Here is a 59853-nt window from a genome sequence, read left to right on the forward strand (position 1 = left end):
GTGGACACAAAGAAAGACGACGGGCCCGTGTATTGTTACTTCATCCGCAATATTGAGCTGCTTTTACTGAAGCATTTGTCATATCGGTCATCCGCCCATCAATTAAGAGTATCGCGTGAAAGCTGACTTAAATTTGGAAGCCATTAATCCCAAAAAAGAATATTTGTGCAGACTTCATTAAAATATTGTATCAGAAAAATATGAGGACCACTTCCAAAACACACACACACACACAAGCATCATACCTCATGCCAGTTTCAATGCCATTTAAGGCCTACTCTCTCTTTTGTAAACAAAATGGAATCACACTGTTGGTGTGCTATGTTCTGATAAGGAATTACTAGCAATGCTTGGTGTGATAATACAGTGTGATCGTTTATTTAACTCTGGGTACATAAATCCTATGGTGATTCCTAGGCATGTTCGATACCACTTTTTTTTTGTTTTTACCACAAATATTGCGTATCACTAGTACTTGTAATAGATACAATTTCATGACAGAAAATCCCGAACAAATACCTTTCTATCTTTGTGATGCACATGATAATTCACCGATGTGTCATATGACTGCAGTGTAGCCCCAACCATTGGCAAGGAAGACTTACTTGATGCCAGATTTTTTTTTGTTTTTATGTATGAACTGATTCAATCCCATTTACAGGCAGCTATATCCATAGCATAAAACTGGGAGGATTGGCAGTGATTGCCATGCGATCGACTGACACCCCCTCATCGAGCAACTGGTTGATCGCGATTGACGTAATCGCATCTACGCTGTGGACAAAGCGCTATACTGTACAAGTGTCCTCGATTTACTATTACGATGAAGAGGTTAGAGGAAGATAAAAAAGGTTGGAGGGGAAGTTAACCCAAACCGAGCAGATCAACTAGTTGAAATGGCATTCTGATTAATATTGCGTTTGTGGAATATGAATTAAGCAGCAAAATCAACCCCTTTTTAGCCATCTCTGGGGGCAGCCATTTTGTCACTTCTGTCGACTGAAAATCACATCACAACTGCTCAGGGCTCAGGTAACGACGACCAATCACGGCTCAGGTTTAGAAAACAGGCTAGCTGTTTTAAGTTCATGACGCAGCAGAAATGACATATGACCATGGCTAGACAGAAGGTAAATCCATTTTTATTAGTTTTGAGAGCTTTTCAACATTTCCAGCAATAAGAATGTGTTACTCAAAAACAATGCAACCCATCTACCCATATTATCAGACATTTTAAGTTTGTCCTTGACCAGTTAGCATAGCAGCTAACACGGCAAGCTCTAACTTTAGCACTGATTAAAAGCATGAAATGATCCATATCACACATTGCATTTTGACATAGCTAGCCCAACGCACATTGTTATAATGCTTTAATTTCCTTTCAATGGAACACATTCAGTTTTTATTAAAGATTTAAGTGCCGCTGGGGATGCATCCCATTGTTTTGTAAAGAAGAGATGCAGTCTGGCAACCACACAGTGTCCTTTCCTTTTTAGTACAAACGTATTTTCATCTGCAGAATGCAATGTAAGGAAACACTTTTCGCCCTACCCTGCCAGCAGGTTTTGCCACAAAAAGAAGCTAACCGTATTTGTTTGACTTGATGCTACGCCCACCAAGTTAATTAGTAGCACAAAGGTCAAGGTAATGAGGTGGAAAGGAGCAACAGCTCACTTAGAGCTGCACTCTTCACGGGCAATAGCCAAGACATCCTCTCTCATGCTGGGCTCAAAACAACATGATAAGGCCCTGTGATTAGAGAGATAAATGGGCTTATTATGGGGCACTGAAGCTAATGGAGTCACTGCACTGTCATCCATTAACTGGAATCTCGGTGGTCATTGGAGCAGTATTGTAAAAAGTAAAAACATACTGAATCCTGACAGTTTTCCAACATCATGTGCAGCACACTTTAGAGGTCTCCTGGGTTCTGAACTTCTTATCTTTGTGTTGATAAAAAAAAATATTTGTCCTCTAATCCAGTGTTTTTCAATGTCACGTTTCCGGGATGGAGGACCCAAATGCAGGGAGGCAGGAGAAGCAGGCGGTACTGAAGAAAATATTTATTAACAAAAACAAAGACAAACAAATCTTGAAAAGTCCAAAACTCAAAGTAGCAAAGAAACGCTAAGAAACAAAACATAACGCCGGGAGGAACAAAACAACCTGACAGCGACAATGATCCGACAAGGACAGAACAAAAACTAGGAACTTAAATACAAGCATACTGACAAGACAACGAGAAACACCAAGACGCGCAAGGTAGGAGGGAGCTGATTGGCTAACGCAAGGGGGTGGAATGCAAACAGGTGGACACAATCATTGACGAGACAGACACAGAAATACTGAGAAAACAAAACTAAAAAAAGCCCAAACATAACACCCAACCTTTATATAGCTATGCATTTTCCATTCCAAATAAGTCATGGCAGACCACCAAATAAACGTTTCAGGAAAAGTATAAACACTGAAATAATGACGGTCTCGTCGCACATTACTCACAAACGATTTATGCTGTTTTAAGGATGGGTTAGGAGGAGGGGCTGGTGCACCTCACAAAATTCTAAAAGTGTAATAAAGATGCTCATCAACGACTTGATTTCTACAGCGATTCAGAGGGTTCGATGCGCGCTGTTGTCATATATTGATACAGAATCTGTCTGCCTGCCCCTCCATGAAATTCACCAAAATGATATCACACCACCTGCGCCACAACTTAGACCTGCTCCCAGATGGTCTAAAGCAGAGGTCTTCAATCCTGTTCCTCGAGGGCCTGCCGATCCTGATTCGAATGATCAGCATCGTGATCCACTTCTGCAGACCTTTCTGATTATCTGATCATATGAATCAGGTGTGTTGCAGCAGGGAGAGATGGAAAAAAGGCAGGGCGGCGGCCCTGGAGGAACAGGATTGAAGAGCCCCGGTCCAAAGTTTAGTCTACTTTCAGCCACCTAATTGCCAGGTGTGCCGAGGGCGTGTAAAAGAAAATGCCAGCATGGCGCAATGCGCTCAGCCAAATTCCCAAACACACTAAACTAGGCTTGCATTGGCACATAAAAGACGTAATAGGCAGTGTAGAGAATAGATGTGATATTAAAGCCTGAGTTATCTGTAAATAGAAAAAAGATCAAACAGAAAAGTAAGCCTAATGGTAAATCAAAGAAAAGAATGAGAGTTGCTTTGTTTTGCCATTTGCATTTTAGTGAGTGAATAACTTAATCATGGCGCATTGATGGACTCAGGGGAGACAGACAACCCATCTGCTGCTAACCAGCAATTACAGAATCAGAGCCACTGCCACCTGCCATGTCACGTGACCGATAATTTGTCCTTGGCCAACTATTCGTTTGTGTGCGCATGCAGTCTTCAAGGATGTAAACGAATCGTTGTGATTTTAACTCACAGTACGACGCAATAATTATTCATTAAGTAAAATAAACCCACTAGCAGTGTCAGTGTGTCATCAATTGCCTCTGAAAAAACTGATAAAGTTGTTTCATTTAAGCTTATTGGATTGTGCAATGTACCCAATGAAGCTTCCAGTCGGAGTGTGAATTTTTACTGTCGAAAACTGTGATAATATTGAGTAAACACACAAACACGTTCTTCTGGTTCTTCAACAATTAATGAGGAGCAAGGTCTTGGACTTGCTTCATTTGCAGGGAAAACATTCATTGTGAATCGACGCTCTAGAAATACCTGACAGTGATATTCAAAATACACTTTTAACTGTTTGACTGGGACGGTTGCTCATGTCATGATCAGTACAAGCGTGATCGTTTCAATTATTTTGTCGTGTAACCAGCTCATGCGGTCAAGTACTTTTAAACGTTTACATTTCTTTCTGCCGCCATAATTCCTGCAACCAATTCACTCGTATGATGCAGTCGGACCCCAAATGTATTTAATAGTTATTAAGGCATAAGACAAGTATTTTTGGCGAATAGAATGCACCTAATTCCCTTTGACACCTATTCGTTGTTTGCTTCAAGATCCATCCGTCGTGGGTAGATGAGAAGTGGCCACTTGATTGAAATTAGACTGCAGATATCTCCCACTAGGTGGGAGCATTATCCTGTTCCTTCGGTTGAGCTCGCTACTGACGCTCAGCCAGCCACTGGAACTTGAAAACAAACCGTTTTCAAACACAAACAAATGACTCAAGAAACCCTCTGTTTTACGACGATTGATGATCAAAAATATCTGATTACGCCAAGAAAGTTGTATATTAAATGTATATCCATGATGGTGGATGAGGCAATCCAGTTCACATCTCATGTGCGTGTGTGCGTGTGTGTGTTGCGCATTGCAAGCACACTTTCATCCCTTTCATCAACCCCCCTCCAAGTTCTGTGTTGCGCCTATGCCGCTAATCAAATTGGAACATGTGATTACTTGATTTGTGATGACAATGGAAGCCATTATCATCTTCTTCATTTGTGAAATGTGCTTGACTTTGGACTGTGCTCTTTCATGCATGTTGTCATTTTGTGCCTCACAAGCATGTACGATTTACATGCATGACTGCCAAAGAGTCCACCAAGTGATGCACCTTTCATGTATTTTTTTTTCATGCCCAAATGCACAAAGTCCCTCAACATAGACCTGGTCAATATCAGTCGCGAAGCATGTTAGGATCTAGTGAAGCAAAATGAACGTTCTTACACTCACTACACTTAAGTGAGAATAATTTGACAAACCCTCTGACATTACACAAGGCACGGATTTAGAAGTGTAATTAATGGCCTTGATAGGCTATAAAGTTTGGTGTTTCTTGAACACCCATTTTTGACATGCCCAACATGGGTTGGGTTGGGTTGAGATCTGATATGTATTGCGATGCTTAGATATTATAAAAAACAAAACAACAACTGAGGCATGTGTTTCCAAAGTTTTACCTTAAGTGCCATTTGACATTTATTCAAGTGTCACGATTGAAAAGTGCCTAAATTGTTCCAGTAACTGAGTGCAATATTCACAAAGCTCAACTTTAAAGACCTCAAATGTTCCAAAAGTATGTTATAGACCATGCAAAACATAACATAACATTAAGGTATCGAAAGTATCGATACTTCATCAATGGTATCGATACTTGGTATCGGCATAAAACGTTACATGATACCTTGCGATATTTTTTTCCCCAGCCCTAATATATATATATATATATATATATATATATATAAAATGACCAAGATAAACCATTCCAATTTCAATTCATTATAGTGAAATACTTAATGTATGTGTGTGGATGGATTTTCAAAACATACTAAAAGAGTAGCGATGTACAATTGATAACATAGAAAATTAAATCCTACAAGACCAGCACCCAAAATGACACCCTTTAAGGGAGCTGCACATAATGTCTAATCATCAATAATCATTGCGGGGTCAGTACACAGAGCAAGCACACATTCGGATGTTGAGGTCTGCTCGTATTGAGGTCTGTTCCCATTTCTGACAGCTGCATGCATCACTTGCTCCTTTGTCTGAGCCAATCAGCAGCTGGCTCACTGGATGTTTCCTTATACTGCAGTTGGAGAAGAGCTCGACATGCGCAAGATTGAAAAAAGGGGGTGGGGGGGGGGGCATGGCAAGTGTCAGCCAGACTGAGAGGAGAGATGGAGAAGAGACCACTTACCACTGTGACGCGAATTTGTTAACTGTACAACAAAGAGGAGAGCGGTGTCACAGCGGATCGGCCAATCGGGAGCTGAGAAATTGGGCCACTTATGACATCAATGCTGGCATCGGATAAGAGTTGCCCGCATGAGGGAGCTTTCCAGCGAAAGGACAGACGGAGAGAGCATAATGTGATGCTCTACTCAACAGTAATATAAAATACACTCACACCGTGTTTACTTTTGATTTAAAAAAAAAAATCTTGCAGCACTAGTACATGCATAATAGTATGAACAAGACAATGAAGAATCAAGGAAACATTTTTTTTTTATTAAAAAAAAAACAAAAAACGACCTTTTACTTCTTTGGTTTTCCATTTATGGATATTATGTCCTCACTGTTATACTGTATACCAATAGTGAAGCCAATCGTTAGTATTTATTTTCGGTATTAAAGAGGAAGTCAACCCAAACATCTGGAATTAATGCTGGTCTCCAAGGAAATTGCATCTCTAGTTTTCACAAGTTACTTCAATACATTTTGTCCAGAATGTTCACGGTTTCACAGCCACATTTGTCATTCATTGCACAAAAGGGAGTATGGTCAAACCAAAGCTTCAGATGAGAGAAAAAGTCACCGTCCTACAAGCTCACTGATTCCCGGGAAACAACGATAGGCGAGATTCACATACGCACTTAGTATAGACGTGACTCTGGGGAGAGTGGGAAGTACGTGACTTCATGACAGGCCGCCTATCGCGAGCGGGTGGTTTTTCTGAGGGGTGAGAAAATATTTGGGATTGTATCTAATCCGTCACGAGGTCCTTCTCTTTTCCCACAAATTGTGATACATGGATCACAGTTTGAACAGACGGCATTGTACAATGTGAAGTTGGAAACGTCCCAAAATGTATCAGGTATACATCAACATGCATTGTCTAACATGATATCACAGAGGCATCTTATGATGCGGATTTTTCATCCATCCATTATCGATACTCGATCCTCACAAGGGTCGCGGGGCGTGCTGGAGCCTATCCCGGCTGTCTTCGGGCAGTAGGCGGGGGACACCCCGAATTGGTTGCCAGCAAATCGCAGGGCACACAGAGACAAACATCCGCACTCACAATCACACCTAGGGGCAATTTAGAGAGTCCAATCAACTTACCATGCATGTTTTTGGAATGTGGGAGGAAACCGGAGTACCCGGAGAAAACCCACACAGGCACGGGGAGAACATGCAAACTCCACACAGGGAGGCCGGAGCCGGGACCGAACCCACGACCTCTGAACTGTGAGGCGGACGTGCTAACCAGTCGACCACCGGATTTTCCATTATTTTCAAAATCCCTTGTGATTATTACCCAAAAATTCAATACAAATGAGACCCTTGGTTTTTTTATTTTTTACTGCACATTCAATCTGCCATTCAGTCTATTTTCTTTCTTCCTTCTCCTCTACTACATATTTCCGTGAGTCTCCTATGGGAAGGTGTCAAGATGATAAGCAGCAGAGAGTCTGGGAGAATCGGGCAGGAAGCAAATAGACGGGAGGCGGTCTTGGGGACTTTACATATGTATCGATGTATTTATGTATTTATTTATGATTCCATGATGCTTGTACGGGACATTATGGTTGAACAGCACACCACTGTATCCATCTATCATTTTGCCTTAGCACTTCAGGAGGTTTGTTTATGCCCGTTGCCTGGTGTATGGCTTTACAAGAAAGGAAAATTGTATTCTGCTTCTGTTATGACATTAGTGTGAGCCGGTGCTACACAGCAAGGGCTCCCATCTACCGGGCAGCAGTTGTGTGTGCGCGTGTGCGTTTTAACCCCCTCGGGGAGCAAGGAAAGAAAAAAGGCATAATGTGTTGTGTTGTCCACCCATCCATCATTTCTGTGCCATTCATCTTGTTCAGGGTCAGAGGTGAGCTAGAGCCTATTTCAGTTGAGCATGTGAGAGGCGGGGTACACCCTGGATCACAGTCAGACCTATATGGACAATGTAGTTCCATTAAAGCGGGGAGTCACCCCAAATATATTTTTTTCCAAGAATATGGCCTATGCAGGCCCACTAGTTGAAACAAGGCATTCTGTTAAATATTGCATTTGTGGAGTAAAAGTTAATCCACCAGTTTTTAGCCATCAGTTGGGGGCAGCTATTTTGTCACTTCTGTTGACTAATAATGACCCGTGTCAGTGGTAAATTGCCTCCCCTGCTCCCCCAAGTGGTGGGAGGTTGAATATACCCAAATAAATCCACATAACAGAAATGGCTCGTACACACCCCTTTTTTAACCATTTCAGGGGGCGGCCATTTTGTCACTTCTGTCAACTGAAAATGCCATCACAACTGCTCAGGGCTCAGGTAACGACCAATCACGGCTCACCTGTTTTCTGAAGCTGAGTAGTTGTGATGTCATTTTCAGTCGACAGAAGTGACAAAATGGCCGCCCCCGGAGATGGCTAAAAACGGGTGGATTTTGCTGCTTAACTCTTATTCCACAAACGCAACATTTATCAGAATGTTCAACTAGTGGGCCTGCATAAAACATATTCTTGAAAAAAAAATGTTTGGGTGGATTTCCATTTTAAAGATTGATTTAATAGGGTTTGGGGCACTTTACTGGTGATGAATCCGGTTCATGGGTCGATATGCAAGAAAATAATTGTGGTTATTACAGCTGTAGCAAGAATCAAAATTCTTTACACAAATATTCCATGCATGTTCTTTATTCAAATAAAGACATTAAAGACACAAAAATATTCTTGGCTCCACTCTCGGTGATGCTGATGAAACGCCTTGAAGTTGTGGGTTCATATGAAGCCCCATAAAACACTAACTTGTGTTTATCGTGTTGTTTCCATCATTAGGTACGAACATAAAATAGTTCCATCGTCAGAGGAGTGTAAGTATAAGTCACTTTCTCTCCGTCTTTGTACCTCGTCCTGAATCAGAAAATATTTATGTTTGTGTCATGTTCTCTGCTAATGAAAATGTTACATTTTCATGTGACCTGTACGTTTGCCTTTGTGCGTGTGCAAGGCATTGCTCATGCGTGATTGCTCTTGTCCGTATTCCATTCAAGTGCGGTCGCTTGATTGCGCGCTGCTTCTAAACGTGACACGTCGCATGTTTGGGTGATGTGCTGATGACGCCGTGAGTCACTCACTCACTCCCTTTATGATTTCAGAAAAATAAGATGAGTCATGAATGTGTGTTTGTACGCACTACAATGCACTATATGTACCTTTGCAAATACGTATCTATATGCATGAATTGCCCGTTTGCTGTTTATATTATGCATGGCCACGTGTACACACAATGTGTTGCCGTGCTTATCGGAATATTGCTATCTTAAATATTCCTTTCACCCTACGGCTGAGAAGTGACAATCAATGTGGTTGGCAATAGCTTACAGTACATAAACGGTGTATCATGTTTTTGTATTGAAAAAATGTGTTTGTAGATATTAATTGTCAAATCAAGTACAGCAACAGTGAGTTTGTAGCAATCTCACATGAACCTAAATTACATTTCATATTTATTCAGTTTGGCCGGGATTATGGATGCACCTTGGGATCGCCCATCCTCATGTGTGTGTGTATGCGCATTATTTTGTCAGTTGGGCAAGCAGAGTGAGGTCCTGCAGCGAAGGAATGTGCAGAAGATGGAGAAGGCAAATAAATTGGATTGAGACCAGCAGTGGAGCACAGGTACAAATCCAGATAACGTTTTTATCTGTTTCCTAACATCTATTTATCTGTTTTCAAAATGTAAAGTCACAAGGATGAAATGCATACAAATAAAGACATTGACGTATAATCCTCTCTGAATTATCCATGAATACTGCATGTAAACAAAACGCAAAGCCCTTTTCCCATAAAGCAGTACAATTTGATTAAAAAGTATGTGGAATTGTGGTTTTTACTATGTTGTGCCAAACTTGTGAATTCATTGGCAGGTTACAATGCTGTTGACAAAACTGATGCAGCTATCACCATCACAACAAAAGCCACATGAAAGTGATTTGACATGAACTGGAAACCTGATTTGCAGTATAATGCGTTATTTGTCATCCTCATTGTAGTTAATTAAGTTAAAGTTCGTAAGTATAAGACGTGTTAGTGATGTCATTAATGCGTGACTACGAATTACCTTTTGTAGGCGATAAACCACAGACGGAAAATTAAAAAAAAAAAAAAGGCTAATAGACAAACGGCGGATGGGTACCTCGGCGGCAGGCGATAAACGGACTGGGAAATTTTTGTAAAATGCCCAGCTCTGAATTTATCATTTCAGGGCCGGATATCAGATTGAAGTTACTAGTCCAGTTAACTGTGTGCTGCTGTTGTTGTCATTTTCCGTTGCAAAAACATACACAGTTGTGCTTTCTTGCTCTCTCTCGGGGAGTGACGACACGTACTGTATATGTGCCGAGTCACGGTTACAACTCGTGCCAAACACACAGACAAACACAAAAGGTGTCCTAGTACCAAGAGCACGCTCTTCCATTTGAACTTGCCGTGCCGTTCTACGGACATTCCGTGACAAGCACAGCAGTCCGATATCAAAGCAAGAAGCGAGCCCAACTATATCTAATCAAAACCTCTCGACCTCACACACCAGCTCAGGCTCTTTTCCCTGCCAGAGAGGAAATGTTCCGCATCCCTGGAGCTAGCTTCTTAATTTAGCCAGGAATAAGACCGCCTTTGGCCAGACGCCAATGGACCCTCCAACAGATGGCGATCGATCGGGAATGGGTTGTGGGTGAAGTCCCAGCCACCGGGCACTCGCCATCGCTGGCATGGGAAACTGCGATGATATCGTGTATATTTTTCAACATTAGTGCTCATTTGAGTTGTGCATTCTCTGGTCCCTCACCTCAGATCTGTCTGCCCTGCATAAAGCCCCTAATAACTTAGCTCTTAGTGTCATTGGGACGCATAAACCCCGCCAACATGATAAGGCGACCAGGGGACATGCAATATCCTGGTTAGAGCTGATCACAAACCTTTAATATTCCTCTAAATGTCCTCAGTAGTTGAAGTGTATTTTTAGATTCTTAAAATGTGTTTACCACTCACTTCCTCTCTCTTTCTTTCTTTCTCTTGCTCTGCAGAGCCTGAAGGTATAGTTCACCCTGACAAAGCCAATTAGTCAACAATAACAGCATTAAAACTTAATCGTTATGAGTCATTTCATACTTGGGGAACACACGCTGTTTTGAAATTCGAGTCTGCTTGAAAGTCTATTTATTATAATGTGTTATGTTCAACATTTTAACACCATACCATTTTTTTTAAAACCATGATGAAATTCATGAATGATTATAGAGCATTTCTTTTTGCAGCCAGTATGCTGATTTATTTGTATTAGGACTCCAACTGGCAGCAGAGCCAAAGTATTTGACCTATACAAACATTTAAAAGCCACTCTGAGTCTTGAGTTAAACGTGAATGAAAAGTTAACCGTAGGCTACTTCCAACTACAAAGTCAGTATCGTCAACTGACTAGTCGGAGCACAATGAATGCAATATTTTGTGTATGTTTTGTCTCCGTAGTTGCAGCCTGTACAAATCCACCTAAATAAGAAAACGCATGAGCGAAAATGAGGAAATGTGTCATGTTTACGTCTGAAGAATACACATTTTGAGACTGGCATAAATTTACAGTGAGGTGGGCATTTTACTGAATTTTGCTGGTCCATCATTCGTCATTCATCAGCGGCCTGGGTACCTTTTTGTGACACACTGAAATGTAATAGTAAGTTCGTCAGTCAGTCCGTCAGTTAGTCCGTCGGTCCGTTTTTTTTTTTTTTTGCTGTCAATTGTCAAATAACAACAAAAAGATTGACCCATTTTTCCATTTGAATCAAATTTGGGTCAACTACGACCCAGTTTGTAAGGGTTAAACTGAATATCAAGTAAATGCTCTAGCGGCTTTGCATATTTTGCAGCATTGCTCTCGCTCTCGACTGATGCTGAAGGTCGGTCTTGGAGATGGACAGCTCCAGAGGCTCATCAAGCGCCACTCATGACAAACATCCCCCCGGCGGCGTCGGAGCGCATGGCGACGTGAGCACATGTGTCACGCCGTCGTAGCCGGACTCGAGAGGCCCCTCGTGGCGAGCTGAGATTATCTGCCACTCAGGCACCGTCTCGCAGAGGAGCATCGAGGTCCGTTTGCGGGATGCGGGCTGCACAAAACATCCAGGCGGCTCTGGCTCTCGTCTGCATTCGGCGGCCGGATGCGCTCCGGAGCTGTTTTTGACCGCTTGCCTGTCTTCGCGCGTCCCCAACTCCTCCCCACCCTCCGTGTTTACGCTCTTATATGTCTTCTTTTGGGTCGTGCCGTTGCTCGTCAGTACCGCCGCTGTTTTTGGTCTAGCGGTGCGCCACTTTGAGCCAAGCCGCTGCGCAGTCAGCCCCCACCTCCTTCCCTCCCTTGCTCCCTTCCTCCCTCCTCGCCCCGCCGCGCGTTCTCGGCTGGCCGGACCCCGTCGCTCGTCCGACTGGGTCAGGGAGTGTCTGTGTCGTTTCACCAAAGGCCGTCTCCCTCGTCTCTCGTAAGCAAAGCAGGGTCAAGGCCGGCAGGAAGACTCTACCTGGCTCGCCTGCTGGGTGTTTTGCTTACGCGGTATGCTGACCGGCTCCTGCCGGCCCCAGGGACCAGCGGGACGGGGTGCTGTGGCTCTGTGACCGGGGCGAAGGAGGAGGACATCCCTGTCTTCAAGCGGAGACGGAGGTGCAGCTCCATAGTAGCCTCGGAGATGATGGCTCACAGTCAGAGCAACAGCAAGTCCCACCGCAGGACTTCGCTGCCTTGCATTCCGCGGGACCAGGTAAGACGTACGTGTGGGCTCTTTAAACTAACATGTTTGTGTGGTGGTGACCTTCCAGCCGCCGTGGGCCCATTTAGGCGCTACGCGGGCAGTGTCTTTACGCAAAGTGCCCCCACGGGACGTATTTAGCAGGCAATAACAATTAGTGCATTATCAGCAATGGCCGTCATGAGTCTTCACGGGCATCCATGTTTGGGGTTGCCACTTGCAGCGACTGTCGGCCTGCCTGCATGTTTACTTGCAGTCTGCTACTGCTGTTAGTGTGATCATCAGCATCCTGCTGAGCTCAGGGGCTCGGTTTGAGGATTCATGCGGATAGATAGTACAATTACTGTGGACATTACTGCTTTTTGTGTGTGTGTGTGTGTGTGTGTGTGCGTGTGTGTGTGTGTGTGTGCACAGAGGGCACAGTGGCACGTGTCAACTTATCATGTGCGTTGTCCCGATTCCCAAAGTGATGCATGTGTTCACAAACTTGACAAACTAAGAGCACATTTTCTCATAACAGCGTAGCGGTAAATAAACATTTGTTCTTGCCTTGTGTGTGGCGCTGGTTTTGGATTTCCTCAGTCAATTAGATATGACTCATATATTCCAGATTGACCGCTTGACTATCTGCTTGTTGTCTTCAAGTGTTGCATTTTAACGGTTGTATATTTATGTTAATGTTGAGGCTCAATTGATTGTGTTGAATCTTTCTGAACGACTGTATATGTCATGACTTGTTATCACAGCACTTATTCAAAACTCATATTCCTTCTGGGAAACATTCATTTGCTCAACATTTTTTTTCTATTAACTTAAGAACATTCTGTTATATACAGGCGTGCACATGATCGGTGCGCCGGTGTCCATGAGGACTGGAAATTGATTGTGCTCAGTTAAAGTCTGTCATCTGGCTTTTGCACACCTAGGGCCTCTCAGGAAAGTCCCCCCACACACATGTGACAAGTGCTTAGGCCGATATGTTGTCCCTTAGCGTGCCCTCATATTTCCTATCAGGTCCCATATACAGCAGGGAGTCAATCCTTTGCAGCTGGACCAATATAAGTGATGGCAAGCCCGGTGCTACATTATATGTACCCTGGCATCCCAGATGTTTGTTCTATAAATCCGTCTTTGAAAATCCAATAGAAACAATTTGGGAAAGGACAGGGAATTACCACAACAATTCGCAGGGCAATTGTGCTGATACTCCGATTTAAGGAGGATAATTTTGTGAGAGATGCTGGACTTCACTGGAGCCAGTGAGTCTTGGCTGTTTTTCGTCATATATGAGCATATCCAGGCCTTTGTGATGTATTCTGAAAAGGCCACATGTTGAATTAAAGAGAGTTGTCACATGCCCCTCTCTATTTAATTTAAAGCTCCACTATGTCAGGCATTGTTAAATGCAATACTATTCTTATGGAAAGAGTCTGCATTAAAACACTTGATGCTGAACTACTGCCCCACGTTTATGGTTGATGATCTACGGTTTGGGAGTGACAACTTGAAGCAAGTACGTTTAAATTTGTTGCTTAAATCATTTCCTCGCGAGGCTGAACATCTGCGTTAAAACTTTCTACGTACTGATTTGAATAGATGATGCAATTTTATCTCTGAAATGTGTTACTGAGGGTATTGGTGGTGGTGAAGGTAAGAGGTGGACCCATTTTCAGGAAGCAGGAGGAGCAAGGCAGTAGTGCAGGATGTACTCAAACAAAAAAAGAATGTATTTCTAAAAAACAAAAAGGCAAACAAAACTCTGGAAAAAACAAAATACCAAAATGACCAAAATTCAACAAAACAAGATCCAACAAAAATCACACAGCACTACAAGACGCAGAACTGCACTTCAACAGAACCACAAACAATGAACCACCGATGTCAGAAAAAAAACAAAAAAAAAACAGGCAAACTGACGAGACAACGAGGAACACCTGGACAAGTCACGAGTTGCTGAGGGAGATGATTGGAACTAAGACACAATGGACCGGGTTGTGAGTACAGCTGGAAACAAAAATGAGCAGGACAAGACATGAACCACCAGAAAACAAGACATAATATGAAACAAAATGAATTATAATCAAAACAATACTACATTTCATTTTTTCATTAGCTGGATAATCTACTAAACATTGCATCATTTCATTCAAATGTAAAATATAATGTTCTATAAAACTCCGTAACCGTGACCCAAAATGAGTGAGTGAACTGATTTGAGTGTTAGATAAACTGATTTGAGTGTTAGATAACGTATCCTCCAAGTCATTCACAATAGAAATGACTCAGAGGACAGTCGGCAAAGCAATGCGCTAACAGATATGCTAACAGTTAGCCGTGATTCTTCCACTACTGCTTTAACTTCTACTCCTTGTCTCTCGTTCATTTTTCCGTAGTGCTGCCCCTCTCACGTTTGACTAGGTGCTGCGCTAGACTTCTGGTTATGGGCGGAAGGCTCTTGTCAATGGAGGGATCGTTAAATGTGTGGTGCGCTTTGTTGGTCATTTCCAAGTATGTACACCACACAGTATACGAACATTAACAACCCACACGGTTCTTCTGTTTATATGCTCACATGAATGGTACCTCACATAAAAAAAAAAAATTTAAAAAAACGATTTAGAGGATAACAAAATTTGGTGCATATCAGGCTTTAGTTGCAGGCCTGCAGATAATGAAGCTCTCCAGAGTGCAGTTGTACCTGAGAGAAGCGAGATTTTCATCAAGCATTTCTGATGCAGTATTTATGAAGCCGGCTGGTGTAGCCTGCCAAGCCAGAGGCAAGACAGGCACTTAACTGGACTGGAATCAGGAACATACTGTATTTCCACTTCTTCTCTGACTTTTGTTATTGTTATTTTAATTGTTTTGCTGTTTGATGTATCGATTCAAACACATGGTCTTACTTTGAAGAGGAATGATGCCATGATGCTATTGAGTTGATTGATTTAAATGTTTTGACGTGTAGTAGTCCTCTCCTGCAACATTTCTGAACATAAACGTTCTGAGAATCTTCAGTCAATTGGCCAGTGACATTTGCAGAAGAAAAAGTCAGAATGGTACATAAAAGGAAAACTATAGCAAACTATGTTACTCTCTGAAATAACAGTTCTCTGAACAATACACTTATTATGAAGCAACTATGTCATAGTCGCGTTTTATAGGAAAGTTATATTGCCACTGTGAGATACCATTGAGACTACAGTACATTTAAGGCAACCAAAGGGAGAATAAAAAGGCTCACAAAGACACAAACAATAATTAGATATGCTTGATGAGATTCACTACACAACGCAAATGACATATGTATTCATTTACTTAGCTAGTAGGGGCATCGGTCAACAGACTTACATTAGGTCAAGATATTTCAACAGCCACATATCGCCAGATTTCATTTGGCAGAGAAAGAACAGGGCAGGATGGCAGAGGGAGTGCGGGGGGTGGGGGTGGGGGCGGGGGAATTGGGATATCTAACCCTAATCCAAGGATATACCCCATCTAGCTCAGCCAGTAAATGCAGGACACTCACACTAGGCACACAATCAATTTGGGTAGTGTTGACCCTTGAGTCTGTGTGGTTTGACTAGTTTAGGCACGTGTTTTCGAGCCTAACCTCGGTATATTTCCCCAGTTATAAGACGTTGGGACTTAATCAGCATGTTTGCTCATGCATGAGAACATAAAGGTCAATCAATGCGATCATTTGTTCCACCAGTTAATAATGGCAACCGCCACTTAAAAGCACGTCTTATAGTGGACTATTTGGAGGGTAGGTAGCTGTTTTTGTTTTAAAAGGAGAATCACATGAATACATTGTAAGTGCCTGTGTAAAAAAAAAAAAAAGAACTGCTATTCAGGTTCATCAATACTTTTGAGGTTGCGCAATCCAAAGAAAAAGCAGTATGACTCAGGAGAATTTTTTTTTTTTTTCCCTGAAATATTTGACCCTTTACAAATAGAGGCCAGATCTTGGATAAGGCAATGCTCTGTTGCATATCATAGTCATCATCACATCATTTGCAGTATCTGTGTCAGAGGGGGGGCTGGGAGGGAGGCAGGGAGGGAGACTTTCAAAAGATTTTAAAGCAAAGACATGCTCAGAAGTCTATTTGAGGGGAGGCCCACATTCTCTCTTTGACGCAAATGAATTTCCTGAGAGACACACAACCTGTTCTCGTTTCCAGGGCTTGCTGAGTTCATCAAGGCTTATTAGTGCTTCCTTAGGGACCGCTGAGAAAATTGGTCTTCATTTCAAATAAATACACAACATTTGGAGAGTTTAACTGCGCGATAGGAAGCCAACAACATTTGAATTAATGGAACAAACGCGGGATCTGCAGTCTTCTCTTGAATAATTTGATACATTCCTTCACTAGACATTGAAACGAGCAAATGGGCTGGAATTATACAAAACCTGAACATTCAAGGATCATCAATCACTCTTTTAAAGTACGACAGTCATTTCTCGCATGCTTTCCTCTAACTCTTCAAGAGGGAGGTATTTCTGAAATATTCATGATGCAATTCTTAAAAGAAGCAGAATGATACCAATAATGAGCTGTCAGACTTGCAGCTCGCATCAAAGAAACTTAGACACTGTCAAATATGCTGTCTGGAAAAAGACACCAAAAATATCAAAGCAGAAGCTATTACTTGATTTAAAATAAATAAATACAATAAAAAGACAAAATGGCCGCCACCCAGCGATGGCTAAAAATGAATGGATTAACTCTTATTCCACAAACGCAATATTTATCAGAATGCCCTGCTTGCGTAGAACATATTCTTGAAAAAACATGTTTGCGTTGACTTCCCCTTTTAATTGAATGTATTATTTTCCTTTTCACGGTAGTGGTTAGTGTAGTGGCTAACAAGTCTACCATACAGTTGAGATTGAGATTCTGGGTTGGCATGACTGACAACCAGTCTGGCGTTTATAGCGGCTTTTGCTCAAAGGCGATGGGCTCCAGCTCACCTGTCACCCTAATCATAACAAATGTTGTAGAAAATGAATGGCCGATTATCATCCCATTTTGCCGTCACTGGTGGGGTCATCACAAAAAGCATAGAAAAGGCACCTTGATCTAAAATCTGACAAGTATCGCTAAGGTCTCGTGAACCGTCGCACGTGATGACAGTTAGACCTCCAAGTTTTAGTTTGGTATGAGGCAAACATTGATTCGAACTCTAAATGTATGACTTTGGGGGACTCCCCTGTTGCCACTAAGTGCACACCGGCAATATCAACATGTTGGTGTTTTGATATGAGAGATCATTTTTAAAAAAACAGAAAATACTTTTCAGACAACAAGGATTTTATAAAATCATTTTTCATTAGGAATGAAAAATGTGCATTCGGCCTTCAAGCTGCGGTCAAACAGCAAAATGTGTTAGTGGCCAAACTCGCTCGATGGAACTTGTGCATGGCAGGGGAGAGATCTTGGACCGAGGGACGTTTAGGGGAAAGGCAAAGCGTTGAAAGATGGGGGAGGAAACGAGAGAGGGAGGGAAGTGGTCGGCTGCCAAGCACAGCAGAAGTGTTGACGGTCAAAGGACAGCGAGTCGCTCGTAGCGCTCAAACTAAACACGGCGCTCCGAGCCCTCGCGTGCACTCCGCTACGCAGCGCGCAAGCTAGTTTACCTCAATCGCGCATTGCCAGTCGGGGCTCGCGTTTTCGTTTATTTGTCACCGGGCGATGCGATCGTGGCTCCATGCCATCATGCTCGATGGGGAGAAGCGAAGGCCAGAGGGGGGGTGGAAAAATTAGCAAAAAAAGCGCTAAAGGAAGCAGCAAATACTTTTAACCTGGCCTGTATACATATGCAGACTCTCTCAAACATATAGTGGCTTCGCTTCCCTGCTGGCCGTCCAGATGAGGTTTTGGTGGCCCTGGACAAGGATTGCCTTGTTACTTACTCAATGATGTGTTTTAGCTCCAAAATATGCTCGGTGAGAGGCAAGCGGCTTTGGTCTGGTCACGTACGTGTTTAATCTACTGTAAATCCATCCATACAGCCATCTATACACCTTCTACTTAACAATCTCACAGTTCAAGTCAGTAAGGTAGCACTGTTCTATTCTTTGAATACACAGCATCAAGAGAATGTCACACAGTTGAGCACAGATGTCCGCACCCATTCTGATTCCTTGTCCGTTTGTGAATATTTGGTGTGTGTCGCTTTGCTTTACAGCGTTTGTTACTATTTGTATACCGAAGTTTTGTACTTTACTTCTTTGCGCCTTGCGTTTTTTTTTTTTTTTCTTATTGGTCTCCTCCCGGTTTTCCTTCACTCAGACTCGCTATTCTGCTCATCGCCTGGCCAAGTTTTACTGCGTATGATTGCTCCATTGCTTTGCCCCTGGAAGTTGTTTTGGACATTAAAATGATTTATAAAACCTGTTCTGTGCTCTGGGGTCCATCACACAAACTTCCAACCTACTGCATAACAGCAACACTTCTAACCACTGTTCTGCAAAGTGCACTGACTAATTGGAGAATTTTATTTTATTTTATTTTTTTATTATGGTTCAGTGCGAATCAGCTCATTTCGTCCTTCCTTCTTGGAGAGACGCGGTACTGTAAACTCACTCACAAGTAAACTCACAAGCAGACGTCAACTAAATATTTATTGCAATTGTGAGCAAGTGTTTCTACCGAGCGTCTTACTGAACACCGATAGCTATGTATCATAGAGGCCGTGCTTTGTGAATGTGTGTGTCTTTGTGTGTGTCTACTTCCTCGCAGCTTGCGCTCTGTCAACAATCTCCTGACCGCGTGTTTGTCTTGGATTGTCCAGTTTGCCTGTACATTACCCAATCAGATGATCAAAGATATAATTGCATCCCACGCATCTGGGAGTGCTTTTATTCCTCTTCCATTGTGGCTTACAATGCTCAAATGCGTGTCTCCCGCTCACAGATGCTGCAGGCACACATTGATGACGTGCTAGTGGTTATGTTGCCTTTGTAGAGAGACTGTTAGCTAGCCTGTGATGTCATATGTTGCATAGTAACCTTCCATGGAAGATCATCCTGTCGCGTTTTAAAAGAACACATTCATATTATTTTTACGTCAATATAAAGGGGCCTATTTTCGTGCTCAGCGAAAGTCTAGCACAAAGTGCGGTCTAACTGTGTGCGTGGGTGGAGTTTGGTTTCTTTTGGTGTTAGTTACAGTTAGCAACGCCCGTTTTCCGCATTGTGGGCGTGAACACGACCGTCTTGCTTCCCGGCCAATGGAGGCAGCTCCTCTCATTCCCATGCACAGGAGAGGCAGACGGTCTCATTGGAGTCCATGCGGGAGATTGATGCCCTCAGAGTACGTTTATAAGGAAGAAGCTCTCCACTTTCAGATGGTGTAAAGCTGACCAGGGCGGTCATAGATCACGGCTGTGAAGTGGGCACTTGGACACCGTCTTCCACCCCGATCATTTGTGTCTGTTCTACGTTCCGCTGCGGTTGTAAGGCAGTTTGGTGAGCTGGAAGCTCAGCGTTTTATCCACCTTAGTGCTCTGTGCTTCCAAGCCGGGGTGCGGGTGAGAGTTTTTGGGTTTCCGCAACGTCCGGTATGGCGTACGCGGATTTGGGCTTGGACTGCCCTCATTTTGGTGCAAATGAGGAACACTTGCGTGGATTGGCTGGGAAAAGTCTAACGCCCAATTGTACCGGCGCCAATTCTAGCAAAATCTGAGAAGGAAGAAAACTCCACCCACATATCGGCGGAAAAACAAGAAATTGACCGGCCACTGATCAGAGGCAGGAACGTTGCAAGCCACAGATCTGGACAAGGTTAGAAATAAAATTGTTGCAAATTGGCCTGTGTCGTTGTATAACCGAGAGCAGAGCCACCCCAGCGGCTTCAGGGGTAGAAAAGCCTTGTTGAGAAAGCTGACAGAAAAAGCGATCACTCCTCATGGAAGATAGTTCCATAATGCCATTTTTAGGTTCAAATATCTAAATTCATTTAAATTTGATAAGGCTGTAGCATGGGCGGAGCCACGGGGGGACCTGGGTGTGCACAGGCCCACCCAGATTGACGGACTGCCCACCCAGTGAGATTTATGAAAAAAATATATACTTTGAAATTTTTTGTAAATTATTATTATATTGTTTTTGAATTTGCGTTTTGTTGTGTTTTTAAATTTTTTTTTATTGAACATTAAGAATGGCATAATTGCGGTTGCCTAAGGAAGTTCTGAACTTCATATTATTCAGTTTGTCGTTTTATTTGAATATACGATGTGTCGGGATAGGAGAATTGTGCTCAGTGAGAGAAATATTCAGGCCCGCCCTGATTTTACCAGGCCCACCCATTAGCCACGTTCTGGCTCCGCCCCTGGGCTGTAGTATAACAAGGATGATGTTTATTTCCAACAATGGCAATAATGATATTATGTGGCTGTACAAACAGTGTCATCTGACTTCATAAATAAATTAGAAGTCAAATACAGAAAATGGAAGAATTTTGCAATGGTACATTTACACAACCACATGGTAAAAAATGAAATATCTATTTTAACATATTTTCTCTGCATCATTTAAAAGTGTCACACATGTCACGGTTGCCATTAACAAGGTCCCCGTATATGTGAATTATCCAGCGCAGATTCTGCCAAACATTACTCAACACTGTTCATCCTTTAAAAAAAAAAAAAAAAACATTTTCTTTTCTCTCTTTAACAAATTCAATACCCTTCAGTGTGCCTGCTTAACACCCCTTAGTATAACTGTATCCCCCACCTCATTTGTCCCATATTGTTCTGCGGTTGCCTGATTGTCCATTGTAGTCAGTATACATGCACCGAAGTGTTTCATCGGTGTGGGCCTGAAATGCCCGCCACCGTTAGTGTCAATCAATGAAAACAGAAAGCTGACAGAGAGAAGTGGGTTATGGGAGCTGTGACGCACTCTGCTCTTGCAGCAATAGGAGTAGGATGACAAGCTGGCGTCAGTAGCCTTACAAGGCTACAACAACGTGCGGTAAAAGCACTCCACTTAGCCGCGCAGTCTTGAAGGGTGGAGTGGAGGGAGGATGGGTGATGCTCGGAGGAAATGATGTGTGTGAATTTCAAATGAGCTTCGTGCATGCAGGGCTTGTTAGCGTGTGATGCATTTTAGGCACTGAAGTAAAGATGACATGAAGATGTCACAGCGGCTGGAATGCAAACGGTTATTAGCCTGACATTATATATATATATATATATATATATATATATATATATATATATATATATATGAGAGAGAGAGAGAGAAATGCGGCTTATGTAAAGGTGCGGATATTCTGTGGATTTTTCTTCCACTGCTAGGGGCACGCTAACTGGAATTACGATGCAATACAATTGGCATGAACAGGATGTGACTGCAGGTGTAGGAGCTCAACAGGCGAGGGCGCTATGCACTAGGTTATAAATTAGGTGATATGCGAAAGTTAACTGACAAACTAGAGTGACGGCGGGCAGCGACATGAAGATAAGTACTGTTTATTTTCTCTCGGTTCTGTTCCGTTTTAATCAGCAAAGTTACTGCCGTGCGAAAAGGCACTGTTAGGAAAGAATCTGTTCAGGTGCACACTGGAAAATCGTTTTGTAAATGCAGTACATTTTTTTCAACATAGATGGGTGTGGCTTATATAAAGGTGCGGCTTATTTAAGTTTTTTTTATTATTATTTTTTTAGATAGAGTGGGTGCGGCTTATATAAAGGTGCGGCTTATGGTCCGGAAAATACTTTATATATTGTACCCTGCAATACAGAGCAGGGTTTGCAAATGTGCATTTTAACTCACATTTTAGAATTTGCGTGTTAGGGATCACACAGAGCCCTGACCTCAACCCTATCAAATATAAATGAGATGACCAAGAACAGGCCCTCATTCTGACTCAGCATCAGTGACCCCTGAGTTCACAAAAGTTCTTCTAAATGAACGGAATGACAAATCCCACCGACAAACTCCATCGCGTCTTGTAGAAAGTCTTCCCGGAATAGTGTTTTAGTGACAAGTTGTAAATCAACTCCATATTTTCATGCCATGCATCGCACATGATTGGGAGCACACAAAAAGGACATGCACAAAATATACATTTGCTGACAGACGCATGCATGCATTTACTTGACATTACACGCAAAGGCTTAGTCATGCAACTCCTCTGTGAGGCACACACGAGCGCACACGCGCACACACACTTGCCGGAGGCGGTGTCCATGACTGCCATCAGCACAATCCATTCACAGAGGACTCAAAAGGGTGGAGATGAAAATGTGACAAAAATGATGTTGCTCTGTGAAAATATGGATTCCAATATGAATGATTGTTTTTATAATTATAAGTTGTATTACCTTTCAGTTATGGACTATTTATTTTTGTGAATTTTGAAACCGTCATATCAGTCCCTTCTCAAAATTATACTTCATTCAGGGATCAAGATCAAATCATCAAATCACAACACACTGCATTGTAATGAATAGTAGATGATAAACCCAACTACAGTATTGTTGAAAATAATTTAGAGATGTATTTATCCATACCATTTTTCATTCTCTCTTTTTTTTCCATTGGGAGTCATTGTGTTGCTTCTGTGTGTGATGTGTCAACAAAAATAGTGAAATAGTGAAAATTTGAATTTTTGTATAAGTGGAAATATATTTAAAACGACAGATTTTTTTTAAAACTGATTTGTGAATTTTGAAAAGTGTCTTTTAGTTAGACTTTTTAAATTGGAGTTAGTTAGTTAGACACTTGTTTTGACGTCACCGTTTCTCTCTTCTACACTCGCACGCACGCGCCTCACACAAGGTGAGCATGTAATTAGATCGGTAAGCAACAAACGGCAAGTGTGGTCTGGCTTCACGGAGCCTCCTAAGATGCGTTAAATTGGGAACAATTAGCTTCATTGAGCAGCACTAATGTGGTTTTGTGCAATGATGACGATGTGGGAGGAAGGTGGAGTCAAAGTCGTCATCGTCATATCCACTCACATTCACACACACGTTCACATGAAATCACACCGAGATGGAAGGCAGTCTGTTGATGCAAACACACATTTTGAGTTGTTAAAGTCATTTTTTTTATGCCCATTAGTAAGCATTAATTGTTGTATTATGATATAGTGGCGATTTCGAATTTTGTCACCAAAGTGTACTGCTTCCCTCACCTGACTTCTGTGCAGGCTGCATGGGTTCATTTCCTCGGAGCGACAGTGTGAATGGTTGTCTGTGTCTCTATGTGCCCCGTGATTGACTGGTGACCAGTTCAGGATGTCGTCTGCCTTTTGTACAAAAACAAACGTGAGAGGCTGAGTTGTGGTATAGAAAATCAGTGGATGGAAAAGATAAGATTGTATTCATTTCCAGAGTTGGGCATTCCGCCGACGTGATGGACCGGTCCGTCTATCCGCCTATGACGGACGCCCATTTTGTAGGCGATAAATGGGAAACTTAAAAAAAAAATAGTCCGACTAAGCATAGTCGGAGGCCCATTTTTTTCCCATCTACGTAATCGTCTATTTTTATAGTGAGGCGAGATTTCTGGAACAACAGTATTGTTAGATTGAGTTGTTGTTGCTCAGGGGGAAGATTTGTGTGAGGATAGACATTTTCAGGCCCTCTTTTACCCTAACGAGGTCCTTAAAGGTACATAAAGCTCCAAAAAGGTCAGACATTTTCAAAGCCTCTTTTACCCTAACGTGTGAAAAAATTAAAAAAAATATATAAATAAATTCAGGGCATTCAATGTCTGGACTGTGAAAAGACAAATAAATTGGTTTTTGGCAGTGAGTGAGTTAAAGGTGCTAAAAGGAGAAGCATTTCGTCCGGCCGCGGCCAGGTTTCTCCAACAATAGTATTATTAGATTGAGTTGTTGTTGCTTGGGGGACAGATTTGAGTGAGGGAACAGGCGAGAGGAAGTGACGTTTTCCCGATGTTACGAGACTGAGGGCCGGACAAAATGCGTTTCCTTTAAATGCAGCAAGGCTTCCGAGTTTCTTAAAGGTACATAAAGCTCGAGCGGTAGTTTGTCCAAGTTAGTTGGTAGGCTGAAACGCTTGCGGAAGCCCATTTAAAATCATATGCGGACCGGCCTATAGGCGATTAATATTTTTTCGGGCCGGAGATGGATGGCGCAAGGTACCCCAGATGAAGGCGGTAGGCGATAAACGGACCGCAATTTTTTTAATAAAATGCCCGGCTCTGTTCATTTCTCATGTTTACAATGAGATGTTTGTTCACAACTGTCAGATTAGTTGTGTTGCATTGCATTTCCGACCTCATGTGGCAGCTTGTAAGAAAAGTTGCTGGCCAGTGGGGGTTTGGATCTATTTTGCCTGTCTCATCAGCACCAGTGTCTGAATGTGTGCGTGTGTCTGAGAGCATGAGAAAGAGAGAGAGCGGGAGTGAGAGTGTTTGAGGGAGGGAGACTCAAAGAGTCAATGGAGATTTATGCACTTGCGTAAATGTAAATGATTATCTTCTTTTTAGGTTCTGTCTTAGCTCTTAAAGGAGACGTCTCTTGATATTTAAAGAGTCCTGATGTTAACTGTAGGCATATATACGATGATATATTACTTTTAGCACAAATTACAATCACATTTTGAATGAAATATGAGTTATTTTGCTGGCTGTTTTTCTAACCTTGAAGTTAAGACGGCTGGTTCACCAAAACCCCGCCTCTTCCCTTTGTGGCTGCCGCGCCTCTTTTGTGACGTCGTCCCAAAGCCCGCAGCGCGCACCGCCCACAAAACAGTAACTGCTGCCTTCTGGAGAAAGAGGGCTCAGTCTCTTGTGCTTCATCTCTTGCGCCTTAATGGTGTGTTCCTAGGCCAAGTGCCTGTTCAGGAAAAGACTTCACTTTAAAAAGAAACATAAAAAACACCAAAGACAAGGGACAAAATAAGATAAAATAATCAAGACAAAAAAAAAACTGGATTAACATATGCAGATCAAACAACATCTAGAACTGAGTTTATGTTTAGTTCTAACCTGCAGTGCAGGAAGTAAAGGTAACCGTGTCCGTTGTATTTGCGCAGAAAAACACTTTTAATCTCATGATTTGACTGCTATGGCAAGCCAATTGTAAAATCATTGCAGCCAGAGGAGGGAGTGTTTGGTGGATGGCGAGTTGTGTGCACATCAACCCTCGGTATTGTGACAGAAAGTGACGAGTTGTTTTCTTCATCAGTAGCTCCTGCTCCTCTTTTTTTTATTTTTAGATGGAGGCATGAGGGCAAGTAAAGACGAGAAAGAAAACAGGAAGTGCTACCTCTTTTTTTTCCCCTCTTTTTGCAATGCACCGGGAGTAGCTGCACAGCTCTCCCACTGTAGTTTGTATTTGTGGGTGGTTCTCAGGAAGCTTGGTCCAGACGTGTGACATTAGAGCCCGAAACTGAACTTGTTCACGACCAGGTGAAAATGATGTATGCTTTAAATCAAACCTTCCTGCAGTGCGCCATGAATAAATATAGTTCATTCAGCCTTTTGTTCGCAAGAGATTGTTGAAATGTTGTGGTCTACTCGTTATAGCATTAAATTAATTCTTTTTACACTTGAACCGCGTCACTACCTGCATACAAGGGTATTCAATTGAAAATCTGGTACAAACGAACAATTGCAAGAAGAAAATTAGCTCTGAGTGGCCGACAATGGACAATGGCCGACACGCATGTTACATTCGAGGATCACATGGACAGCACAACTTATTAGCAAAATATAAATCGCTCGCAGCTGAACTGTGCGCCTTTCAAACGCTCATGTGCAAGTGTACACAATTTTTTTTTTTTTTAAATATATCCAGCGATTTTATTGTGCGGCTGTTACCAATTAAACTGCACAACATGCTCAACGTGTAAACTACTCTGTCGTCGCTGAATAAACAAAAGTGTCAACACCGTATTTTTGAGGTTAAACCATTGAACTTCCGATTTGCAACAGTAACGACAGTAACGGGATTTTTTTTCCAAGTGACATATTGTCACATTGCAATGTTTTAAAGCAGCATTGGGCAAGAATTCGACCTTGATAAAAAATGTTCACAATTTTTTGGATGAAACATCGACTTACAAGTAGTTGAATGGGACTTGACTTTTGTCCTGGGGGGGGGGGGTGTTCTGTATCGTTTTTCCTGGCACTAAGCAACTTTGAGGAGGATGGGAGCAACCCTGGCACACCAAAAAAATACAAATGTCCTGAATTGCTTTATTCACTTAGGACGGAAGTTGATTCGAACGTCTACGCGCTATTACTGGTGTCATGGCGGAAGCCCCAGAACAAACCAAAAAACACAAGTATTGTTTAAACAAAATTAGATTCATTACCTATTCACGGCTCAGCTTCAGAAAACAGGTCAGCCTGAGCCCCGAGTAGTTGTGATGTCATTTTCAGTCGACGGAAGTGGCAAAATGGCCGCCCCCTGAGAAGACTAAAAACGTGTGGATTTTGCTGATTAACTCATATTTCATATTAATCATATGGCCTTGTTTCAACCAGTCGGCCTGCATAGAACACATTCTTGAAAGAAATATGTTTGGGTTGAGGTTTGAGTTGGGTTTGGGTTGGGCTGGTTTGATTTTGAAACCGATCAAAGGAGATATAAGCCCCAGCAAACAACAACAATCCCTCTATTTGAACAAACATCCCGTGATCGATATGTAACAAGCCATAAAGAGACCTGGATAATATAGCACACACTACCCGCAGTTTGGTTGTCATGCACACCTTCTATCACAAGGAAACCCTCAACAAGTTCTTCAGGCGTGGGCGTGGAACCATTGTGACCAACTGAGCACCGAACAACTAGTTTATGGTCTATTGACGAGTCACTTTGATCTTTGACCCAACGTATCACAGCAACCGGATATTTCCAATACCTGGGATTTCTGCAAATGGCAGGTCATCCCATCGCAAGTGAACACTTGCGATTGGCAGATGCAGAGCGGCGGGGGGGGGGGGGTTGTGTCGATTAGGTGACAGGGCAGAGGGAGGCTCATGAAGCGGCGGAGGAGAGCAGAGAAGCAGATGAGCAGAGAGGGCAAGGAAATGTTGCTGGGCTGCACCACTGAAATGTCACTTGCTCTGTATTGAGCTTCGTGTGCCATTTGAACTGCGGTTAAGGACAGGGATCACTGCAGAGACACTTCAGCATATTGCATCCCAAGAAATCTTGGTTCGCGCTCAGACCCGACCCAAACGATGCAGAGGAGGCACTCGTCGGGTATCATGGGATACCACCTGGACAATTCACGTCCTGCTAAGCAGGTAGAGTGTTTGTTGACGTGAAGACTTTCAGGACAGTGTGTGCATGTGCTCGCGTCCTGCGCTTGTGCATGCGTGTGCGGAAAATCAGAAAGCCATTTAATCGGTAATGAGATAGGACAACTTGAAGCGATGTCTAAATTAGGCTCGATACAGCCGAGTTTTTAGGTCAATTATGAGTGTGCAGCATTTGGTGTTCGTAAGCAAGAGAGTGAAACGGCTGATCAGAGATTTTGTGTCACTATTATTCTTTCATGACCACCGTGTGCCTTTTCATCAAAATAGCTGCGTTAGTTTTTATTCCATCCGTCCTAAGGGAACACAAATGCTCGGCATGAGCAGGATTTCTCACTGAGTTCGAGTAGCGATCTTGAATCCTGAGTCTTGACTTGCCCCTCAGTCAGCGATTGTCTTGACGATTTCTTCGTAAGATATCCTATTTAAAGAATGGCCAAAATCACCCGGGAAACTCAATCAACACCTTGTGCTCATTCGCCACATCTTTTGTCGTCATCAACCAATCCATATTTCCACTTACTCTGACTTAATTGTCCCGCAACTCTGATCTCCGCAGTCTTGCAATAGTGCGTAACTCGGCAATCATTCTCTTGGATCCAGAACATGAACGTGGCCTCTGGCGTGTGTTGTTGACTTTGGCTGCTGAGGCATGCATTTTTAAAGACAGGACGAATGATGGCACTGTATGGTATGGTTACCAGATATTTCATTGGGTACGCCTGCATCTTTTTCATAACATAAGTGCTGTGGTACACCGGCAGCGCCCGCCACCGACATGACTTCAAATGACGTCAATTAAATACCAAACTGAGCAGTATTATTTTGGCAGGATTTGGAATACCTTTATACTGCATCCGATCGTAAAACAGTGTCCCTTAAGTTGTGAAAAGTGCGTGCGAGATTTTTTTTTTTAAAACACACAAGTGAAAACGACCGTCACTGAATGTAACTAGTGCAGCTTATATTGTGGAGGAGCTCAGATGGCCTGCTCGAATGAACTGTTCCCATTTTCACTTGACTGACCACAGGCTGCCTTTGGACTCAGCTCCTCTCCCTCTCTTATTCCCTCTTTCGCTTTGCTTTATCTCTCTTCTCTCACCATCTGCCTTTATGCCTGATCTGCCTACATATCTTCTTACTGTCTCAGGAGAAGACTGGGGGGCAGGGGTTAGAGCGGGGGAACTGAAATAGTTGGGAATAGGCGATGTGGGGACGAGGGGGAGGAGTGTATGAGAACAAACGGGGATTCAACATTGTCATGCTTCTGGACGCAGGGTGAGCAGGAGTGGTTGATGTGAAGAAGTATACAGTACATCACATCAATTAGGTGATTCGTGTACTGTGGAACATAATCCATTCAGTGACACTGCTTGGCTTCAAAACACTGATTTTTATTCATCTAATCATTTTCTGCAGCACTTATCCCTCATTGGGCTCGCGAGGAAGCCGGAGCGCATCCCAGCTGACTTTAGGTGAAAGGCAGAGCTGGGCCCTCCTTCCTGCAGGTTTCCGTCCTGCATATTCAATCGACCCACGTGGTCCCGGCCACGCCCTTCGCCGGCGACAGCCAATTGGCGCAGATCACGTAATCGTTACGTCACACGACGCAGGTGCCGCACAAGCAGACAAGCCGCCAAACAAAGACAAAATATCAAACAAAAACAACTGACACACATGCATAACTAATAAAAATAATATGGGACGCATGTCATTGCGTCTGTGGGACCGCAATGTACACCACGCCCTTTTATTTTTTTTATTGTTTCCTTACTCGACCGTGCGTCAGGAGTGTATGAACTGTGCTCAACAAACAAATTAGCATTTTCTTGCTTTGATACAATTCTAATCAGTCAAAATATTGTCCCGTCACAAAGGAAGTGTCCTCAATTCCAAGGTCGAAAAACTCTAATTGGCTCCCAGGAAAACAGACACACACGCCCACACGCACACGCGCACACACGCAAGCTTCCCCTGTCACCACAGAGAGAGTCCATTACTGCCAGGTAATGGGTAAATGTCACAATAGCAGGATGTCATAAAGCTCTGGAGTGGTCTAATGGGTTTTGTTCAGGTTGAGGTGACACACTCCCACACGCACTTGTGCCGTCACGCGCTCTTCCAGGAAACGGTCTCCCAACAAGCTGGATGATGGCGTTTACTCATTAGCAAATATGTTTGAAGAGGTAGCGCGATTTGTGTTGGGAAGCATGCAAAGAGAATCGTCTGTCACGTTTTGTTTGAAAACAGAGTGGCTATTGTTGCTAGCGTACCTTTCATGCCCCCAATTCTTCAGGGTTAAGATCAGATGCCGACAAATATGTGAGTGCAAAGTTGTGGGAAGTCTTGTTCGAACGCTAAAGTTATCATTAAACTTTGTCTGGTTTCATGATTTTATTAGTATGTCAGTGAAGTCTTTGCGGTAGCACTCCATGCTCACTATCACTGTGACAAACATTTGTCAACTGTCAAAAGACAGGCCCAGAACAAAAACACGTCTTAGTCAGCTGTGAACTTGCAATGCTAATGCTAGAAATAATGCTAGCTCCAAGGCAACCACGTCCCCCTCCGTATCCCTAAAACTAGTTTGGCTCTTCACCTACTTTGCGCAGGGGCAGCAACGGGACAATGCCTCAGAGATTGGAAAACCCAGTCATTTAAATTTCTAAAACGCCAGGAATTAATCAGATGGTCGAGTGCCTGGTAGGGAGCTACCTGCCGTCTGCAAAGTTAAAAATTGGTCACAGATACAAGCAGATCGGTAAAGGAAGAGGTTGCTGGCAGTCGTCAAGCAAAGTTGCCTTGGGCTGAGGCAGATGGGTGAGCCAAGGCAAGGTATAAAAGCGTCACGTGTGCTCGTTCGCTTCGTGTCTTGCCTCAGAAAATGAGTCAAGAGGAATAAAACATCTGGTCTGGTTTGAATATCTTCAGTTAGCATCCTTTGGTAGCCATTCAATATTACCGATATTATCTCTTTCCATCACCATTATTTAGTATCATTAACCCACTTGTACTCGTTAGTTGCATCTGCAAGCAGCACACATGTAAATGAAAGCTTTCATTTCCAAAGCTGGTATACAACTATGTGGGAACTGTAGTGACAATTAACGTGCTAAATAAAATGAACACAGGAAGCCCGACTAGGTGCACGGCCACCTAGATTCGAATGCTCAGCTTGCAAAAATAATAGATGAGTAGAGGATGTACTGCCTGTCTGAGTTTAATTTGTTCCGCCCCACAAAAACCTTCCTATAAAAAAATGTATTAAATAAAAACCAGCACTAGATTGCAAAATATAAAAACACGATTAAATAGATAGTGATATAAAGTGTAGTAATTTAGCCAAAAGTCACACTTGCACACACTACAGTAGATTCACCTGTCAATGTGTGTCTTTAAGGGGTGTGGCCTGGCAAGTGACATCGGGAGCTGCAGTCAGTCAGGTTGGCAGTTTACCGCACTGTTACTTCAGTGTTAGCGTCTGCTGCATGCTCCTTGCGAGTGGTTTCATTTTGTATCTGTGTACCTGACTGTCCTGTTTGATAGAGGTTTAAAAGTACATCGGCAACTGTGGCTTACATTCTAAAATATCCGTGTGTTGCTTACTGCTTATTATTCATTGTAGTCCAATTGTCTTTTACACTCCTTGGTGTCTTTAGAAAAAGAAAAATATGTATTAAAAATTACACTCACAGATGGTTGCAATGACTATCCAAATGTAATCTAATGAGCATAAGCAGTATGGAAAATGGATGGATGGATAGATCGTGTATGTGTGTGTGTTGGTACACGTGCTGAGGACATTGATTATAAGATAAAGACGAGCTGATTAGCATTTGTTGACATTAACAAAGGAACCCTTCATTGAAACCACACAAGTTTGACCTTTAACACAGACAAGCATTTGGTCTCATCCGTCAATATGTTAAATCAGTGAGTGCTAAATTTAGATGAGAGGTGGCGGTATTGTAGTCAAGGCCGTCCGTAAGATATGTAGTGGTTAATTCAGCTGACTTCCTTGCGACCAATCATAGCTCAGCTTCTGAAAACAGGTGAGCTGCGATTGGTCGTTACCTGAACCCTGAGCAACAGTGATGTCATTTTTACGCGACAGAAGTGACAAAATGGCCGCCCCCCTGAGATGGTTAAAAATGGGTGGATTTTGCTGCTTAACTCATATTTTATATTAATCATATTAAAGATTGATTTTGTCATGAGGGATGGTTAGTCTGCTTCAGGCTTTACTGTAGTTTAAATCCACAATCCACGTGAGCAGAATACATGTGCTTCTTCCACAAACGTCCTCTTCCTCCCAAAGCTAGCGTGTGCGTCACTGTGGTGTGACATCTTTGTATTGCGCATGAATGTTCAGGCACGACTGACCGACTTTTCTTCCTTTGTCTTCTCCTCCCAAGTCGTCGGGTACCAGTGTGGTGGTGGACATCGCAGTGATGGGTGAGGCCCATGGATTGATATCAGACTTGCTGGCAGACCCCTCGCTGCCCCCTAACACCTGCAGCTCTCTGAAGGCTGTCAGCAGTCTCCTCAGCACCCAAATTATCCTCCAGCCACTCCATCGGCCCCACGTGCCACCAGTCACACACGCCTGCTCCGACTCAGAGGACGGGCCCGATAAAGTAGAAAGACTGGCCATTCCAAAGGTGAGTGTCTTTTCCCCCTACTTCCTCTCTATGCTTGCCCATCTCATGAAAGTGTAACAAAACACTAAATGTGCAGTTACTGCATTTCATCAACATCATATAGAGACTATTCTTACCTTTTCCGAACCATAGTAAAGGGCGAGCTGACTGCAACATTACACTTCTTGGTCAGTGTGGAAGTATAGAAAATTTGAATGTTGTAAAAACTCTAACTCCCCCCATAAGTAAAAATAAAAACATGTTGTTTGTAATTGTATACATCAATATGCAAATGTCAGCCCCTCTTTGCTGACGTATCATTGAGCTGTAATGTAAGTGAACAGTGATGCACATGCCTCTGAAGGGCTTTTTAATGTTTTACAAGGCCAGCGCTTAAAATGTATGCAGGCACTTTAGGCGGCAAGCAAACTAAATAAAGCGTATGATGCAAGGCAAGAATGGCCCACCAGGAAAGTAGCTTTAACACCGCATGAGTGCACACAAACATGGAGCTCAATGAAGTGCTGCTTGGCTTTGGCTCACCGAGAATATATTTGGGTTCTCGTTTAGCAACGGGTAAATTCATCATTAAGATCACTACTGATGCTCTGTTGAGTGAAACTGCTTTGAGGAGAGAGCTTTGTTAGCTTCATTTAGCTACTCCCCGTGTCTATAAAGGAAACGCCGGCCTTCTGCAAGAAGATCATATTGTTCTGGGCTTTTGCGATGGGCCATTTTGTCACTTCGGTTGACTGAAAATGACATCGCAACTACCCAGGGCTCAGGTAACGACCAATCACGGCTCAGCTTTAGAAAACAGGCGAGCTGTGATTGGTCGTTCCCTGAGCCCCGAGTAGTTGCGATGTCATTTTCAGTCGACAGAAGTGACAAAATGGCCGCCCTCTGAGATGGCTAAAAACGGGTGGATTAACTCTTATTCCACAAACGCAATATTTATCAGAATGCCTTGTTTCAACTAGTGGGCTTGCATAGAACATATTCTTGAAAAAAAATGTTTGGGTTGATTTCCGCTTTAAGAGAATATCTTGAGCGTATGGCGGTTGCTTCATCGGTTGGTAATCCTTGTATATTGTACTCAACATGGTTTCAGAGTAGTAAAACGTGACGTTTGTGGGCAAGCTTCTCTGAGCTTTAGCTCATCCAATTTACTGAAATGTCACGTGACGTCACACACAATGATGGAGGTTCAATCTGCAAGTTTGGTTTGAATTTTGAATCCTATTCTTTCAGGTCATTGTAGTAGAACTCTGGGATGCACCAGTATTTGAGTGTTCAACTTTGGAGATCTTACTATATTTGTGTTTTCTGCATTGGCAGCGCATTAGGCGAAGCCTTCCCCCAGGGTTGTTGCGGAGAATCTCATCAACGTGGACCACGACCACGTCGGCCACTGGGCTACCTGCCATAGAGCCTGGACCTGTACGAAGAGACCGCTCAGCTAGCATCAAATACACCACAGAAAGGTAATGGCCGTATTACTTTTAAGGATGATGGATCTATATTACTTTATATTATATTTTCTCCCTCATTAATGCAGTGAATCATGGAGAAACTCATTTATGACAACCATCTCAAAAAGCCGATCCATGTCTGCTTCCTGTGCTACATCCATCACATTGAACCACTTCTACAGCAAACCGCTGGGAAGACCAGGTGGGTGAAAAGGTCAAGCTATAAGAATATGTAGTTGAGAATTTGTAATGAGACTGTTGAAATCAAGGATTCATGTTTTTGTTTATTGAAAATACTGTAAGGATGTATTCTTAGACACCTCTAAATTAAGTACAGTAGTTTCCGGGCCATAAGCCGCACCTTTATATATGCCGCACCCACTCTATTTTTAAAGAAAATAACAATAATAAAAAACATATGTAAGCCGCACCTATCTATGTTGAAAGATTAGATATTGACTGCATTTACAGAACGGAACAGAACCAAGAATAAAGTACTTATCCTCATTTCACTGCCCGCTGCCACTCCAGTTTGTCAGTTAACTTCCACATACCACTTAATTCATAACCTAGTGCATAGCGCCCTCGCCTGGTGTACTCCTCCACCTGCAGTCACATCCTGTCAATGGCAATAAGAATAAGAATAAGAATAAGAATAAGAATAAGAATGCCTTTATTGATCCCACAGTGGGGAAATTTTCATTGTTACAGTAGCAAAGATATAGGTCACACAGGGGCGGCGGCATAATGTGGCCATTAATGTATAACATTGACGGCAAACATTTAGAATCAAACCTATGTAGATATACGCAGTAACATGTGTATATACACATGTGTATACACACCAACCTACATCTACATAAAAAATATGAGGAACACTCATTTCGGCCTGTACATAGTACAGAGGAAAAAATACTCTAAGTGACAGTGCTGCAGTGCTGTAGTGAAATGTAAGGAACAGCATTGGATAAAAATAAAACTAGACTAACAGTAGTGGGGAATGTTGAGTATTGCACGGTATTACAGTAGTGGGGAATATTGGGTATTGCACGATACGAGCTCAGGTGCAGGACTGCACAATTGCACTAATGACCGCCAGTTTGTAGAGACTACACAATGTTCTTGTTAAAGAGTCTGACAGCAGCAGGCAAGAAGGAACGGCGGAATCTCTCCTTTGCACAGCGAGGGTGTAACAGTCTGTCACTGAAGGTGCTGTGGAGTGCTGTTAGGGTGCCCTGGAGGGGGTGGTCCGGGTTGCCCAGCATTGATGACAGCTTGGCCAACATCCTCCTGTCCCCCACCGAGTCCACAGAGTCCAGGGAGCAGCCCAGGACAGAGCCGGCCCTCTTGACCAGTTTGTCCAGCCGCTTCTTGTCCCGGGCCGAGACGCCGCCTGCCCAGGTGACCGCTCCCTGGAAGATGACCGATGCAACCACCGAGTCATAAAAGTTCCTGAGGAGTGTCCCCTGAACCCCAAAAGACCTCAGTCTCCTGAGTAGGAAGAGTCTGCTCTGACTCTTCCTATAGAGGGCGTCTGTGTTGTCGCACCAGTCCAGTTTATTGTTCAGATGAACACCCAGGTACTTGTAAGTTGAGACTCTCTCAACATCTGTTCCCCGGATGTTCACTGGTGCAGGTGAAGAGTGCTGGCGCCTACCGAAATCCACCACCATTTCTTTGGATTTCCCCGCATTGATCAGGAGGCGGTTCTGCTGGCACCAGTCCACAAAACCCTGAGTAAGTTCTCTGTACTCCCGATCATCTCCGCCTGTGATGAGGCCGACAATCGCAGAGTCGTCAGAGAACTTCTGCAGGTGACAGGTAGGGGTGTTGTAGTTGAAGTCCGAAGTGTAGAGGGTGAACAGGAAGGGAGCCAAGACAGTTCCCTGTGGGGCCCCCGTGCTGCAGAGGAGCACGTCAGACACACAGTCCTGTGTCCTCACATACTGTGGCCGGTTTGTGAGGTAGTCCTGGATCCATGTGGTGAGGTGGTGCGCCACCCCCGCCCGCTCCAGCTTGTCTCCCAGTAGGGTGGGCTGGATGGTGTTGAAAGCACTGGAGAAATCAAAGAACATGATCCTCACAGTGCTCCCCGCCTTCTCCAGGTGGGAGAGTGAAGTGTGGAGGAGGTAGATGATGGCATCATCCACACTGATGCCAGGCTGGTATGCGAACTGGAGTGGGTCCATTGAGGAGCTCACCAGGGGGCGCAGGTGGACAAGGACCAGTCTCTCCAGGGTCTTCATCAGGTGAGACGTCAGCGCCACCGGTCTGAAGCTGTTGAGCTCCTTCGGGTGGGGGGTCTTTGGCACCGGGACCAGGCAGGATGTTTTCCATAGCTGGGGGACCCTGCCCAGCTTCAGGCTCAGGTTGAACATGTGCTGGACAATTCCACACAGCTGGTCTGCGCAGGATTTGAGGAGCTGGGGGCTGATGCCATCTGGACCCGCTGCCTTCCTCGCCTTCATCTTCTTCAGCTGGTTCCTCACCTGAGATGTTGTGAAGGCCAAGGCTGGACAGGAAGGAGTGGTGGCTATCTGGTGTAGCTGGGAGCTGGAGTCTGTGGAGAAAAGAGGGGAGGGGGTGACACGCCCAGCAGGAGGAGTAGGTGGAGACTGCAGCAGGAGAGACTGAGTGGAGGCAGGCATCTGATCGAACCTATTGAAAAAGAGATTTAGCTCATTTGCCCACTGCAGGTCCCCCCCAGTCCGGGTCTTGGGTTGTCCGTGGCCTGAGATGGTCTTCAGGCCCCTCCAGACTCCCCTGGCGTTATTCTGCAGCAGCTGCTCCTCCATCCTCTTCTTGTAGGACCTTTTCCCCTCTCTGATCCTCCTCCTCAGCTGGCGCTGCACAGTCCTCCGCTCCTCTATGTTGCCTGACGCAAAAGCCCTCCTCTTCTCCTTCAGGAGAGCTTTTATGTCTGGTGTGATCCAGGGTTTGTTGTTGGAGAAACACCTTACTGTCCTGGTGGGTATGGTGTTCTCCATGCAGAAATTTATATAGTCTGTAACAGTGTCCGTTAGACTACTAATGTCTTCCCCGTGAGCATCGCTGAATACTTCCCACACAGTTGTGCTGAAGCAGTCCTTTAAGGCCTCCTCGGCCTCTCCAGACCATCTCTGAACCGTGCGGGTCACAGCTGGCTGCCTGCGGACCAGAGGTTTGTACACAGACTGGAGAGCCACCAGGTTGTGATCAGCTTTGCCCAGCGGGGGGAGGGGCAGTGATGTGTATGCCTCCTTGGTGTTGGCATAGAAATGGTCCAGGGTTTTATTGTCTCTGGTGTGGCAGGTGACATACTGTGTGAATGAAGGCAGAGAGGAGGAAGGGGAGGCATGATTGAAGTCACCAGAGATGAGAATTACAATACAATACAATACAATACAATTGTATTGTATTGTATTGTAATTCCGGTTCGAGCGCCCCTAGCGGTGGAAGAAAAATCCACAGAATATACGCACCTTTATATAAGCCGCATGGTTAAAAAACCTAGGAAAAAAGTAGCGGCTTATAGTCCGGAAAATACGGTCATAAAAGCAATCAGAAGTTAGGATACTATAGATCACTGGGATTGAACAATTCTGTGCTTCCGACTTTGTTCAGTTTGGAAGGTCTTCCTTTTCCAACATGACCATGCCTTGGTGCACAAAGCAATGTCCATAAAGGTATGCGTAAATAACTTTGGTGCGGAACAACCTAAGCCTTGACTTTAACCCCAGCAAATAGCTTTGGGATGAATGGACAAAAATCCCAAAGACACTCCCAACACATTGTAGAAAGGTTTCTGAAACTGTGTCACTACCATGTGGGGACCTTCAGTACTTGTCGCTGTAGTGTCATCCCACATGTCTCTGATACAGAATCATTCATTGTTAAAAGCTTGTCAATCTCTCCTTCAGGTTTCACCCACTCCAACATATCACCTCTGGGCTCTCCATGTCCGTCACCCCCTGTTCAGGGTACCCCTGTCTCCAGCCCAACTGTCAAGACATGTTTAGTTCAGCTTCCTGAGGTTGCCGGGCCGCTGACAGAGCAGACTCCTGGCTGTGTGTTCTCCAAGAGTCACCACCGAGCCTTAACACACAGCCAGAGCGCCCCCAGCTCCACCACCACTCATTGGCGAGCTCCATCACTCTGTAGCAGGTAAACACTGCTTCACACGCCAATTCCAAAAGAATTTGTCGGATGCATTGTCTTCCGAAAGTATTAGTATCATGAGATCCATATGAGACAACAGATCGACATATCATTTTTTATTTCGAGATATTTACATTTGGATCGGATACGTAATTTAGACTACAGCACCTTTTTGTTTAAACCTGCCTTTGCTTTTTCATGTGAGCAAAAATATTGGAACATGTGATTGACAAGTCTGTTTTGTTGCGCTGATTGAAATCGCGCAGTCAATTTAATGTTTACTAGTTAGCAGTGTAATCGAAAAACTGTCACGAAACTGAGAGTTGGCGAAAATCTATCAAAATAAAAACAAAAGTAATGGTGCCGCACTGAAGATGCAAACCACTGATCAGCAGGATGAATTGGAGAGCCCGGTTGGAATTTGAAAGTACAGACAAGCCTAAAAATGCCAGTGGAACTTTTTATCGACTGATGAGACAATGGACGATGGAAGGGATACAGTTTCAAGATTAAGGACATTATAAATTTTGTAGCTTTTATGGAATTTACGTATTGTTTACTAGACTGCCTATAAACAGTTGACCGGCGTGTCATCTTAGATATTGTCCGGAACGTCTCAAGGAAGAGGCCTTCCAATCGCATAGTACCGTTTCATTCATCAACTAGTTAATTTAGCAGCTAAACTTTACTGCAGTGTATTGTACACTGTTTATCCATTGTCTAAGTAAATTAAAACTAAACTAACTCAAATACATCTAAGTGAAAGAGGTGGTCAACATATGTCGGAATAAAAAAATAAATGTGATTTTTTTATTTTTTTTTTTATTTATGTTTTTATGGCAAAGCAAAGTTTGCACAACAGGAAATGTCCATGGCCATGCAGGGCTCCAAAATGATCTTTGGTCAGGTATTTTCAGGGTAGAATTAATAAATATTCTTCCATTGCAATATTAACATTAATGCCACAAATGCTGCAACCAAAGATGAACAGCTACGGTATATCAAAATAAGAATACTATAACAGTCTATGAGGAAATGAGTCACTTGTTTTATCAGCATGAAGAGGACAGGAAATGAGTCAGTAATCAGAGAATGATCAGGATGAAATAATGTGCATCCTCTGCTCTCTTTTTATCAGCTGCGGCAGGCCGTTCAACAATCGACTGAACCATGGGGTAGAATCTATTGTCAAGGTAGACCGAATACCTCGTCCAGGTAAACAGCAGACGTATGCATGCGTCTCAGATACTTTTGGCTATTTTGGACTAGTCTTATACAGATAATCTTTTTTTTCTTTTTTTTTTTCTTTTTTAATATGGAAAACAAGTCTCCTTCATTCTCCCAATAACATAAAAGTGCAAATGCGTTCACTTATGCTAACATGGGGCCGCAGCTTAAGCAGGGAAGCCCGGACTTCCCTCTCCCTAGCCACTTCGTCCAGCTCAAATGGGAGGATCCCGAGAATTAGCCTCCCCGGCTTGTCGTAGGTCTTGCCAGCGCGCCCCCTCCTGGTGGGATGTGCCTGGAACGCCTCACAAGGTGAACACCAGTCCAGGCACTGCGCCGGGTGACAATTAGTATGCCCACACCTGCTCGGCGCCTCTCACCACGGGCAACTCCAGAGTGGAAGAGAGTCCAACCCCGATCAAGAGGACAGGTACCAGAGCCCAAGCTGTATCTAGTTGGAGCTTTTTAACCTCGCACACCAGTTCCAAGAGGTTACATTCCACGTCCATAGAGCCAGCTTGTAGCTGTGGATCGGACTGTCAAAGTTCCCACCCAGCTAGTCTTGCACCTGACCCGCTTGGCCCCTCCCACAGGTCTTCAGTCCATAGGAAGGTGAGCCCCACGTTGCCTTGCACACATAAATGAGCCCCACCTCCAGGCCTGGCTCCAGAGAGGGGCCCCGTTGACCCGCTTCAGGGCGAGGCAAAACAAGTTCCAAAAATGTTTTTCATCATAAGCGGTCTTTGAGCCGTGCTTCAACCTAGGACCTGTTTTCCATGGCTAAACTTGCAAAGGGCATAAAACCCCAGACAACCGCGCTTGTCGGATCATTGGGACACGCAAACCCCCTCCATCATGATAAGGTGACGGCTCAGGGAGGGGAAAGCTCAACCAGATTTTCCTATTATTCTCTTATTTTATTTCTGCTGTTAAATCATTTGCGAGGCGACTGAAAATGTCACTCCCGCTAAACAGTTTTCTCATTCCGGGGCTGACTACATGTTCCGTGTTCCCGTCAGATGAGCGAGCGGTTGCCTCATCGGACTATGACAGCACCTACGACAGCACTTATGAGACCAACCACAGTGACAGCAGCGATTTTGCGCAGAATGAGGAAGAAGCTGAAGCAGGCAAGAAGCCGTCTCAGGCAAGAGAAGGCTGCCGGGAGTATCAGTCCGGGAGCATCGTTCTACATCCCCTCCTGCCATCCCCTGAGGTTGGCAAACAAGTTTTGATAGTGAGGCCCAAACAGGTTTCATTTAATGTCATTATTTGATTTAGTTGAGGGTAGCGCAGTGGTTTGTGCTTAACATGTCTGCATATTTCTGAGATTAAGGGTTCAAATCTCAGCTCCGGCTTTTCTCTGTTGGAGTTTGCATATTGTCCCTGCGATTACGCCGGATGTCTAAATTGCCCATAAGTGCAAATATACAGCAAGTGTGGATGATTGTTTATATGTGGCCTGCGATTGGCTGGTGACCAATCCAGGGTGTAATTTCACCCCGAGTCAGGGATAGGGGATAAGTATTGGCTTCAGGTCTTCCTCTCCTCCGTCCCGAATGAGGACAAGCAGGATTGATGGATTAAGTTTGAATGATAGACTTTGTTGCTTTTATTGAATTTAAGTTTCAACTTTACGCCAAGAGGCATTGCTGTAGCAATCAATAAAATTCATAACTTTATTTTGTGCATGCGGCGTACTGAGTCATAACCTTGAGACATTTTTGCTACAGGGAGTATTTGAATATATCCTGGCTGTTCAACATCAGCAACAAACACACATCTGTTTGCTGGAATATCTACAAGTCTCACTGATTTAGGACAAGCGGAAGTGTCAACTAAGGCAAATATTTATCCCAAAATTCGGTCTGGAGTATTCAAGTGCTTCGCTCCCACCGAGCATGCTCTCAGTGTTGCTGTTGATAGTTTGCACTCCGGGACAGTGAATTTACTTTGCAAATTTATAGGTTTATATTCATGGTGGTGAATGGAAAGCTGTAATGTCATGGTCGTGCATGACCACATTTTATCCTGTTGGCCATCTTGTGGGCAAGGTGGAACAGTTCACTTTGAAAGTGTTCATTTTTGGCCAATGGTGAAGTACGGTAGTGTTGTCAATTCATTCCAAATACAATTGTGACAAATGATGAAAAATATAATTGACTGTAATTGGTCTATAACCTTTTTTATTATTTTTTTCCCTCAACGCACAGAACAAGCTAATCCTGGCCCCGGAGCCGCTGGCAATGCCTGGGTTGGAACCTCTCATGAGTCAACTCGACAAATGGAATTTTCCAATTTTCAGCCTTGTGGAGAGGACTCATGGAAAAACAGGTTGCATTCTCAGCCAGGTAAGGACTAATGATCTTTCTGTAGTCTTAATAGCATTTATCCTATGACAACATATCAACACTGATGGACAGCTATACTTGTAACGTGTGCATTGGCTGAAAAGAAGAAGAATCATCATCATCAGTCTTTATTCGCCATATACACATTTACATACATACACAAGGATGGTGGGAGTCTTGAACTGGCATCCCAACAGTACCGGGGCGACACTCAGAACCACTTGTCCACAGCTGACCTTTTTAGACAAATAGCAGCAAAATCAAACGTCAATACAGACACGGGAAGTATTGTATAACGCCAAGTGGGAAGATTTAAAGAAGGAAGTCAACACAAACATATTTTTTTCAAGAATATGTTCTATGCAAGCCCACTAGTTGAAACAGGGTATTCTGATAAATATTGCGTTTGTGGAATAAGTGTTAATCCACTCGTTTTAGCCATCTGTGGGGGCGGCCATTTTGTCTTCTGTCGACTGAAAAGGACATCACAACTACTCACAGCGATCTCGGCTCAGCTTCAGAAAACAGGTCAGCCGCGATTGGTCGTTGTGAGCAGTTGTGATGTCAGTTTCAGTCGATAGAAGACAAAATGGCCACCCCCGGAGATGGCTAAAAACGAGTGCATTTTGCTGCTCAACTTTATTCCACAAACGCAAAATTAATCAGAATGCCGTGTTTCAACTAGTGGGCCTGCTGGGAAAATATGCTTGAAAAAAATATGTTTGGGTTGACTTCCGCTTTAAAGGGTGATTTGAAACAGACATGATGGGTTGGGGAGAACGATTTTGGACCAAGTTGCAGATCATTTGAAAAACTAAAATAAATGAAGCAATGTTTTCAGTTAATGTGAGGAAGGATAATACAAAATAGAACAGAAGTGAGGATATTTTTTGAAAACCCAAACAGTAGGTTAGAAATACACACCAAACTATCACTGTGTTCTAAGTGTGACAGTCAGTGTTGTTATTATAAATAAATACGCGGAAGACACAAAGGTTATTAAGAAAGACACATTCTTTTTTTTTTTTATATATAATGCTGTAAAGTTCCGCCACAGTAATAAACATAATGGTAGATAAAGATCTCTCTGTCAGTGTCAATCAAAACAGACATGATTACCTTTGCAAAGTGCCACAATTTCAACACAGCTCTTGTATTTGAGATTTTCAATGTTGAGATTCAACAACAAATCCTCTGTAAAGATTACTTGCTTCAGTGAAGCTGTTTTTTTTTTTCTCTGTGCAATGGCCCAGGTATCCTACAGGCTCTTCGAGGACGCGGGCCTTTTTGAGACCTTCAAGATTCCTGTAGCAGAGTTCATGAACTACTTTCACGCTTTGGAGAACGGATATAGAGATATCCCGTGTGAGTATACGTTTCTGTTGTATTATTGCCAACATTGTTTTGATTGCCTTCTCTGTGAAATGAAACCACTTTAAGAGCAGATGGGAACTTGCAAATGATTTCTTTCACATTGTATATTAATAACTACCATCAACCTCTTTTTCTTTTTTTTTTTTTACACAAATGAGATGTGTTGCATTCTATTCCACCAATGTGAGAACACTTACTCTTAAACATGTATTTTGATACAGTAAAAGATTTTTATATCCTAAGCCTTGTATAATCATCAATAGTGAAATACTGGACTGTAACTTCAGAATCATGTTTTTTCCCCAGCGGTTCTTGAACCTTTTGGTGTTTTGCTCGCAGTACATAGTCGGAAATGCTAACGGAAGCCCGTTTGAAATCATAGGCGGGCCGGCCCATAGGTGGCTACTATTTTTTCCGGCTGGACAAAATGGCGGAAAAACGGACGGCGGAAGGGTACCCGGGCTGTAGGTGGAAGGTGATAAACGGATCGTTAATTTTTTTATAAAATGCCCAGTTCTGCTTACCGGGTTGAATAAAGGTTGAATAGATAAATAAAAGTAAATTGGTCCGTTCTGTTTGTATTATTGACACGCCGGTCCCCATATCGTCGCTGTCATGTGAAAAACACTTATCTCCATTTTTTTCATTTCTCTCATTTTTACATGAATGCTGTTTCCGCGTTGCAGACATCGCATTAATGTGAAAATTTAAAAAGTGTCCAAAATTGGAAAAAAGTGTTTTTCACTAAACAGCGACGATATGCAAGTAAAAAACCCCAAAAGATACAAAATAATAATGTATTGCAAGTTGTTAAGTGGACCCACAAACTACGGTGCAAAGACTGTCGGACCAAAGTTTGTGGGACCCTAAACACAAGTAATTTGTTCCCGGAAGTTGGAATGGCTTTAGCAGAATACACTATCCATAGGGATGTATACCAAATTGAGACCTAACCCTAACCTGACCCCTAACCTGCTAAGAATAATTTTTCCTCTTAAATTAAAACTGTGTGACTTTGTATCATTACAGGTAACTTCTCCGATTAGAATACTAAAAGCTTCACAAGCCTCTTTATGTACAAATGAACAACTTAAAAATTGTGTCGTTTTTGTACTCGTTTACAGGTTGTTGTTTTTTTTGCCAAATAATACTGAACAGTGACAATTCTGTATTACAAAGAAACATGAAGCCTCCCAATGGTTGTAGAGACTGCAGTTTATACAGATTGTAGATCATGCATCGACTGCCCTCTGCTGCTCATGACAGATCACAACAGGATCCATGCCACTGACGTGCTACATGCCGTTTGGTACCTCACTACTCAACCCGTACCCAGTCTGCCCACGCTCTTGACTGAGAACGGCATACACAATGGTGAGAAGCAATTCTTGGTAGGGTTTAATCCCCATAGACTATTCCACACAGTGTCTTAAGAGATGCATTTTGCTTTTTTTTGGTTTCCTTTTTTCTACCTGTAGACCCATCAAATGGCATAACCCCTGGTGCTACGGCCTTTCTGTCATCCAAGATGCACTCTTTGCTGGAGGAAGGCTACGGCTCCTTGTCTGGCCTAATTCCGGGCCTGGAGCTGATGGCCTTGTACGTAGCTGCTGCCATGCACGATTATGACCATCCCGGAAGAACCAACGCCTTTCTAGTAGCAACCAGTGCACCGCAGGTAAATGATTAGGAGACCCTGAAATATCATTTCAAAGTATTCTCTTTGGATAGGGTAAAGTAAATGCAGGTGAAAATTCTTTTTTTCTGCTTTAGGCTCTTCTATACAACGACCGTTCTGTCTTGGAAAACCACCACGCTGCTTCAGCGTGGAACCTCTTCATGTCTCGTCCCGAGTACAACTTCCTGGTTAACCTTGAACACGTTGAGTTCAAACGCTTCCGATTCCTTGTCATTGAAGCCATCTTGGCTACCGACCTAAAAAAGCACTTTGACTTCCTTGCAGAGTTCAATGCCAAGGTAAAACGAGACATTTCGGACAATTCTATATTTTCTATCTTTGTGGGAACAGTTTGGGAAGGGTCCTTTTTATTGAATGTGCCCCAATGTTTGACATGTTTGGTATGGGACAACTTGACACAAACCTGACTTCAACCCCATATTTCCATCTATCTTTACAATCCTTTTTTTTTTATTTTATTTTTTTTATTGTCCGTGTAATGTTGTTACTGTCTAGATAATCCTTGATAAATGATCAGAGAGACATTATTCATACATCTAATCAGATTCTGCCTATTTTTCATGTACATGTACCCAGGTGGGTGACGAAGGAATGTCTGGTATTGACTGGACAAATGAAAATGACCGATTGCTGGTTTGCCAGATGTGCATCAAGCTCGCTGATGTGAATGGACCACTGAAGTGTAAGGAGCTGCACTTGCAATGGACCGAGGGGATCGTCAATGAGTTCTACGAACAAGTATGGTTCTAAACCTCTGCAATGTTTGCCCTTTCTTATATTATTTAGCTATAGATCAGATGTATAAAATTCTTCACAATACAAAGGGGTTCATTGTTTACAACGCTCCCGACATACAGTACTCGATTGTGAGGTTACGAACAGCGCGCAATGAATTAGAATGTACCGTATTTTCAGGACTATAAGTCACTTTGGAGTACAAGTCGCACCAGCCATAAAATGCATAATAAAGAAGAAAAAAACATATATAAGTCCCACTGGAGTATAAGTCGCATTTTTGGAGGAAATTAATTGTGCTCTTGGTACACATCATTTCCACCGAGCTACGTTTGTAACATTCAGCTAACATTCACACATGTAGCATACAAGAACGTTACGGTAAGATAACTTTAACCTTGTAGATCGATTATATAAGTCTTTTATTTATCCCCGACCGTGTAGAATGTTTCCAAGTCTCCAAAAGTATTCATGTATTCGGTCGTAATTATCTCTTTGTTCTCTTCCCCGCTCTCAGCTGAGTACGTGTGGCTGATGCAAGACCCCAGCCAGTGTCTTAAAGCAACAGTACATTATTTTGTATAGATGTATATTGATAGACAGTCAAATTGTCTTGATCATACTATTTTAATTACTTATTCATCAAAATGTTAGATTTTATCCATTTAAATTATTCATGCATTTTAATAGCTTTTAGGATTTATCTTTATGTTTCTTTATGTGGGTTACAATAAGATGTGAAATGATATACACTATATATGTTATTCTGCCCGTTGTAAAGTCAATATGTAATGCAGGTTTATTTGCAGCCTTATATCGCCCTCCTGTGGTTGTTTGGTGTATTGTTTGCTGACGTTGAAAAGGAAAGAGATACAATATAATGTGTTAATAATTTCACACATAAATCGCTCCAAAGTATAAGTAGCACCCTCGGCTAAACTATGAAAAAAAACTGCAACTTATAGTCCGGAAAATACGGTACAGTGGAATAAGAATACGCCGTCACGCTTCACAAGACGGAATGTTTATATAGTTTCATCGTTGTGTGATCAAAAATAATTGTGATTATAATTGTGGCCTTTTGTGCAGGCCGACTCAGTTTTGACCCCAGCAATGCTCAACAAAGTGTAAGAAGTGTAAGTGTAGGCCGGAAAAAAACGGAGTTGTGTTAAGCTTATTTAGGCTTAATGAAAGTGAAGGTCGTATCAGTGTAATTCATAACACTATGTTTCACAAAACAAACCAGGAATTGGGTAATCACTTTGTTGCTACTCACCAAGGGAAATATTCACCCTCTAATCCAGTGATTCCCAACCACATTTAGCGCGCCGTGAGAGGTCATCTGGCTACGGGAAATGATCCCATTTAACTTAAATTGTCGTGATTATTTATTGATTACAAATACAGCTTTTGTTCATCGACATACTGTAACGACAGTTCTTCATATCAAGTGGCAGCATCGATGCTCTCACTCACACAACCGTTGTATTGAAGTGATGCTCTGCAATACGCTCAGACATCCAACACCATCCTTGGAGTATTCATATATAATTTTGTCTTTCTGCGGTTTGCCACTTACTGCGTATTACGCATGTGCAGCTCTTACGTGAACCATGTGTGCGTGCATTGATGCCATCCAGGTTTGCGGTTGCCATAGCGAACAGAGTCCTTGCCTTTATGTTCTCCACATTAATTGCTTTTGAATTGACTGACCAAAAAAAAAAAAAAACGCAAATGCTTATCATTCATCACATGTCTAACCACACACAATGACTCGTAGTGATCGCAACATAGAAACACAAAACTAATTTCACGTTAAGATTAGACTTGAAGAATATTGCGTGAAGCAGGGAATTTGGTTACAAGCACTCGTGACGATGTAATGACATCCGTTGTGCAGCTATGTCTTTGTTGACAGTGCAAAACAGGAAAGACTTGAACACCAAACGTCTCAAGGACAAAAGAGGAACAGGATGTTTCCTTTTTGAATTGTCTTCATCATGAATCCTTTCAAATAATAACCCATGTGTGTATCTAGCATTGAAAAAATGATGCGGTTATGGTTGTTCAGTGATGCAGATTCTGTTCATTTCAACAAAGACGAGACTTGCTGATTAAAACCAGCCAATCAGTAATAAGTTGGAATCATATTTTGTCTATTGGATACTTGATCTACTTGGAAAAGATTTCTCAATAGGGAAAATCCGAATATGTTAAATTGTATATATAATCAAACACATTAAAAGGCAACTTTAAAAACACTTCAAAGTAAAGAAATGGACTATATGCAAGGAGTGGTGTGACGTATTTCCCGTACAATCTCCTAGGGCAACGCCCCTTCCGGTCATGCCGAGCGCCAGAATTTTGAAGCCGTTCTGCTTCCGAGAATTTCTATCAATTGTCAACGGTTTGGGGTGTTTTTGGGGATTATATTCATGCGTGTGGTTGTGCATATTCGTGAAGAAGAGGTGAGAGGACAGTCCATTGAGCTATCACTGCTGTGGGCAGATCTGCGTGTACGTGTTAAACATGCGCAGGAATGAATTTGTAGTTAATTAGTTAGACCGAAGTCTGTTCTCTGCATTTTTTTTTTTTCCTGCTGATGTAATAATGCAAACGTCAACCACACAAGGGCGCCATTTGTTCAACTAGAACTCCCAGTCTTAACTTTGACAGCCTTTTGACAAGCTTTTGATGTGTTATTGTTCCTCTGTTGGCATAGATTAACCATGTTCCTGGCCGTTCAACTTTTCCGGTCTGTATAAATATTATTCTCGTGCTGCCATTTAATTGTATTAAAAAGTATAAACATTTATGAGTTTTTATTCCTGAGCCGGGATTCCATAGCAATCACTTTTCAGCGGCAGCATTGTTTTTGAGAAAAAGTCACTATGGTCAAACACTATGGAGGTAGCATTCCATCTGTTTCAAAATGTTGACAAGGCTGAGTTTAAGGATGACTGACAGCGAGTACGAGCAAGAGCAGCCAGTGAAGAGGAGCCCAATCGATGGCGACACAGCTCAAGCCAGGGGCGGAGCCATGGGTGGGCCTGGGTGTGCACAGGACCACCCATGGCTCCGCCCCTGCCCTGAACTGTGGGCCTGGGTGTGCACACGCCCACACAGATTGACACACTGCCCACCCAATGAGATTCATAAAATATATACTTTAAAATGTTTAGTAAATTATTATTAATCTACTAAAGCCCAAGCTGTTTTTTTTTACATGCATTTTTTTATTTCTTTTTGCTATTTGGGCTTATTGGAACCTAATTAGAAGAAAAACTAAGCATCATCTTTTTAGTTTTTTGGATTGTATTGTACTGTATTTTGTATACTGTATTTTGACTGTAGTATGTAATACTCAAAATGGGACAGTCTAAATATAAACTCCTTCATGTCCAGGGGCTCGGCGTGGCTTAATGTTGGTAAAATGCGACCGATTGCCATTGCCAAAATTCACACGCACATCTCCACTTTTGCCCACTTCAGTCTCTGAAAATATCAAAGCAATCGCCACTGTACTTTGGCGGTGATCGGTCGTGGTTTGCTAGCACTGAGCCACATTAAGCATTTTTACATGCACGTGAAACGTGTCAGACCGCCTCATCAAAGAAAAATGACGGCTCTCGTAGATCTAAGTAGTTTTAGAATTCGGGTAGTCCTAGTGTTAGACAGAGGAGCGGTCCCTGTTCTTTTTGAGTCGGTTAAGGATTTAGGGCGATAGTTACGTCACATCAGCAGCGCGCTCTGCTATAGCGTCCACCCTGCACTGGAAGCTTCGGTGCCCTGTGACATCAAACGCGGAAGTGCTGCGTGCATATAGTCCATAAGAGTAGGTTTCTAAAATAACTAAGGACGATTTTAATCGATTTACAAGAAGACCCGAATCAAATTGATGGGCAAAAAAAGAGACGTTTTTAACCCGGATTTAAAAGCATTTACACTCGCGCTGACTACACTTCCGTTGGCGGCTTATTCCATTTGTGTGCAACATAACAGCGAAATGCAGCTTCACCATGTTTCTTTTGAACTCTAGGCTCCTGTAATTGCTGCAAGTCTGCAGATGTTAAGAGTCCTACAGGGATTATATTCAATCAGCATTTCTTTAATGTATTCAAGACCCAAACCATTCAGTAATTTATAGACCAGTTGCAGAATTCTAAAATCTATTCTACAGCTGATTGGGAGCCAGTGTAAAACCTTCAGGACTGGAGTAGAATGTTCTGATATTTTTGATCCGGTCAGAACCCAAGCTGCAGTGTTCTGAATGAGCTGTACGTGTTTGATGCTCTTTTGAGGGTGTCCAGTTAGAAGAACCCTTACAATCATTTGAAAAGGAGGAACCCAGTGGACTTAGGCTAGATTCACACCGCAGGTCTTAATGCCCAATTCGGATTTTTTGAAAAAATCTGTTTGGTTTTTTTTGTGTAAGCGTTCATATTACATTATAAATGCGACCTCGGTCTTGTCTGCTGTATGAACACATGCGTCGTCAAAATGGCCCGCATGCACAGAAGAAGAGACGACGTCACTACCGACCTTTGTAGTCTGTCTTTGTAGAAGTAAATGTGGTCATTTATACGGTGAAGCGATTAGGTAGGAGGTAGAAATAAATACAGTATTTGGGGGAGATTATGAGGCGAGGCTTTAATATCCCATTTCATGGAGACATCACTAACGATGACGTCACGTCTTAACCGTGCGTAAAAAATGAATCCATCCGAGCCGTGGCTGAATTACCACGATCGCCATAAATGTTTATGCTTCATGTTTCAAGTGGGTTTAAATTAAAGTAAAATATTAAGTTAATAGTGAAACTCAAAACAAATTTGAAGATTCGATCCCTGATGCCAGTACTTTCCCTCCGCCTGCGCGGAGCACATTTTGGGCTCCGGATGACGTCAATGTCGGATATATGCGACCTGGCCGTTCGGACCAGGAATGCATTGGAAAAGATCGGATACGTATCTGATCTAGGACCACTTATGAAAGCGACCCAGGTCGCATTTGAAAAAATCGGAATCGAGCCGTTCAGACTGTCATAAAAAAAATCAGATACAGGTCGCATATGAGCCCAAAAATCCGATCTGGGTCGTATTTGCCTGCTGTGTGAACCTAGCCTCATTCAGGTTTTTAGCTGTGCAATTTCAGCCAGAAAACTCATGAAAGCATGGAAGAAAATGCAGATTATATTTAAGGAAGAGTATTCTGAGCCGAGATTCAAACCCAGAACCTCTACACTGTGAGGCGGAGCATAACTATAAACAGCAGGGGTGCCCAGATCCGGTCCTCGAGGACCGGACTTGGGAAGCCCTGATATACAGTATACCGCATTTGTTCCACATTTGTGTGAACCTGGTTTGCACCTTTTTAGGGGGATGAAGAAGCAAGCCTGGGCCTTCCTATCAGCCCTTTCATGGACCGCTCAGCACCACAGCTCGCTAAACTACAAGAGTCGTTCATCACTCATATAGTGGGACCCCTCTGCTCCTCGTACGATTCGGCCGCTCTGATGCCGGGTGACTGGGTGGACCTGCCGGAGGGGCAGGTGGAGGAAGACGAGGCAAACGAGGGTCAACATATGGAGGAGGAGCAACGAGGAGATTTGGGTGGTTCAGACTTCGCCCGTACGTAAACCTCCCATTTATTCATGTTTCCTTTCCAATGTGCTCGTCGTGAGTTACTTGTGTTGCAAGCAACTTTTCAATTACTTCCTTGACATTCAATTATCGGCAGCCGGATTGTGTTACTGCTTTTAATTTACTCATCTATTTGGATCGTATAGGAAATTAAATTAACCAGGTCACAACCGAGCTAATACATTCATTTTAATCTTAGGAACATCCAATTTCTATTCCGCTTATCATTATTAGCGTCGCGGCTGAGCCGGAGCCTGCAGCTCAGATTTGCCAGTCATATAGACAAACAACTATTCATCGTCAAAACATGCTCTCTTTCATTCAACAGCAATATGTAAAGAGGTACATATTGTCAAACACAGTCCGGCAATTTGGGGAGATTTTGACAAAATGTTGCCATAAAGATCATGTCGATGGAAGAATTTTCTCCCGGGTCAAACTGTTCATATGTGGCCGGTCCATCAGTCCGTCACTGGTGGATGCCCGTTTTGCGGACGATTGACCAATGACGGGACACCTTTTGAAAATGATGGACTGGCAAAATGACGGAAGTGGGTTTTTATCCGTCAATGGAATCATCACTAATAGCGGCCGTCAGTGACGGGGGCGTTAGTTCGTTAGTCCGTCACTGGCGGACGCCCGTTTTTTTTTTAATGTTTTTTTGCGAGACCAACGGACTTTTGACGGACAAAGCGACAGACTTAACCGACAGACTGACTGATGATTATAGTTCAGTTCGTCGCGAAAAATGACGGATTGATGCATGATGGACGGGTACCCTGGCCGCTGACGAATGACGGACCAGCAAAATGTACCGTAATAAAATGGCCTCCTCTAATGAAACACCTTATTGACTTTATGAATGGTCACACAAGTATGGAAAAGATGAGTCTACTTGACTTCCCCGCGTCGACGTTTAAAGCGTAAGGTCGAGTAATCGCTCGTCACACGTTTTTCGTTTATCGCGCGAGTGGTAAAGTATTCATAACCGTGGGACCACGTGACTGGCGGTTTGGAACGAGGACGGCGGTGCAAAGTGAAGCTCCACCTTCATCCCCAAACTTTTATGACCAATAATGCGCAGACTGTGCGGGAACAGGAATTTTATTCACCCAAATTGTTGTGCGATACAACACCCACCAAAATCTCAACAATTGTGTCCTTATACGACACTGAACACGACTCATGAATCGCTTTTTTTTCTGGAGCCGGACTACGATGTCCCGTCTTACAACACGCTATGACGCAAGACTGGCCAAATATCGAGCTCATCGTCGATGAATCAATTTTGACTCGACTTTCTATCGTTGCAGTCGCCTACAAAAAAAATCCCGAGTCGTTCAACTCTTCGCGGATATTTGGTTCCACTGCGTCGGGTGTATTTTTATAGTTCCCTTCATAGAAACAATTCATGTGTGGTAAGGTAAGGCGATTGGAATTTCAGTTTCTGACCCTTGTGTCACGTCCGTTGTGTCTTCCAGAGAGGCATAAGACAAAGAAGGAAAGCAGGAGGAAAGTGTTCTGCCACATCACACAGCACCTTCTGGAAAACCACGAAATGTGGAAGAGAGTCATGGCTGCCGAAGTCCAGGCGGACACCTTGAAGGAGGACCCGAACTGTCTTAGCACCTCCGCCGACCCAATCGCAGCCATTAATGAGGAAGAGGAGGAGCAGGCGAGCAAAGAGGAGGAAGATTTGACTGAATGCTTTGACAAAAGTGAAGAGGCGCCAGCTCTAGAAGACGAGGACGGCCTCTCACATTCAGAGACGTCAGGTGGGAAAGAGGAGGAGTCCGAGTGACGATATGAACAATGGCCTCCTTCCAAACCAGGAATTTCATTTACCGTTGTTTGTTTGCTCACCTAACTCTTAATATGGTAGCCAGCACATCACTTTGACACAACACTGTAGAAGTTGTTTTGGGTCATTTGTGCCTAACAAAAACAGGGTTTATGACCAGAGATTTCTGGAGGAGCAAAAGAAGTGACCTCGGTGGAGACAAAGACGAAAAAAAAACAAAAAACGATTTATTTCATCCACGATATCCAGTCCTTACCTAGCCTGTCCGCTCTCTTATATATGCACAACGACACAATATGACTAAATTCCTCCATCGGTCAGCAATACGAGGTGTGTCCAAAAAGTTCCGGAACTGAATTCAATATTTTCAATGTATTTGAAATACAAACTACAAGTTTTCCAGCCAAATGTCGGCCAATGCTGCTGCTTTTGCTGCGTTCGGTGCGCGAGAAGAGGGCGCAGACCGCCGTTTGCGCAAGACTTGCGGCAGGTCAGGCATGACAATGCGCCCTGAGCATCTGACAGTTCCTCGCTGAGAAATCACTCACCAGACCTGGTTCCATGTTTTTTTTTTTATCGGGTCAGCAAGGAGACTCGTTTTGAAGACGTTAGCAACATCACCCGGAAGAATCCTCCCGGCAGTGCACGCAGCCATGGCAGAGAAGGTTGGGAAAGTGTGTTGGACTCCAAAGGAGAAAACTTGTAGTTTATATTTGAGATTTGAAATATATCTTTTGCGACTCAAGTCCTTGAAATTTTCCCACACGCCTCGTACACTGACTGTCACATGCCATTCGTATTAGTGTTATTAGCATTGACCGGCCAAAGTCATTTTGCTGCTCATTCGCAATTTCGACGACGGGGTGGCCGAGTGGATACTGCCCGTCAGGTGGAAGCCCGGGGCCACGCCCACTCAGCCTCCCCTTTGCACGCCGCTGCATCTGCGTCTGAGGAGACTTCCTCTTGTAGACAATGGGATAAAAGCCAGGGAAAAAGCTGTTTCCACTGAAGCTTGGCAATGTGGGGAAAACGTATCGGGGAAAAAAAAAAAAAAAAAAGTGGTTCTACATCACACATGCGTAGGTAGACTGAATTTTTATACGCGCGTGCGGTGCTACGCGACAAACATGTTTTATACAGTGGACAAAATAACAATGGGCCCTCTAAGAGCTTTACCTCCCATCAAAGAAAAAAAACAAACCCTCGAAACAATGTTTTACTTTGTGTCAAACAATAATGTGTTTAGATGCATGCTTCCTCCCACGGCACACTAACACATTGAAAGGTCACGTATCTCAGGAAGGCAGAGAAACAAAACAAAGATGACCTTATTACTTTCCAACGCTTCTCGTCCGCTTTAATTGATTTATTGTATTAGTACTGATTTAATTTATTACCATGTCTATACACTTCGCGTTCATTTTATAGTAAAAAAAAAAAAAGGAAAAAAAACGGAACGGAAACAAGATAATTTATCACGTATTTAAATGATTTGTAAAACTAGTTCTTCCTTCGGGTTGCTGTGTACAACAAGTTATTATATGACCGCTTTGTATGTCATTGCCTGGCTTTTCTGCTTAAACTTTAGCATGCTAATCAAAAACATTTACGTTCGGCCCAATCTATTGCACAGTATATAGACACAATTGCTGGTGCCCTCCCATTAAAGGAAAAAAAAAAAAAAAACCACCCACAATGGTCACTGAAATGCAAGCAACATCAACAAGCGACAAAAAGGAGAAACGTCCTTTGGACAAAACTGACGCTTTTTGTAAAAAAAACAAGATTTTGCCTATTGCGAAATCTAGTGGAAGCACGGCTATGCTCTGGGCTCGCTTTGCTACATCTGCCACAGGGTGTCTTGACTGTGTGCAGGGTACTCTTGAAATTTGAAGTCAAGTCATCCTAAAGCGGCATTGTGCCGCTCAAAGTCGGACTCAGTCATAGGTCAGGCTTCCTCTAATAGGATAATGACCCCAAATACGTGGTTAAAAGGACCCAAGAACGGCTTAGAACAAAACCTCGGATTAGTCTGAAGAATCGGATCTGAATCCAGTCTTGTAATGTCATGAAACACAAATACTTCATTACCGTACTTAAAAGTGGAATTTTCACAGCTCTCTACGTTACTTTCTTCATAAACGTCTCTCCACTTTTGCTTTCACTAGACTATCTCAGACTTTTACTCAAGTAATATTCTCAAGGGGACTTCTAATGAAGTTATTTTTCTCTTAAGATACTTGTACTTTTACTCAAGTATCACCTTCAGGTACTTTTAAACCAGACTGTGTAAATCCTATTGAGCATCTCTGAAAGGAGCTGAAACCGGAACTCTTGGAGAAGAAACTGTTCAAACCTGAGACAGCTGGAGGAGTTTACTCAGGAAAGTTAAGGGTAGTCACATTTATGTCCAGGGTAATGATATTGGGTTTTTTTCGTGAAAGAAAGAAAAGAAATTCCTGACTTTCATTCATTTGCAGTCATTGTTACCGTTGTCAGTTAAAACAATTTCAGTGATTAGCGACGGGTACAAACACCTCTGTCCACACGTGTACATCAAGTGTGTATCATCCTTATGTTCGGATCGTAATGTCTCAGGAGTAAAGGCCAAAGCGGATGAGGCTCCCAATTCCCTCTGAGGGTTTTAGCTCAGGAAGAGGAAAATTACACCCCTCAAGGAGCATGTCGTTTTGGAACTTTCATTGATGCAAACACGGTTATACACAGCACATCTCGTGTTGCAAGATTCGGATTCACAGGACGGTACTTTGCAAAAGTCTTGGGCTACCAGATTTTAATTGGATTTTTAGCCATGCTTAGGTCCGGGTGACATAGATCAATACCAATATTAAACACATCCGCAAACACCCGTTTAAAGCGGAAGTCAACCCAAACATCTTTTTTTTTTTTCCAAAAATATCTTCCCCAGCAGGCCCACTTGTTGAAACACGGCATTCTGATTGATTTTGCGTTTGTGGAATATAAGTTAAGCAGCAATATGCACTCGTTTTTAGCTATCTCTGGGGGCGGCCATTTTGTCTTCTGTCGACTGAAAAAGACATCACAACTGCTCACAACGACCAATCGCGGCTGACCTGTTTTCTGAATCCGAGCCGGGATTTGGTCATTGTGAGCAGTCGTGATGTCGTTTTCAGTCGACAGAAGACAAAATGGCCGCCCCCGGAGATGGCTAAAAACGGGTGGATTAACACTTATTCCACATACGCAATATTTATCAGAATTCCCTGTTTCAACTAGTGAACTTGCATAGAGCATATTCTTGAAAAAAAATGTTTGCGTTGACTTTCACTTTAAAGAAAATCCGAGAGGCACAACCGTGCTGTTGTATGAACTTTAGAATTTTTTTTCGGATGGGATTTGACACTAGAACATATATTTTACATTTTCCTTTATTTTGTATGGGCATCATTCGACATTCAAACAATGATAGCATTTTGAAAATGATGCGAAATACCCACAGTGATTTTCCTGGAAACCTTGAAAGATGCCACTGGATTTCATGAAATGAAATGAGTTGCGTTTGTCAGCTTCAGTGTTTAGCCGATGTTGAAACGGTGTTGGAAACAAGGGAGGAATTACTTAACACCACAGTTCAAGCAGCTTAATTGCAACCTCTTAAAGGTCAACAAGTACAAGGCCTCAGCTCCGTAATCACACAATTGAGCTTAGAAAAGCCCCTAACATAATGTACCGTCAGGCGCTTTCAGTCTTTCCATGAACAGTGATTCCCTTGCATTTTTTCTTTTCAGCGCTAAGATGTATTTGGAATTATTTGATGAAAAAACAACACTAACGGAAAAGTCCGGGATCTTACCGTTTACAATGTAACACATTCAATCCACACAATAACTGCATCCGCCAACCTAATCATGGCTACTTTACTCATAAACCAGCACGTTTTTTTGCAAAATGTTCTGTCCAGGTGAGAAACGTTTTAAGATGAACAAGTAAATCAACATTGCTTTTGAAATCGCACACTTTTGGAAAATATCGTCAGCCAATAGGATTGTATGACTTTAAAAAAAAAAAATCAGTGGAACAGGCATGTTTGTAGAAACTGAACTGCCCTACTGCGACCCAATTACTTAACTCAATTAGAGTTTCTCCAACGTTAATACTTTCTAATTCATGAGCTGGACCTACTGCACAGTTCTTAGCATGCCCATTGTGTGGAAGAGGGCTAGGTTGTGCAACACATTGCCCCTGACTGCCAAGGCTTGACGACATATATATATTTTTAATCTTTGATTTCAACAAAATATCTGTCCAAAGAAATCGCTTATCCCCCCCACTGTTGCGTTTTGTATGGAAGATTCTGAATCAAACAACAACATAAAAGGAATGCAACTTAACAAGGGGAAAATGTCAAGTATGCTCCAAGTGTCCACATCCTGTGCAAACACTATTGGGTGTGTGCCACTGTATCCCATATCGTCGCTGTCCTGTGAAAAACACTTATCTCCATTTTTTTTTTTTTTTCATTTTCTTATTTTTACATGAATGGTGTTTCCGCCTTACAGACATTGCATTAATGTCCAAATTAAAAAAAAAAAGTTTCCAAAATTAGACATATGTGTTTTTCACAGAAGAGAGTTACCGTGTTTCGTAATAAAAATGCAAACCAATTTTTTTTTTTTTTTTTTTTTTTTTTTTGCTGTATTTTCCAAATTCCCTGACAGACTGCTGTGCAAGTGTGCTGCCTCCCGTGTAGATTGAACACAAGAATATGAGCTTCAAGTTCTCTGTGCACTGTATATATCCTTCTCACTGTGCAGTATATCAATGCCTCACTTTGCAATCCAATATGCATATTATCTTCACGGCACTTTTTCATCTAGTGCGCCACTTGGACTCCCAAGTTGGTCCGATCTGCCTCACAAACTGTGCACGACAGCACAGCAATTAAAAGAGACTTTAAAAAAAAAAAAAAAAAAAAAAATCTGTGACAGACTTTGCCGTTGTTGACAAAATGGTTCACAATGTTCTTGCATGTTTCTCACGATGTCGCCGTGATGCTCGCGAGGCAGGATGAGCCAACCCGTCGGCTTTCATGCTGAAGGAGCTTCATGGGAATACTTACGAGTCTTACAAGCACCTTCCGTTTGCCACCATTTTATATATTGCCACGAGAGCACAAGACAGCCATACTTATGTTTCACCATTGGTTTTGAAATGGCTTCTTGTTCGCTTCCTCGTTAATTCAACAGGGTATTGATTTGGGCTACGTCACCCCCTACTTCAAAGCAATCGTTTCAGTAAGATTCCTTGATTAGAATGCCAAAAATTGGTGTCGAAGGATTGGAAATGAATTGGCACTTGAGCCTGGAAGCAGTGACTGACTATTTTAAGTTGATTTACGCTCAAAAATGAATAAAGAAGGACGGGGAGTATTAGTGCTGCGATAAAAGGAAACAAATAGTTCAAATATGAAAAAAGCCAAAATGTTATGAGCGTAAAGTTGCAATATTATGATGGAAAGTTATTTAAGAAGAGGCGTAATATAAGAATATAGTTGTAACATTGTGAGAGCGAGTTGCCATCGGATGAGAGTAGCGATACAATGTTAGGCGGAAGAAACAAAGTGTGTCTCAAGAAAAATGTTGTGGCTGATATCACATGGATAAAGCGGCACTGTTATCATCATAATGTTGGAATTACTCTATATCAGAATGGAGTCAGCGTGTTATGAGGAAAAAAAAGTCAGAAGATTAGGTGAATAAGAGTCAGAATCGTTCCAGGAAAACATGTTTCATAGTGGAAAGATTTAATGGGAATATGACATGAAAACGGCAGAATATTACAAGACCAAAAGCGTAACATTTCAATAGAAAAGGTGTAATATTTCAAGAATGAAGTTGGAACACAAGAATAAAGTTATGACCAAAATAAAGTTGATTTTTTTTTTTTTTTTTTTTTAGCGAATAAATGTCAAATACCCACATTAACTTCAACACAGGTGTCTAAAAACAGCAGCTGCTATTTCTTCCTTTTATGAAAAATGAATATATAATTGAAATGATCCTCGGTACTCACTCATTTTTCGATCGTTTTTTAAAATTTTTTTATTAACGGACAGACACTGCTAATCAATCACGTACAAGGTTAGCGCCGCGAGAGGTCATTTTGTAGATTGAATTCTTCCCTTTATTCAACATAAGATTCATTCCGTTGTCCCGAATTTTCATATGATGTCATGCAGAAACCAGGCTAAACAACTCCAGGTTATAAATCTGCAACTCACACTTGTGCTTATGAAAGTTTGAGATTATCTATAGAATCGATTCGAAGAAGATTGCTGCGCACCCTCGTCGTAGGCTCTGCAATTTTTGTCATTTGCACACACCGAAAGCTAAAAAGGAGCATGTTTCAGTCGTCCTCTTTTCCGTCAGTGTCACCCAGACACTTGGAAGTGCACGGCAAGTACTGTGAGAAGGCAGGGGCGTGTTCTATTCTCAGAGCAGAATCCCGTCGTTTGGTGTTTGCACCGATTCTTTCTTTTTAAACGCTCTTCTTTTGGATTGTTTGTTGTGCCGTGCCGCGTTCATATGCATTGTATGAATCCTACATTGTTTGTTGAAACCAAAACAAACTTTTCAACGAGGCTGTTTGTGTTCCTCCTAATCTACTATAGCAGGCACTTGCACTCACAACACACACAACACATGTAGCAATACGGACAGGATGGGGAAGTTGTGTTATGTATCCACATTTGGTTTCGGTGGAATATAAAATTGTATTCCTTGACCTCGTTTGACTTTGTATGAGAAAAAATATATATATACTGTACATACTGAAAAAGTATATGAAATTAAAAAAAAAAAAAAAAAAACTTTTAGAAAAATATTTATTTTTACTGTTTTGTAATTTAGACACAATACTGTAGCTCCTTTATTGCCAGACTTACTGGAAGTGCCTCTTGAAAATGTATTACAAAGTAACTATACAATATATGAGGATTATTAGGACATGTCACTAGCAAAGCAGTGTTGATGTTGTAATGTGACTATTGTTGTATTACATGATTTATAAATACTGCAAGTGTCTTT

General features: G+C 42.7%; 1 protein-coding gene across 6 annotated transcripts; it reads left to right on the forward strand.

Moving 5' to 3' along the window:
• The first annotated feature begins 8402 nt into the window (after positions 1-8402).
• pde3a (phosphodiesterase 3A, cGMP-inhibited) lies at positions 8403-55820 on the forward strand. Of its 6 annotated transcripts, XM_086035967.1 has the most exons (18): positions 8403-8531; positions 9249-9339; positions 11583-11802; positions 12202-12467; positions 32124-32369; positions 33687-33832; positions 33907-34022; positions 37720-37963; positions 39096-39172; positions 40204-40400; positions 41398-41535; positions 42789-42900; positions 44176-44283; positions 44388-44587; positions 44683-44886; positions 45185-45346; positions 50721-50973; positions 52467-55820. In XM_086035967.1, exons 4-18 carry the CDS (start codon positions 12396-12398, stop codon positions 52784-52786), a joined length of 2595 nt encoding a protein of 864 aa, XP_085892093.1. In that variant the 5' UTR covers positions 8403-8531; positions 9249-9339; positions 11583-11802; positions 12202-12395; the 3' UTR covers positions 52787-55820. The 6 variants fall into 6 exon arrangements, with proteins under 6 accessions (XP_085892093.1, XP_085892091.1, XP_085892097.1 ...); XM_086035965.1 differs by having other exon boundaries at positions 11583-12467; XM_086035971.1 differs by having other exon boundaries at positions 11583-12467; positions 45251-45346.
• Positions 55821-59853: the final 4033 nt, after the last annotated feature.

Source organism: Filicampus tigris, chromosome 7 (assembly GCF_054856515.1).
Source record: "Filicampus tigris isolate MCC_2025a chromosome 7, RoL_Ftig_1.0, whole genome shotgun sequence".
Classification (NCBI taxonomy): Eukaryota; Metazoa; Chordata; class Actinopteri; order Syngnathiformes; family Syngnathidae; genus Filicampus; species Filicampus tigris.

Coding starts and splice junctions, on each gene's coding strand:
- pde3a (XM_086035965.1), top strand. CDS start 12,396: ATGATGGCTCACAGTCAGAGCAACAGCAAGTCCCACCGCAGGACTTCG. Junction 32,370..33,686: donor AAAGACTGGCCATTCCAAAG/GTGAGTGTCTTT, acceptor CTGCATTGGCAG/CGCATTAGGCGAAGCCTTCC. Junction 39,173..40,203: donor AGACCGAATACCTCGTCCAG/GTAAACAGCAGA, acceptor TGTTCCCGTCAG/ATGAGCGAGCGGTTGCCTCA.